The sequence below is a fragment of the Neopelma chrysocephalum genome, unplaced genomic scaffold (assembly GCF_003984885.1).
Source record: "Neopelma chrysocephalum unplaced genomic scaffold, ASM398488v2 Primary Assembly neopelma1_376, whole genome shotgun sequence".
NCBI classification, from domain to species: domain Eukaryota; kingdom Metazoa; phylum Chordata; class Aves; order Passeriformes; family Pipridae; genus Neopelma; species Neopelma chrysocephalum.
The window spans coordinates 138,508-201,120 of record NW_020898040.1 but is presented as its reverse complement, the minus strand read 5'-3'; the positions used below and the strand labels follow the sequence as shown (position 1 = coordinate 201,120).

Sequence of the window (62,613 nt, the reverse complement as noted above, 5' to 3'; positions counted from 1 at the left end):
CCTCAGCACCACCAGCGTAACCCCTAAACCAGATCACCCAGCGCCAGATCCAAACACCCCTCAAACAATTCCACGGGTGCTGACTCCACCACCTCCCGGGAGCCCATTCCAATGTCTGACCACCCGAATGGTGAAAACACTTTTCTGATATGTAATGTCACAGCCCCTCTCGGCCGAGCGCTCCCCGTGCCCCCAGAAGGGGCCGCAGAGATGACTGAGGGACTGGAGCATCTCCCTTATGAAGAGAGACTGCGGGAGCTGGGCCTGGTTGGTCCGGAGAAGACTGAGAGGGGATCTTATCAACGCATATAAATATCTCCAAGGGGTGTCCAGAGGATGGTGCCAGACTCTTTTCCGTGGAGCCGAGTGATGAGATGAGGAGCAATGGCCATAAATTAAAACACAAGAAGTTCCACCTCAACATGGGAAGACCTTCTTTCTGTGGAGGGTGGCAGAGCTGCCCAGGGAGGTAGTGGATTCTCCTTCTCTGCAGACATTCCAAACCCACCCAGACACGTTCCTGTGTCACCTGCTCCAGGTCACCATGCCTCGGCAGGGGGCTGGACTGGGTGGTATCTGGAAGTCCTTTCCAACGCTAACAGTTCTGTGATTGTGTGATTCTGTGATTCTGTGAATCTGTGAAGTTGACTCACCCCTTACTCGTTATCCCCCTGCGGAAGTCTGTAAACATCAGCACTGACTGAGCGTCCCAGAGCCCCTCTGAGGCAGGAGGTGTGAGGCCATGGGGCAGGAGGTGTCTCAGAAGAAGGTTTAGCACCCAACCTGTGAGACAGGTAATAGTGTAGGTGGGTGCTGAGGGGGGCTGAGGAGCTCTGAGATCCAAGGTGTACCCACACCCTGCAGTATCCACTGCCATCCCTCCTCTCTAGCACCCTCTAAAACCCCTGGAGAAACACCCTATCCAACCATAAAAGCCAGTTTGGTGCACAAGGTCTTCAGGCTGACGTTTTCCTGCGTTGCTTTGGTGCCACCCGGCTCAGCTGTAGGACATGTGTGGCTCCACACCACCAGGGCATGCGCTGTCCGAGCCACCCCACACAGCCCACAGCTCCTAAAGCATGAGGTAATGGGGAACAGGGAGCCAACACAAGGCAGGACTGCCAAAAAGCACATGGAAACTGAGACACAAGTGATAAAGCCAAAGGTCTGTGAGCATTAAGCTCCAGAAAACACAAGAAAGCTGGAGAGGAGAGAGGCACCACTGTCGGAGGCGGTAAGAGAGTCACCATTTCCAAAATGAAGCCTTTACTAAGCCTTATGCAATGAAGCTCCTTTCCAGCAGCAAGATTTATATCTGGGTTTTGTTGCAACTGTGATGGATCATTAATGTTTTATTTTTATACATATCTTTAATTTACAATACCGTATGTAGGTCAGGTTGTACTTCTGCGAGAGATTTCCACCTGCTCCTCATGTTCGCCTTGATCTGAAATGAAATGCTTGCAAGCAGCTATAAAATGCACTCCTAAATTATCCACAGGGCTCTCCCTCTGAGTCCAAGGCTAGTCATTGTAACAGATGGACTTCAGTCTGTCATTAGGTCGTGTCTAAGCTGGAAGGAGCATTAATGTTCAGAGAGAACAATGCAAAATACAGGATCCCGTGTCTTCACACTCAGATATGAGCCACGCAGTGAGTTGTGTTCTAGTTCTGCTCCCTTGGTCAGGGACAGCCAACATTTGAAAGGAAGTTAATCAGACCCTCTGAAGAGATTTTTTTTTCCAACAACAAGCCATCATCTGAATGCAAATGTGATCTGAATGTCAATATGTACCTTCAGCGGAACTTTGGAAGAAATACAGGTAACTGAAGGGAAAAACAGGATTCCTGGCCTGTTTACACCCAAAAGCAACGAAAATATGTTGAGCCAGTATAGGTGAATCTGGAAAGGATGTGTGTTGACAGCATTAGCAAGCAAAATATGAATTTTGAGAAGTCCCTGTTAAATGTTGCCTTTCTGACTGTGTCTGGAGGGAGATCAAATGTGACCTACTTCAGGGAGCTGGATCCTGGAGACCCAAGGCTGCTGCACAGCAGAACCTGCTGGGTGCTCCTGCTGGTTTTCAAGGAGGGAGAACTCCTGCAGTGCCATCCCTGTGACAGGAAAAGCTGGGCACTTCCAGCTGCTTATTTATATATTCCATCTTTACCAATATGATCACACACATTGCATGGAGACATTCCATGTCCTGTGTCCTGAACCTCTCCATTACTTCTGTTCCAGTGTATTTTTTGATAAATGGCCCCATGTTAAATGACTTTTGCCCATATTTCCCATGATGATCAGGACAAAGGATGATAGCTAATGAGGATTATTTTATGGAAATGGGAATTACCGGACCCAAAGGGAGAGCAAGGCCTGTAAGAACCTGACAGCTCAGGGAATGAGGTGTTCCCAAACCCACAGTCCTGACGGACCTGGAATGTATCCTCACTCATCCAGTACAGTTTTTAATTTGTCAGCTGGAGGGTGGTAATGAATTACAGAGGAACTCCTGAAGCACTGGCTGGTTTTAAGCAGGAGGAAGTAAAGCAATCCAGTCATTTAGACCCACGTTAATGTGACCTCAAGAACATTAAAAGCTTAAAAAATAAAATATAAAGAAAAAAGCAGTTGGGGCCAGACAAATAAACGTAAAAATGTAAAGTAAAAATGTGACATAGCTTTACTAAAGATTGATTGCATTTAACTAAGATTATACCTTTGATAATTGTTTTTTAGACAACAGATATATTATAGATTTATTATTTTATTCAATAAATTAATGGAAAGCAGGTCCATAAAATGTAGCTAGATGGAAAAGGTAGGGAAGGCACCTCAAATATCCAACAGTTGTGGATCCACAGGGAGCACAAAGGGAAGAGTGAGCAGAAAGTGTCTGGGTTCCCTTGTTCTCCCTGCCCAGCCTCCGGAGCACTGGATCCCAGTGATCACAGCCTGGCCCAGCAAGGCAGGTCTGTATGTGCTCTTGATCTTGCACAATATTTTTCAGACAGGCCTTGGAACAAAAGGTAGGAGTGAGCTGATGGCATTTGCTGATGGCACAAAGCTGGGAGGCACCAGCCGAGCAGCAGGAATAGCTGTATTGCTGGAAGAGTTGGATAACACAGAGAGCTGGCACACTGGATTTGGGATGAAATTTAATAGTGGAAAGTACAAGGTCATGCCCTTGGGAATTGCTAACAAGAATCTCTGCCGCAAGCTGGGAGCTCATCAGTTGGAAATGACAGAAGAAGAGAAAAATCTGGGTATATTTGTTGATCTCCAGATGACTGTGAACTCCCAGTATGAAGCAGATCTGACAAAAAGCATGGATCAACTGAGATATTTCCAGGACAAGGGGAAATGTTAATGCCATTATAGGAAGCTCTGCTGCAACCTTCTCTGGAATTATGCATGCAGCTCTGGTCACTTTTTATTGAGGGAGACAAAATGTGACCGAAAAGTAATTACAGGGTAATCCTGATTTTTTTTCCCCATATAAGGATCTTGAAATAATTTGTTTAGCCAGAAAACCTGAATGCTGAGAAGGGAAACGGGTGTTCTCCACGAAACTTCAGGGAGTAAACACGAGAGTAAACACATCTCCCTTAAGAGCAGGGGTGTTCATACACGAGAAAACAAGTATCCGATGGCCATGAAAAGTCTGGACTGAAACATGAGAACACCGGAGCTTCCAGCAGCTCAAGTCCTGAGGCTCTGGGTTATCCTTCTCAGAACTGCTGTACCCTCATGCAGTTGCCACCAACAGCTGAGAACTGACCCTAAAGGCCCAACAAGTCCTTCCCAAACCTCTCTTACTCTTTGAGGCACAGCCACTGAGTCACTAGTTGGCTCCTTGTGGAAAGAAAAGGGGTACCTGGTGTGGAAAGACGTTCCTTGGGCTGCAGTTGCAACCCAAATGTCCCTTGAGTTCAGTAAGGACACATTCAAAGTCTGCACGTGGTTGTAGAGGGCATCCTGTTCTGGCTCATCCCACCCCAGTCCCTGGGATCACCTTCCCAGAGCCCGGCTCTGGTGCCCATCCCGTACATGAGCTGCAGTCCTGGAGTGTCCCACACCTGGGACAGCAAGAAACAGCAAAGCCAAAGGTGTGCTGGGTCCTCCCCTGCCCATGTTCCCATCCAGTGATCTTTATACACTTCACTGGCCCCAACACCCACCCCAGCCTTTGCAGGCTGTGTCTGTTATGATGAAAAACTGATGGCAAGCTCAGATATGCCTTAAAACAAACAATCAGCACACCAAGTCCTGATCCAGTAAGAACAGTCAGATCATGGAACACGGGGTAGTTTGCTTTCTCAGGACTCCAAACTGCTTCCTTTGGCCAGTTTGCTACCCAAAAGCAGCTCCCTTCATCCCTTCTCTCCTATTTTGTTTTCTCATCTTTTATCCTACTTAGATGTTTTACTCATTTTACTCTCCTGGTTTTTTAATGAGTGCCTGAGCAGAATGTTCATCCCCATCCCTGGTCACTGTATTGACGTGGTATTCCTTGTCTTGTAGGTGCTTCCATCCCTCCTGCTCCCATCAAACAAGCTGCTATTTCATTGCTCATTCCATCCGACTGGGAGGAGGTGACATGGGGGTCAGAACACCCCTGATTCAAATGTGGCAGGTGAGAGCCACCCACTGCCAGTCCTCCCGATGGGGCCCCAAAACAGATGCTCTGACTCATTCCCTTGCAAAGTAGATGAATAATTTGAAAATAACAAGATTTTTATTACATACATATCATTTTGGTCGGAACATTTTGCAACAGTCTCAATTTAGGATTTTTTTGTCTGGTAATAACCCCATTTTAAAACAAGACGTGTTATTAGTGACGCTGCGCTGAGGGGAAGCAGCAGTGAATCCGCCTTGGCTGCACATCAAGACGATTATCACAGGACTACCCAAACACGAAGATTTGGGGGACTCAGAACTTCAAGTTCAGTGGAACAGCGACCACACTTTTGAGCAAATATGAAAATGGCTTTGGGGACAGTGTTTGCAGGTAGGAGCACAGATGGCTGAGCCTGGCTCTGCAAGGATGTGTCAGCCCAGCTCTGTCTGGATCAGCCAAAGCCAGACTATGTCCAGCTGTGAAAGGCAGGAGAGCTCTGCATTCTTGAATTTGGATTGGACATACCAGTGCTGCTCGTGTTCATTGCTCTGTGGGTGATGGATGACACCTTGTTTGTGCAAGGAATTTCTACACCTGGAAGTAAAAGCTGAAGCCCTCAGTATTCAGTTCAGTGTGGGGAGGATGCCTGGAAGTCTTGGTTTGTGGATGGTTATAATATTTTATTTAAAAAGTTAATAACCCATAGGAGATAATTATTAGATGAATATGGATTCATGTTAGACTCATAATTTCCTCCTCTGGAGCCAGGCTGGGAGAGCTGGGGGGGTTCACCTGGAGAAGGGAAGGCTCCAGAGAGACCTGAGAGCCCCTTGCAGGGCCTAAAGGGGCTCCAGGAGAGCTGGAGAGGGACTGGGGACAAGGGATGGAGGGACAGGACAGGAGGAATGGCTTCCCACTGCCAGAGGGCAGGGATAGATGGGATATTGGGAAGGAATTGTTGGCTGTGAGGGTGGGGAGGCCCTGGCACAGGTTGCCCAGAGAAGCTGTGGCTGCCCCTGGATCCCTGGAAGTGTCCAAGGCCAGGTTGGATGGGGCTTGGAGCAACCTGGGCTAGTGGAAGGTGTCCCTGCCCATGGCAGGAGGTGGCACTGGATGAGCTTTAAGGTCCCTTCCCACTCAAACCATCCCATGATATTTTTTATCCTGTGAGCTAAAAATACATAAAGGGTTGAAAGCATTTTGTGCTGAACCTGCCTTTTCTTTGGAAAAGCCAACTGACACAACTTTAACCTGTATCATGTGCTGTGCTGCTGCAACAAAGCTGCCTGAAAAAAATGCTTTTCATAATAAAGCATATCTGTTTTTCTTAATAAGCACTTAAGAACCTTCCTCCTGAGGTTGAATAATTAGAGAAACAGCAGGCAGAGAGGGGCCAGACAGCTGTCGGATTGGAGGATCTGCTCAAGTGTCGTTAGAAGATGATATTATTTTAACTGAATATCTTTCAGTGCTAATTCCTTCCTGTAGACACAGGCTGGTAGCTGGCCCAGGGCTGTGCTTGGAGTTCCCACCCACGGGAACTTGCATCATTAAACTCTCCACAGTTGAGCAACTCCTGGGTTCCACTGCCCAGGCGGATGCGGCACCTGCAGTCTCCTGGCACAGGGGAACGGGTGTTCCTGCCCCTGCACAGCCCCAGTGCCACACAGGGAGCCAACCAAGGAGTACCTTGGGTCATCTCTGGCTTTCATTAGTGACCAAAATAAGAAATATTCTACGATGAGACTTCATGATGAAAATAGACTTAGAAGGGTTTAATTGGAGAACGATGGGAAATGAAAAGAATAGTTAATGAATTATTGTAGGATCCATCAGGTCAATAGTTTAACGCTGACACCTCTGTCTTTATGGCTGTCAAGAACACGTTGTGGAAGGTGCAATTGTTACCCTGTGCTGGCACTGCTGGGGCACCTCCAGTGCTGTGTCCAGTTCTGGGCCCCTCAGACAAGAGACACTGAGGGGCTGGAGCGTGTGCAGGGAAGGGAACGGAGCTGGGAAGGGGCTGGAGCAGCAGGAGCAGCTGAGGGAGCTGGGGGGGCTCAGCCTGGAGCAAAGGAGGCTCAGGGGGGACCTTCTGGCTCTGCAACCCCCTGACAGGAGGGGGGAGCCGGGGGGGGGTCGGGCTCTGCTCCCAAGGGACAGGAAGAGAGAAAATGGCATCAAGCTGTACCAGGGGAGGGTCAGGTTGGATATAAAGGAACATTTCTTCACTGAAAGGGTTGTTCAGCCCTGGCACAGCTGCCAGGGACAGGGGTGGAGTCCCCATCCCTGGAGGTGTCCAAGAAGCAACAGGATGTGCACTTAGTGCCATGGTCTAGTTGACAAGGTGGTGATCAGTCAAACTTGGAGGTCTTTTCCAACCTAAATGATTCTGTCATTCTATGATTCCAAGGTTTGTAGCTTCCATTAGTCCTTGATAAGCTAATGTATATCATTAAGATAAAATGGAAAAAAGGAAAAAGTAGAGTTGGGTTGAAATATTGCAAAGCCCAGGGCTCTCCTGATTCATTGCTATTACTGTAATTGCATTTCAGCTGCTTTGAACACTTAATAGCCAATTTCTACAACTTTGCAATTTACTGCTATGGTTCTTTTTTTTTTTTTTTTTAGATTACACTGATATTTTCCTCGGGCCATTTCATAACTCTTTCATTTTATTCTATTTTACTCTATTCTATTCATTTCATCCTGAAGTGATGGTCCTTCAGGGTTCCCTGCACCCTCAGACCAGTGTGTGAGGAGAGCTAAACCCTCTGTGATGTCCTTTGGAGCAGCAGAGGGGACAGCAGCTGAGCCTCCCCTGGTCTGTGTGTGGCAAGGAAGGTCACTCAGCCTGGAAACCACCAAGGCTCCTGCGTGAGTAAGAAAACAGCTCTTTGTGACTGCACAGAAGCAAAGCAGAGACTCCTTCCAACCCCACGCTCTCATTTGGGACTTTGGATTGGAATTTGAGCAAAGGCAGGAGCTGTGGAAGCCTCGGTGCTGTTCAGGATGTGGGATGCTGGACTGCAGCGCTCGGGGCAGCCTGGCAAGGAAAACACATCAGTGTGACCTCCAGCAGCACATTCCTGGGGTCACTCCAGTGTTTCACTCCTCTTCTTGGTGCTTTTTGTGCTGCTTGAAACGGAAAAGCTGCTTTTGTACCCTATCACTCTGCGGGGGGGAGCAGCCTTCCTGCACAGCCGGAGTCGGGAGGTGATCCCTGTGTAGCTGCCACAGAACCAGGGCACTCGTCCCAGGCCTCGGCTGGTGACATCTGATCTCCCCCACCGTTACATCCAGTGCTGAGCAGCTTCCTCCTGTCCATGAATCACACCGGAGAAGGATCCTTTCAGTAAAAGCTCCTTTCCAAAAGCTTTTTTTTTTCTGGAGAAGATCTCCCCTTCACATCTGATCCGAAGCCTGCTTGCTCTGTAACTTCAGATGGCTCTGGATCAAACCTTGAAAGAGGGATTTTCAGCAGAGCCAGCAGCCATCGTGCTGATTTTAGTGCTTTGCCTTATCTAGGCAGACAGGCTGGCAGTTTCCCTGCACACTGGGATCAGAAAGTCGTGATTTTGTTAAGATTTCAGATTTAACTTTTGCTGTCATGAAGTGTTAAAGGTCTCTGACACGTTGAGCAGATGCACTTTTTGTTTGCCAGATAAATTTGTACGAATAACGTGCCTACATGTAATTATCTAACTTGGTTATACATGAGGAATTAATATCCCCAATATTTTAGGCAGAGGCCCCAGTAGTTCACGGTGCTTCAGGAAATCAAATAGGGAATACGCAGTTGGTAAGGTAACAAAAAACACATAAAAAGAGGAATAGTGACTCAAAACAGCTCGATGACACATTCGAAGCCCACTGAGTCACTTGGCATCGTGCCAGGACTGCTCTGAGGAGGGCTGGCACAGGAGGGGAGATAAACAGATGCCTCTGCAAGGGAATCGTGTTTCAGTTGCCAAGCGTTATCCTCCCCAAAGCAGTCGGAGCGAAGCTTGGATCGACACCATCGCTGGGGGGTCTGGTCCTGGCAGGTTGTTCCGCACAGCCGGGGCTCCATTCCCGAGGCCTGAGTGGTGCAGTGATGTTCGAGAAATAATGAATATTTCATATAAAAATTACTAATTCAACAGAACAGGAGAGATGGCAAGTTCCAGACAGCCCGTCGTGACATTTACAGTGCGAATCGGTAACACCCGGCCGGGTGTGAGGGAACAGAGCCCTGTCCGTGGGACGGGCACACGGGGCCGGGGCAGGGCTGGGGGACCCCTCGGAATGTGCAGCCCCCTCCCCGCTCCCCCCGTGGGGTCACGGGCACCCCGGTGCCAGCACACACAGCGGGGCAGCGGGGAGGCACAACCCCGGCTGTCCGGACTCCGCGCGGATCGGGAGATTGGGAGCCGGGACCTCCTTCCAGCCCGTCCCTGATCAGCCACATGACACAGGGCATGGAGTGGTTTCTATTTTAGGCCACTTTGCCATCTAAAGCTGGACTCTAAGTTTAGGAGGAGTTCCCTGTGGTCACGGGGGAGAGCCAGGACCCTTCGGAGCACAGTTTAGTGACGGCTGGATGTGCCCGTGTCACCCTGCAGGCTGGGAAGCGCCCTATTCCTGGAGTTTCAGTGCCGTGTAAGCGTGACTGATGTAACCTGTGCCCGCATGAACTGACAGGAATTGCCCTTGTCCCGCAGTGTCCGGCTGTACGGCACAGACACCGCCCCGAGGAGCACCGGGCAGTCACCGCCGAGGGAACCGCCGAGGGGCTGCGGGGTCCCCGGCTCGGACGGGTCCCTGTCCCCGCAGAACCCCTTCCCCTGCCCGTGAGCCCGGATGGGGCAGCGCAACTGAGATATCGGGGTTTCCTTCTTTACAAAGGTGATTTATTGGACCAGCTGGTTTGCCTTCAAAGGGAGAACAGCTGGAGGCTCCTTCCCATCCCAACACAAGTCACGGGGTGTCACTGTCCCAGCCCCGCGGGGGCAGCCGGCCCGCTCTGGGGCTGAACCCGCCCGCTTGGTCACGGCAGCATGATCCCGGCTCCCGTCCCTTGGGATCCACACAGGCTCCGATCCCCGCTCCTGTCCCTTGGGATCCACATCGGGCCCGATCCCGGCTCCTGACTCCCGGATCCACACCGGCTCCGATCCCGGCTCCTGTCCCTTGGGATCCACATCGGGCCCGATTCCGGTTCCTGACTCCCGGATCCACACAGGCTCCGATCCCGGCTCCTGTCCCCTGGGATCCACATCGGGCCCGATCCCGGCTCCTGTTCCTTGGGATCCACATCGGGTCCGATCTCGGTTCCCGTCCCTTGGGATCCACACCGGCTCCGATCCCGGCTCCCGTCCCTTGGGATCCACATCGGCTCCGATTCCGGCTCCTGTCCCCTGGGATCCACACCGGGCCCGATCCCGGCTCCCGTCCCTTGGGATCCACACCGGGCCCGATCCCAGCTCCTGTCCCTTGGGATCCACACCGGGCCCGATCCCAGCTCCTGTCCCCGGATCCACACCGGCCCCTATCCCGGCTCCCGCTCCTCGATCCAGACCCGCTCCCGGGCCGGTCCCTCCGCCGGGGCGGAGCCGCTCCTGTGCCCGCCCAGCCCCGGTAGTTCCGCCCGGTGCCGGAAGAGCCGCTCGGCCGCGGAAGCGCCACGGGAACGGAGCGTGCCGGTACCGGGACAGGGACACCACGGGAACGGAGTGTGCCGGTACCGGGACAGGAACACCCCGGGACCCGTGTGCAGGGACAGGGGCTGGGACAGGAACAGGGATAGGGACAGGGACACCGCGGGACCTGTGTGTCGGTACTGAGGCTGGGACAGGGACAGGGACACCGCGGGGTCCGTGTGCTGGTACTGGGACTAGGATAGGGATTAGGACACCGCGGGACCCGTGTGCCGGGGCTGGGACACCCCGTGTGCCGGTGCCGGGGCTCGGGCGGCTGTGGCGGGTAACGGGAGTTGGTGGCAGTGTCTGGGCAGGGCCCGGTGCGACAGGGACCGGGACAGAGGGACATGTCCCGGGGCGGCGGTGGCGGCAGGGCCGGGGTGAACTGGCGGTGCTGGGGAGTGTCTGGGCCATGGGAGAGCTGGGAGGATTCCCCTGGGGAAGAGGATCCAGAGAAACCTGAGAGCCCCTTCCAGGGCCTAAAGGGGCTCCAGGAGAGCTGGAGAGGGACTGGGGACAAGGCATGGAGGGACAGGACACAGGGAATGGCTTCCCACTGCCAGAGGGCAGGGATAGATGGGATACTGGAAAGGAATCCTTCCCTGTGAGGGTGGGGAGGCCCTGGCACAGGTTGGGCAGAGAAGCTGTGGCTGCCCCTGGATCCCTGGAAGTGTCCAAGGCAAGGCCGGAGCAACCTGGGCTAGTGGAACCTGGGCTGTTTCACCCCAGGCAGGGGGTGAAACAAGATGGGCTTTAAGGCCCCTTCACACCCAAACCATTCCATGAATCCGTGACAAGCCCCAGCACTGCCCTCTGCCAGCTGTGCCACAGTGGGTCCCGCAGCCCCAGCGGTGTCACCTCACCCTGAATGTCCCCATGTCTGTGCATCTCGTGGGAAGTGCAGGACAGGGAACACCTCTGGCACTGGGAACATCAGTTTCCCTGGCAAAAGTTGGGTTCACTGTGTTCTTTGTCAGGGCTGTTTGGCTTTTTCACTGTGCCTGAAATCACAGGGCACAACAGAATAATCACGGGCTGGTAGTTCAGACCAAACTTCTGGAGTGGGGAAAAGCTTATAAGGGTGATCAGGAATGGTATGATATTCCATACTCAGGTTTCTTCTATTCTCCAGCTGAATAAGCTTTTGGCCAGGGGTCTGTCTTTTCCAAGATGTTTTTGACTTGGACTGGACATTTGGATGCCTGGCAGGCTGGAAATGAGACACTTGGCATGTTTTGCCTCATTGCAAACACACCCTTCTATGTGCAGTTCTCAGAATGACTCTAGAAATGTTAAGTGGCAAATTAAATATATGACCAGAACTGAAAACCAGCTTGGCTTATTCTGCTGAAAACTTTTGGTGTTGTTTCTGTTTTTCCCAAAAGAAATTTTGTATCTTAAAAAATTGTTACTTTGTCAACATTTTAATTTTTAAACTTCCCTGGAAAGACACGATTATTTTGAGTTTTCTAAGCTGTGCGTGTTGGTGTTGCTCTACTGTATTTTTTTTTTAATTGAGCTCTAAAATGTGAGATGACACAATTTTTTGCCTAAATCCATAGGTGACAAATCCTCTGGAATGAAAAATGTCCCTCTCTCACTTGGTGTCTAAACTGTGACCAGGCTCCTGAATCAGTTGTTCAGCTGTAGAGACCCTTCTCTTGTTCTAATTGATATTCTGCCCAATCAGTGTGACTGCATTAATTGTACATATCAGGAGATGTGTAACTTTAGACCTCAACAAGAACAGAACTTTTTAGAATCATTTTGCAGAACTCAATACTAAAGCCCCCCTAAAGAAATTAAACACAAAATATGAAAGTTGCAGGTTATGTCTGAACTTTTTTAACAACGCCCATAACATACTTTCTCTTGAGTTACTCCGATGTTTGACTTCCAGCTAATTTCTGAAAGTCAATTGAAACGTTTCTGAGCCCCCAGAGGCTGTGGGAGATGAAGCCACGGGTTAGGGAGCACGTGGGAATCGGCAGGGGCAGGGAATGCTGTGTGTGGGCTCAGCCTGGGTGCCTTGTCTGGGTGAGTGCTGAGTGATTCTGCCTCAGAAACACCAAAAATACTCTTTTAACAGCCCATGCAGGCTGTGTTTGGATTCCCTCTGCAGGCTGTGCTGTCAGGAGATGGACTGCAAGTGTTAAAAGAAGCTGCAAAGGCAGAGAGTTCATCCAGCACCCACATTTAAATCTCCAATTTCCATACTGAGCAGTGTCCCCAAATGCTCTTTGTTGTCCTGGGAGATATCTGTGTCCTCCCAGTAAGGAACAGGGATGAAAGTACAGCACCACATTACAGGTTTCTCCTCGGAGAATCCCTCAGGAATCCTGGGTGTTCCCTCAGGATTTGGCCTTTTGGTGGGGTATCAATTGCTGGGTATAAATTGCTTTGCAGAACTGTATTTCCAGCCACTGTGTGTGTGTGTTAGAGCCAGGCTGCAGCTTCTTTTGTTGTGCTTTTGCCTGACTGACCTTGTAAAATGCCTTCTGTGCTGCTTTTGTTTGCTGGGGACAGGAACAAGCCATCAGGATGCCAGCACTGCCTCTGGATGAGCTCCAGCTGACACAAAGGGATCCCAAGACAGGGAAGCTGAGAACTTTGCCAGCACTGGTGAGCTCTGGTTTTCCTGAAAGCCAAACAAGAACTTTAATAAATAATTACCTTATATTGAGACTTGGCCAAAACCACCCCTTGGTCTGGGATAGGATGAAATTTGTTCAGCTTGCCTGTTAAATAAATCTTTTTTTAATGCATTCAGATAACTGAAATTTCATTTACCCACCATAACAAAAAGCCCCAAAATGCAACAACCAAACTTACTCTGTTCAACATCTGTGATAAACTGTGTTTTCCCAGATCCTCTCCTTTAAGGAACAAAATTATTAGTTGATTAGTGATGTGACCTCTGCTGCAGTAGAGCTGCTCGGGGAGGTTTTGCAAGCCCTGCCTCAATTTTAGCTCTGAGCTGCAGCTCTGGGATCAGTCCACTCGTGATCTCCCACCCTGTGCCTTCAGTTGGATGAAATCAAAACATTAAACCCACAGTAATCCTTTTCTCCCAGAAATAAGGCCTGGAGAGAACCTTCTGGGCATGTTGCAGGAGTGGGACCATCACCACCCTGAGCACACTTGTGGGATGAGGCAGAGCTTGGAGCTGCTGCTCATTGTAATTCTCCTTCTCAGGTGGGAGGATTTGGGCAGAGCCTGGTCAGTAACCCTGGGAAGTGAAGTGTTTCTGTGTTTGATGGTTGTGTCAGTTTGAGTTCATGGAATATTGTGCAAGAACCAGTTCAGAGGAAAAAGAGAGAGTTCAAAGGCTTGACATGAAGCTCCTGCTGTTTGTTCTGAAGGTGTGGGAGGATTGCTTTGCAAGGCTTTGGTTAATAGAAAGCAGGGAGCAGCAACATTACCAAATTATCAAGGTCTGGAAATATTGCTGGTAAATCAAGATACAAACCCACTGCCTTGAAGGGTTAAAAAATGGGAAGTTACCAGGGAACTGAATGTTCCTCTCATCAGGAATTGTAGGGCTGGGACAAGGAGTAATGGGCTCAAAGTGAAAGGGGGGAAACTTAGGTTAGATATTGGGAAGGAATCCTTCCCTGTGAGGGTGGGGAGGCCCTGGCCCAGGTTGCCCAGAGAAGCTGTGGCTGCCCCTGGATCCCTGCAAGTGTCCAAGGCCAGGTTGGATGAGGCTTAGAGAAACCTGGGCTAGTGGGAGGTGGAACTGGATGGGTTTTAAGGTCCCTTCCCAGCCACACTATTCCATGATTCCATGAATGTCAAACTGTATTACAATGTAACTTTGTGTTTCCTGGAATTCCCCGGGCAGTGCAGGTGGTAACTGGGCACTCCCATGACTTGGTGTGGGGATTTAGCTCCCTGTCTCTGCTTCCTGCAGCACCCAGACATCAAAGCTGATCGGTCGTTCGTGCTCTACAAACCCCCTCCTGCTGTCAGGGACCCTGCTCTGCTGGAGGAGTTCCTGGAGCGAGCCAAGTTCATTGCAGATGACCTGAACTGGCTCCTGGCTCTGCCTCATGACAAATTCTGGTGCCAGGTAATCGTTGTTCTGTGGACACCGAGGACGAAGCAGGAACTTGTGGGTGCTTGTAAAAGCCGTGAGCTTGAAATCATTTCCATAAAGATTTGTTTGCGCTCGTTGTGTCACTTGAGGGAAACGTTTTAATTTCAATTACTGCACCTTAGAGTGCAAAGAAAGTATTTCCCTATGGATTTTCCATTGTGGATTTTAAGAGTTTGCTTGTATTTGATGGATATGGGAATCCTTTTAGCACTTTTAAGCGTTTTTTGGATCATTTTTAAACTTAACTGAGCTGCTCATGAGCTCAACCTATGAATGTGTGAGATTCCCTCCTTCCCATTTCCTTGTCTTTCCATGGGCCAGGTGATATTTGATGAGACCCTCCAGAAGTGTTTGGACTCCTACCTGTGCCGTGCCCCCCGCAGGTTCGATGGGATGTGGGATTGCCATCCAGAGGTGGAGGATGTGCAGAAATCCCTCCATCGCAGCGTCTTCCTCACCTTCCTCAGGATGTCCACCCACAAGGAGTCCAAGGTAAGCGTTGCTTTGCCTCCCAGGGCCGTATAGCTCGGGGGAAAAAGGGAATTAGAGAAGGGAATCCTGTTTCTTCCCTTGGTGTCCAGTGGTGTTCCTCTCCCCGGTGTTTTTGTCCGTCTGATTTTCCGTGTGGAGATGGCAACACTCAGAGCTGAAGTATCTGAACTATGCAGTGATTCCTTAGTTGATTGCCTGGATCTCCTTCCTTAAGTGATAGCTATCCATGTGTGGTGGTGGGATATGTCATGGTGAGAGGAGAAAGATCAAGTTGGGCTCTGTGTGGCCACATGGAACAGGCTCTTCAGGCCACCCTGAGCATTCCCTCCCTTGGTGTCACAGAATCTGGGCTAATACCCGTCTGTCCTGAACCTTCCCCAAGTTTTGGACACACAGTGAAGTTGCTCTGAGTTACTGTTTTCTTGGCATCATCAGGCATTCAACCTGGAGAAGGGAAGGCTCCAGAGAGACCTGAGAGCCCCTTCCAGTGCCCAAAAGGGCTCCAGGAGAGCTGGAGAGGAAGTGGGGACAAGGGATGGAGGGACAGGACAAGGGGGAATGGCTTCCCACTGCCAGAGGGCAGGGATAGATGGGATATTGGGAAGGAATTGTTGGCTGTGAGGGTGGGGAGGCCCTGGCCCAGGTTGCCCAGAGAAGCTGTGGCTGCCCCTGGATCCCTGGAAGTGTCCAAGGCCAGGTTGGATGGGGCTTGGAGCAGCCTGGGCTAGTGGAAGGTGTCCCTGCCCAAGGCAGGGGGTGGCACTGGATGGGTTTAAGGTCCCCTCCAACCCAACCCATTCCATGATTCTGTAATTAAAGACACACTCAGCACTAATGGTGTGAGTGCAACTCCCACCAGGAGCTGTGGAATTTTCACCAGGCCTTTGGGCAGGATGAATGAGGCACCTTTTGTTTTAGCAACTATTCCCTTGATCTCCTCATTGGTTCTTGATGTGTTATTTGGGGATAAAGTATTTAGGAAAGGGCTCGTGGTGGGAGCTGGAGGACTGGGACAGGAGCAGGTAGCAGGAATGCTGGATCCAGCAGCTGGCACCACTTCAGCAGAGGCACTCAACACCTCTGTGGTGTCTTTCATTGCAGGGTCTGATTAAATCTCACTTCTCCAAGAGGCAGGGGAGCATTTGAAACCATTTTACAGCTGAGTGATTTGAGGGGAATGAATGGTCTGTTGTCATGCAGGAGTCAGCAGGAGTTCTGGAAACTGGACCTGTCCCTCTGCTTCAGCAGGGAGAACGTGCCCTGCCTTTCACCAGAACTGAAAACATTCGCTGTCACTGGCAAATTGGGCTTCTGGAAATCCAAAGTCACGTTTCAGATGTTTGTTTCTCAGTGTCAGACCTTTTTTTCTCATCTAGAATTTTGGAAGAAATTCCCTCAGCGTGGCGCATTTTCGGCCCAGTGTTCAGCAGTCAGGGTGCAGAGCTGCAGCTCCTGGGCCTTTTTCGTGCCTGTCACTGATTTTGTGATCTCTGGTGCCCGGGTTCTGCTCTCCCAAGGCCCAAAATCCTCAGGCTGTGCCCTCGGGTGTGTGGTGTGGCCGATCCTGTGCCTGGTCACTCACTCCTGCTCCTGAGGTGTTCTGTGCCAGATCAGCTCTTTGTCCCCAGGATGGGGACTCGTGAACTGCAGGGACGTTTTTGGTTTAACTTTTAGGTAGATTGATTCACTTCATGGTGAAGAAATCAGTGGCAGTGACAGGCAGCTGGGAATGTGGGAGTGGATGTCTCCACAGAAGCTGTTTCAAGCAGAGCTGCTGCCTTCTCTGAAACCAAACCCTGAACACTCCTCTGAGAGAGGTTTTTATGGGTGTCATTGTAATGCTGGAGTTACCTCAGAGCAAGGTGGGGATTATCCTTTAAATTACTTCTGTTTTTTTATTTTGTAGGAACATTTTATCACTCCCTCTGTCTTTGGAGAAATCATTTACAACAACTTCCTGTTTGACATCCCTAAGATTCTGGATCTCTGTGTGCTTTTTGGGAAAGGAAATGGCCTCCTGCTCCAGAAGATGATTGGTTAGTTAAAGCCAAGGAACAACTTGTTGCACTTAAGCTTTTCCTTACTTGTATGACAAGTGACAAGTGGGGTTTTATACCAGTGTTACCACTCTGAAAATGAATTGTTCAGTAGCAACTAGAGTCTATCATTTCTAGATCAGACTGTGCTTTTCTTTATTCCTGTGTACTTCATGTATGCCAAGGAAACATCATGTCATGCTTTGCTGCCCTGAGCTGGGCTCTTGCTTTCAGGCTTGAACCAAGGCTCAGTCCTTTCCCATGCAATTAAACGTGTGCTCAGCCATTGGGAGAGGAATGTGGGGGCTCTGTAAAGTCCTGGAAGAGATGGGAAGGAGCAAACAACTCCTGGGCAAAGAGGGAGGAGGGCTGGGAGCTGGGGCACAGTCCAACTGCTCATGTGAGTGCTTCTGTTCCCAGAGCTGGGAGCCAAGTGAAACGCTCAGCATGAGGTAACCTCTGCTCTGGGAAGTGGGAGAACTTGAATTTTCAAAGCAGACATTGATGTATTTAGTGCCTCCAAACCACAAACACTTCAGAGTGTTGCTCAAGCTGTGCTTATCCCTGGATTTCTCTGTGTGCACACACAGCCTCAGTGGCAGGGACAGTCGGGAATGTCTCAGCTGTGGCTGCCAGAACCTGAGGGATGAAGATGGAGCACATTGACTTAACTTCTGTGTTTATCCTGTGCTCCCTTCACAGGGGAACTGCCTGTGATCTTTAACATCACCTGAGCACAGCTGGAAGAGTATCTGGGCTTGGATTAAGTGAGCTCTTCTTAGTAAATACTCACCCCCTTTGAATGAAGCTCATGGGATGAAACTTTCCCCTTTCTTTGCTATTTTTGTCTCATTTCTGAGCTCACTAACAAGAGAAGTGTTAGAGATCATGTGATGCAGCCAGATTTCCAGCCAGAAAAGCTGAGATAAACCTTTGCATTTTTAATCCCTTTATCCTTTTTTTCAGTAACTTCTACTCTAAGTTCCTCTCTTGGGCCTCAGAGGTGGGAAGAAAGGCATGGCAAGATAGACAGATCTCTTTGAGATGTGAACCTTAGATTATCTGGGGTTTAAAATATTCCAAAGAAGACCTGAGTGTATGAAACCTCCTTTGAATTATGCTCTGCAGTGCCACACAACAACTCTGCACACAGGTGGCCAAGGATTTGCCCACCTGGTTATTTCATTATGCTGTGACAGTGATGGCATGAGCAGTTCTGGGCTGTAATTCATACCTTCATAAACTTCAGGTTCTTCTCAGGGTTTAAATTTTTCTGAAACTCGTCTCATAACTCTTGCCCAAGCTCTGTGCTTGCTGGAGAACTCTTAATTTTCATTGTCTGAACAGTAATTCCCAGGAAAATAGAAGCCTCAGTGCTTGGTGAGGATTTATGGCACGGCATTACTCAGTGGAGTATTTTGTAAAGATAATGGAGCCCTGGTAATGTAATAGCAGGTGTTACTAAAGGCTCATTACCTTTAAGAAATATTCTGCAGCACATTTTCAGTGTGTGCTGAACTGTTATCAGTAATTAAAAGTCAACTCCAGTTGTCAAATAAAGGAACTGGGGATGTTCAGTGATAGTATTTGCATTATTCATTGATCCAGCCCCTGGAGCATGAATCATCTGACACCTCGTTTGCTCTGCTCTCATGAGCATGTTCCCACTGCTGCACCTCCAGTGGCACTGGGGGGCTGATGGAGCAGCTTTTTGGGAGCAGGGCCTGTGCTTGGACTGAGGATTGAGCTGGGCCCGTGTCCTACGTGGTCATCAGCTGTGTCTGGGGGTTGTCAGTAATGTCACGGGCACAGTGTCACAGGCACAGTGTCAGTAATGTCACAGGTACAATGTCACAGGTACAATGTCACAGGCACAATGTCACAGGCACAATGTCATGGGTACCCTGTCACAGGTACAATATTCTGGTGCCAATTTGCTCGTTGGTGTCAGTGCCTGAACTAATGGCAATGGTCTCCTTCCCCTTTTCAGGAAATATCTTCACTCAGCAGCCAAGTTACTTCGGTGACCTGGATGAGACTCTGCCCACTGTCCTCCAGGTACTGCTTTCCTGCTGGGATTTCCTCTGGAGCTGTGGCAGGGCTTGGGGAGTGGAAGGGAACAGTTGTAGGCAGGCAGGCAGTTCAGAGAATCCTGGAATACCCTGAGTTGGAAGGGACCCACAAGGATCATCCAGTCCAACCCCTGGCCCTGCACAGACACCCCAACAATCCCACCCTGTCCCTCAGAGCGTTGTTCAAACCCTCCTGGAGCTCTGGCAGCCTTGGGGCTGTGCCCACTGCCCTGGGGAGCCTGGGCAGTGCCCAACCAGCCTCTGGGGGAAGAACCTTGGCCTGAGATCCAACCTAAACCTCCCTGGATTTTACTATTGCTTCCTTTCCCTAGTTTATGTTAATGTGTCTCAGGGAGGTTTTGAGCCTTTATCTAAAACTATTACTTGATGTAATAACTCCCATCACCTTCCTTCAGCTTCTCGCCTTCCCTGCAGTGAATGTCAAGGAATTTTCATTGGGCATCTCAGGGGAAGAATTAAACTTAAATCAACAAAATAGAAACCATGAGAGGTAGTTTAACATAGCAGAATGGGTTAGGGATAACACTGCAGGTTCAGGAGCAAGGGAAAATCTGATGCAAGGGGTGCTCTGGGGCCGTGCAAAAGCTATTTAGCACCTCTCCATGTGTCAGCTTTCCTTTATATGAACAGCTTTTATATTCTCCAACCTGAGCAAGCAGGATTCACATTCAGCCTGAGGGGGAAATCTTGAAGTCTTTGTACCCTGAAATGTCATGTTTATGTCCTCAAAAAGCTGCCCTATGCACAAAAATAAACACAAGGTATTTACAAGAGCATGTAGTGACTGGCCAAGGGGGAAAGGGCTTCAAACTGCCAGAGGGCAGGAATAGATGGGATATTGGGAAGGGTGGGGAGGCCCTGGCCCAGGTTGCCCAGAGAAGCTGTGTCTGCCCCTGGATCCCTGGAAGTGTCCAAGGACAGGTTGGACGGGGCTTGGAGCAGCCTGGGCTAGTGGAAGGTGTCCCTGCCCATGGCAGGGAGCAGAACTATGTGATTTTTGAGGTCTCTTCCCACTCAAACTATTCCATGATTCCACAATTCTGCATCCTTTACCCCAAGACCCCTGTCATGTCACTTGATGTTTTGGAAACCCACATTGTTCTTTTTTTTTTTCCAAGTGTTAAGAAACTGTTGGAGGTAAATCTCAGATGGGATACCACATTTTAAAAATATTCTGGGATGCAAGACCAAACCTTCAAATTAATTACTGGGGAGGGCAGCAGAGGTTCCATTTGCTTTTTGTGCTCTGCCATATCAGAGCAGTGTGCAGAAGGGTGGGTTTGGTCACCATTGCAGCTGGCAGCTCCTCCCCAGAACCTTTGCTTGTGAAAAAGAACCACAAAATCTGTCCTGCCAACCTCAGAGAGGAGGGCAGGAGGGCTTTGGGAATAGCTCACTAACAGGAGGTATTACAGAAATAGTCCCAGGTTGCATTTGGGATGGGCAGTGGTTGTTCCCAGGACAAAGCTTGCCTTGCTCCTGTTGTTAACACTGCCCTGCTCTCTTGGTTTAGGTGTTCAACAACATCTTGCACAAGTGTGGTTTGCAGTGTGAAGGAGCCTCTGCTGAGCCCCAGAAGCTGGAAGAGAAAGTCAGTGTGACTGCAGGGAACATGCCCCTCCAGGTAGGGCTGCTCCTGCCTGGGCTGTGCCCCTTGCGCCGTCCTGTTCCCAAAAACTGGTGGCTCACCCAGCACGTGGTTCTGTGTCACTGTTCCACTGTCACAGGAGGTGATGATCAAACCTTCCCACCCTGAGCTGGTTGCTTTGCCTGTGTGTATGTCACCCATACCCCTTGTAAAGGGGGAGGTTTAAACCTGGCAACTTTTTTGCTTAACCAGCTCATAATGTAACAGAATATCTGACAGAAGTGTCCCCCTAACCCCGGCAGAGCTGGGCTTTTTCCTTCAGGAGTGTGTGTTTAACCACAATGTACTTTAACTGTAGTTAATTAAGAGGGGTTTCAGGTGCTGGGGGCTGTACAAAGACAGGCCCCTGTCAGTGAGAATAGTCTACAAAATCTTAGTCACTCAGTTTGGGGGGGGGGGATTGTTTCAGCTGCCCTGGAAAAGCATCTTGCACTGGACCAGGCTGCTGAAATCACCCCTTTGACTCCCATGTTTCTGTTTCCCATGCAGTGCTTCCAGCTACACGGGGAAGAATTCCATGTGTGGAGGGTATTTTGAGAACAAAGCCACTGTCCAGAACAAGATCTGATGAGAATCCCTATAATTTCACAGAACCTTTAATGAAAGCAAGCAGTTAGGATTGCCTTATAGATCTTTGAAGGGTTTAGGAGTTTAAAGGAGTTTAGGAGGCTTTAGGAGAGATGTTGTCTCTGCCCCCAGACCCTGTAACATGTTTATAGTTTAGGCTCTGCAGTCAGGAAAAGGCCTGCCCTGAATATGCTGTGTCCCTGTTGGTGAATGTACTGTGTTCCTGGGAAAACTTGCTCTTCCCTCAGTAACTGCTCTTTCCCCCCCAGGAGCTGAAGGACATTGTGCTATATTTATGTGACACCTGCACAACACTCTGGGCCTTTCTTGATGTTTTCCCCTTGGCTTGCCAGACCTTCCAAAAACACGAGTTTTGTTACAGGTACGTCTTGCTCTGCAGGCAGAGCTTGTCCTGGCCAAGTGAAAATACTGAATGTGCTGCTGTGTCCTGTCCCAGTCCCTCCCTCGTTAAGAGAAGACAGATTTAATGCAGAGGCTGCTGGGTTCACACTGACAGGAACGCAGCAGAATGAATAAATGGATAGGGATGTCTGGATTTGCTGTTATATATTCACCTTCAGCACTGGGAGTGATCCTAGAGCCAGGCATCCATGACAGCTTCAGAACCCAGCTGGACAGTACTTGGTGTGCTCTGCAAAGGGTGGAGAGGGACGAGTTATGGACATAAAGATCTTCCTGCTGTAAGATCCAAGCAAGGGAAGCAGAAGCATTTCACAGTCATGGTCCTTCAAGGGCTGAAAACAAGTGGGTTTGTTTGATATTACGCCCAAGTCTTGTGGTAGAGAGCATTACTGAGGCCTGGCAAAAGCTGAGTGCCTGGGAGAGGGTGACAAGGCAGCCCTGTCACAGCAGGGCTGGCACTGATTCCCTCTGCAGCTCTGGAGCACAGTGGGGATGAGTCAGGATGGGCTCAAGGTCCAGACAGCACAGCTTGTCCCACAGAGGCTGCAGGTCCTTGAGTGGCACCTTACCACACTGCTCCAGGTGGTTTCAGCCCCCACATCACCTTGTGGAGTCTTGCTTTCACCATCCCTTGTTTAGGATTGAGTGAAGTGTTAATTTACTGTCCTTATTTCCCCTGTTTTGTTTGCTTAGTGTGAGCAAACCCAGGTTTGTATTTCACTTTTGCTCCCAGGCAAGTTGCAGAGCTCTGAAGTCTTTAGGGAGCACAGGCAGAGTGACCTGCCCTCTGTCCTCCTTGGGTGTTGTCTCCACGTTGGATTTTGGAAGGAGGGCAGGTTGCTGGGCTGCTGGTGGCTCTTTGGGCTGGCAAACAGCACTGCTTCCATGCCTGGGCACTCACAGGGGGAAAACCTTTGGCTTTTCATTCTCCTGTTCATGTCAGAGATGTGCTGAGAGAGTCCCGATCTCTGTGCAGTGGGACAGCAGCAACATTTGCATCCTCAGTGGGGCCAAATGACCGGGACTTTGGAATGTGGGGAGGAAAGACTCTTTTGTGTCATCTGGAACCTCTGAGCTCAGCCAATCTGCCTGCACTTGCTAATTCCTCTCCCCCGCTAAAAGTATCGACCAGCTTTGCTACTTTTGCCTCAAGGACACTCATTTAGCGTGGTGGGCTCTTAATGAGGGACGTGGACACAATGTTCCTGGTGGAGTCCAGCCAGACTTTCCTGCAAAGTGCTGGGAACCATCACCATCTCCCTGCTGGTGAGGCAGTGCTGGCTGTGTTCTGGGAAGGGCATCTCTCCAGGTCTCTTGGTGCCCTGTCCCCGAAGGAGAGGGTCTGTGTGTGCTGCCTGGAATGGAAACTGGGCCAAACTTTCTGTGATTCCTCCCTGCCCCATCCTATGGGAACATCCTCTTGGGCCTCCAGCATGTGGGATTCCTTCAGCTGAACGCCCACCTGGAGCAGAGCTGAACAGCAAGGCCAGTAAGACTTGATTGGAAATGATGTCCCCCTTCATGTCAGTGCTTGGCACACAGCAGGAGGGCCAGGAGGGTGTTGGAGTGGGATGGGGTGTTTCGGAGAGGACTCAAACTGGGTTAAGTTTTGAGCCCCTCACAACATGGAGGGGCTGGAGCGTGTGCAGGGAAGGGAACGGAGCCGAGAAGGGGCTGGAGCAGCAGGAGCAGCTGAGGGAGCTGGGGGGGCTCAGCCTGGAGCAAAGGAGGCTCAGGGGGGACCTTCTGGCTCTGCAACCCCCTGACAGGAGGGGGGAGCCGGGGGGGGTCGGGCTCTGCTCCCAGGGAACAAGGGACAGGAGGAGAGGGAATGGCCTCCAGCTGTGCCAGGGGAGGGTCAGGTTGGACATCAGGGATAATCCCTTCATGGAAAGGACTGTCCAGCCCTGGCACAGCTGCCCAGGACAGGGGTAGAGTCCCCATCCCTGGAGGGATTTCAAAGCCCTGTGGATGTGGCACTTGGGAACATGGGTAAGTGGTGGCCTTGGCAGTGCTGGGGAAGGGTTGGACTCGATGGTCTCAGAGGGCTTTTCCAACCTGAGCAATTCTGTGATTCTGTGTCTGTTGGCTCTGTGCAGGTCTGTGTTTGGGTTGGGCAGATGGTTCTGATAAGTACCAGGGTGCTTTTCAAATGCATTTCTTTCCTACCTCTTCAAAGACACCTCAGTGGTTTCCTGAGACTGTGATTTCCTTCCAGTGCTGCTCTTTCTTGTGTATGTGCCTGTGTTTTGGGGGGAAAAAATAACAAAATGGGTGATGCTGGTGAGGAGGGTTTAATGAAACCAGCCATTTGGTTTGTCTTTTAGCAAATGATTTTTGGAACCTCAGCTGACAGTTACTGATTTGTTCCCCCTTTCTCCAGGTTAGCTTCATTTTATGAACTGGCAATTCCTGAGCTGGAATCTGCAATCAAGAAGAGGCATTATGAGGATAACAGGTGAGAATGGCTGCAAGGGTTGGCCTTGGCTTTTCAGAGAGGCTTCCCAGGGCTGAGTTAAAAATTCACTTCATGCTGCTTTACCCATCCCTGGGGAGTCTTTCTGTCCCTTTTCTTGTGCTGTTTTGAAGAGCTCTGAGGAGATGACACTTGTAATTCCAAATTTTCCTGGGCAGTGGGGTGACTAATCATTTCTTTCAGTGCTGTGGTAAGAAGGAATTTGATGGGAGGTGCATTCCAATTGTAACCAAGTGTGAGAACATGGATGATATCTCTGTGTACAGCTTGGTCTCCTTGGAAGGCACAGGCTGTGCTGGCACACTGGGGGGATCCTGTGTGGAGCTGTCAGGACAACTGGGGGTTGAGAGGAGCTTTGTGTAGAGCGTGGATTTTCCTTAATAGCTGTGAAGTGGCTCCAATCTCTGGTCTTTGCAGCAAGGAAGTGATTCTGCTGATGAAATCCCTCTTTTAGAAGGTTGACTCTGGCATGAAGGTGTGTTACAGATTCTTGTGCTGCCACCAACAGTGTCTTTTGCTCTCTCTGAAGTGTTTTTGCTGATTTGTGGAGGAGGATTTCGCATTCCAGGAAGAAGATGATAGAAGTTTTTCACATCCTAATAAACCAAGTCTGTCTGCAGCCCATCTTGGAGAGCAGGTATTGGCACTTGGCTCTGTGCTCCCCGCCAGGTATTTGATTGCTGGGGGGGGAAACTGTTTCCTCATTTACAAATTTATTGGAGAAAATGAGCAGATACTGCTTTCTGTCTTGGGGCTGCAGCCAAAGACTTGGCTGAGATCAGAATTCTCTTGTCCTGTATATCAGGAATGTTCCAGATGAAGCTGTTTGGTCCAGAATCTCTGTGATGAGTTGTGGTCCAAGGAGCTTTCTAACCTCAGTTTATGCAAATTCTAATTGTGTGTGTAGACACCTTGGCTGAGACCCCACAGTAGAAGTGGTGCACAGTTAGAAATCACTGAAAACAGTCATTTTAAACCTGGATACTGCTGCCTTTATCTAGTTCTTCCCCACTTCTGTTGGGAAAATTGTTAACTGATAGCGCTGAGTAATCTCAAAAGGAAAGCAAGTGTAAACTAACCTGATTTTAAAGAAAAGAAGTAAAATGACCCAAATTGTACAGTGGGGATGGAGCCAAGAACCTGGATCCCAACTGCCAGGCCAGTGCTCCTTTGGGCTGGTCTCTCCTCCCCTGTGCTGGAGCTGGTGTAGGTTGCTGGGCTCTGGGGCTCTTGCCCTGCTTGGATGTTTCCCCTGCTTTGACAGCAGTGGAACTGTCCAAGATGAGCAGTTTATTTGTGGAATTCATAGAATCACAGAATATCCTGAGCTGGAAGCAACCCACTGAGCCCAACTCCTGGCCCTGCACAGGACACCCCCAAGAATCACCCTTATGAGATTGGATTTGCTTCCTTGACTTCCTCTGTGCCCTGGACTTTATCCCTCAGTCTGTCTGTGCTGTAAATCCAATCCTTCAAGGGGCAACAGCAGCCTTGCCTTTCCCCTGCTTCCCTGGGATTGGCTTTCAGCACCCACTGGAACACTGACAGTATCAACAAACCAGAGTAACGTGTTCAGGTCCCTCAGTTGTGAGGGCTGTAAATACTTCAGAGGAATTAAGGGGAACAGCTCTAAGCTCCAGGAGGGCAGGGATAGATGGGATACTGGGAATCCTTCCCTGTGAGGGTGGGGAGGCCCTGGCACAGGTTGCCCAGAGAAGCTGTGGCTGCCCCTGGATCCCTGGAAGTGTCCAAGGCCAGGTTGGAGCAGCCTGGGCTGGTGGAAGGTGTCCCTGCCCATGGCAGGGGGTGGGCTGGGGAGGTTTGGGCACTGTGGCCAGGGGTGCAATGGGAGTTTGCTGGCACAGGCTCTTGCCCAGGTGAGCACACACCTTCTGGGAGGTTCACTGCTGTAATCCCAAGGTATATAATACAGGCACAGTTACAAAGGCACCACACACCCTTTTCTGCTCACTGCAAGTCTGAGGCATCAAACTATTTGTAAAGCCTGTCTTGTAATTCTGACTGTGATACAGCTTTAGATGTAGGTGCCTGAAATGTTTGCTGAAGCCGTAAGAGGGACTTGTTTCCATTTGACCCTTTGCTCCCGTGAAAGACAAAAAGTGGCCTGGAATCTGTTTTTAAATGGGGTGTAGCCTTGGTGTGTGACTGTGACTGCTTTGGCTGGTGAGGCAGAACATGGAGCTCGTGCAGGGGGGCAGCCTTAGCTCTGAGTGTTCACCCTGCTGTGTTTTCTGCAGCTGTGAGAATATTCAGCCGTTTATTGAGGAATTTCTACAGATCTTCACCTCAGTGCTTCAGGAGAGGAGGTGAGTCTGGCTGGGAAGGAGCCTGAGGGGGGACACCTCCTTCCTCTGCCATTCTTTACACCAGGATTGCCTGAGACAGCGTTATGAGGCTTTGGGGAGTTAGAAATCATTCCAAGTAGTTGGGAGAGCTACAGTGAGAGGATTTCAGCCTGCAGCACAGCCCTCATTGTAAAGGTGAGGAGGATGCTGCATGACACTGAGGAATGTTATTCTTCACTCTCTGTAATCCAGGCTCTCAAAGAGGAGAGTAGCAATTTAGCCATTAGCTCCCTTGACAAGTTAGGCTGTTATTAGTGACCTGTGCTTTCCAGCTGGGGTGACCACACCAGGAAGATGTTAAACACTAATGCTGGACATGCAAAGTGAGTGGCAGAACTGGGAATTCCAACTTGTCCTCCTGGCTGTGCTGGCATTCTGAGCACGTTCACACCATAAAGCACATTTCCCTGTAATGCAGCACTGGGTTACAGCCCCTCACACTGAGGGTGTTCCAGCTGGCTCTGAGGGCCTGGGGGGAGTGCTGCTGCAGTGTAATGGGAGCAAAATCAGGGCTGGCAGGAATCCAGGACTGGGTGAGAGGTTCTGTGTGTTCCTACCCGAGCACTGAGGCAGTCAGGGAGGCACAGCAGGGGTGGGAGTGGTAATTAATCGAGTTCAGCTGATTAAACTTGCATTCTCAGATTTCTCCGTGACTACGACGAGCTGTTCCCCGTTGAGGACGATGTCAGTCTGCTCCAGCAGGCATCCTCCACTCTGTATCCTCTGCTCTCACCTTGGGGGTTGGATTCTTCACACCAGGGACGTTTCCCCTGTTGCTGCCTCTGGTTTAGCTGCAACGAGTGCTGGAAAGCTTTTCTTAAAAAAACAAAAAAAAAGGAGAGGGAGGCAGTTGTTGCCCAGAGAAGCTGTGGCTGCCCCATCCCTGGAAGTGTCCAAGGCCAGGTTGGAGCAACCTGGGCTGGTGGAAGGTGTCCCTGCCCATGACAGGGGGTGGGATGGGATGAGCTTTAAGGTCCCTCCCAGCCCAAACCATTCCCTGGGTGTTGATGTAGGCACAGGCTTGGGAGCCACTGACAGTCACAGTTACTCCAAGGTGATCTCGGAACATGCACATCCAGGAATGTCCTTAACTCTCTGCTCTCAGGGACGAGACCAGGACAGCCTATATCCTCCAGGCAGTGGAAAGTGCCTGGGAAGGGGTGGACAGGAAAAAAGGACAGGTTGTTAAAGATCCAGCAGCAGCAGCAGCATCTACTGGAGCATCAGCAATAGTGGAGAGCTCTGCTGAGCACAGGGAGGATCCAGGGGCTGCCTGTGCACTGGGGGATGAGGTGGGTACAGCCTGTGGGTGGGACAGGGCTCTGCTCTGCCTGCCCTTCATTCTTCGTGAGGACAGCCTTGGTTTGCTCAGTTTTGGTGACAACATGAGATTTAGTGTCATTTCTGACCTTCCCTGGATCTCAGTGCAGCCCCACATGCCTTGGGAAATGAGAATTGAATCCACACCTGAATCCCGCTTTATCTCTCAGCAAATGGCTTGTAACTCCCAGGGCTTGGGTTTTCCCTTGCTGGGGATTATTCAAATACTCTGCCCCATCCCTGCAGTTCACGTGCATATTTTTAAATGCGCAGCTTTGAGGAAGGGATTCTGCAGAGTGTCCTTGCTGGCCTGGGGACTGACAAAAGCACTCGTGTGCCCAACTCTGTGTTCGGATCCAAACAGCTGATTTCTCTTCTTTTGACTCCAGTCTTGGAGTTCTGTGTGTCTAAGCTCTGGTAGCCCAGACTGCTGCTCTCCCTTTGTTTCTGAGCTCTCCTGCCTGCCCTCAGCTGCTGTCCCTGCCCAGTAACCCCAGTTTGGTACCCGCAGTGTGCTGGTGCAGCGGCCGCGCCCGTCGCCCGCGTGTCCGGCGTGGAGCTGGACTCCCTCATCTCCCAGGTGAAGGACCTGCTGCCTGACCTCGGGGAGGGATTCATCCTGGCCTGCCTGGAGGAGTATGGATACAACACAGAGCAGGTGATCAACAACATTCTGGAAGATAAGCTGGTGCCACACTTGGACAAGCTGGACCGAAGGATGCAAAGGTGTGGCACAACTTGTGGTTGGTTGTTCAGCATTTAACCCTGTTCTCACTGAAGGCTCAGCACTTGCAGAGCTCTGAGAAGTTGCACGTGTGTATTTTTGGGGTGTATAACTGCAGTGAGAGCTTCTCCTTGTCCCCTGCCATCAGCTTTCTGCCAAGGGGTAGAACGTTCTCTGCTCAGGGTTTGAGTAGGGCAGGTTCTGGGCTGTGATTTGTGACAGGGACAAAACTGCTTGTACATTAAATGCTCAAGTAAGCACCATTAAAATTCCATCACTGGGACACTGGGCTGGGCAATAGAATGTGTTGCCTTCGAAAGTTATTTTGCTGCAGAGTTTGGGATGGTAGGTGTGGAAATCCCAGGAGTCCTGCAGGGAAGGGGCTAATTCAGCTGCAGCTCACCCTGCAGGGTCAGACGTGGTTATCCAACAGGCTGCTGCTCTGTGAGGGAAGTTAGACCAGAGAGAGGTTGGGACTGGGAATTCAGACCCATTTTTATGTGTCCTCTGACAAACTTGCCAGGCTTGCCCTGCTTGCCTGTGTTGTACAGGGGGTTGATAGCTGGTGGCAGGATTGAGTTGCTGGAGTTTGTCTGCAGCTGTGAGTGTGTTTTTGTGCTGCACCAGCAGTTCCTGACGGAGTGTCAGGATGTGAATGTGCTGTTTGTTCACATTTCATGGAGGAGTGGGCAGGCTGTCTCACTGTTGCGTTAAAGGGAAGCATCTTTATCAGAAAAACTATGGAAAAAAAAATCCTAGTTTTTCAGCAATCTTGGTGCTCCCAAATCAGATCTGCTGACTTGGGCACAACTGCTGCAGGGTGAGCTTAAGGAAGGGTTGGTTTTTCTGCAAAGCCAGCAGTTAAATGAGATAGAACTGGATTTTTCCCCCCCCCCCCGCCTTTTTCATCTTGAAACAAAGCTGTTGGTTCAATAGGAAATGTCCAATTCTGATCCCTGCTGATTTATAGGTGAGCACAGCAGCGTTTGCAGCTGCCCAGCTGAGCTCACTGCACACCAAAATCGATGTCAGAGAACAGCCCTTTGTCTTACAAGTTGAACAATCGTAAACCTGGAGCCATGAGAAGGATTTAAGGAGGAACCACAGGGAGATAAATATCTTGCAATCAGCAGCAGCAAATTATTGGAATTTTTTCCAGCATGTAATTCATCATACTTAGTGCTTGTCTTTACTGAGTCAGTGTGGAGAGCAGGCAGTCTGTTGAATATTCTGTGGTGCTGCAGGGTTTGTCTTGCTCTGAAAGGAGCAGCAGAGTTTCCTTTTGGCTTTCTGGGAGTTGCTTTAGTTTCCCCACAAGGATTAGATTTGGAAGCTGCCTTGTAGCTCAGACTAGAGCTGTGAAGTGAAGGGTTGACCCAGAGCCACGGGGAGGGTCTTGGTGTGCTCTGGATGACTTTGGGACTGACAAAGGATAAACCAGGGGCTTAGGGAGGAGAGGATTTGGTCTTTCTCACTTCACCTTTGTTTTTATCCTCTCTCCCCTTGTTTTTTCCAACAGACAGCTGAAGCCAGACCCTACTCCCCTGGTCACCTCCCGCTATAATGTTTTCCAGAATGATGAGTTTGATGTTTTCAGCAGGGATTCAGTGGATGTGTCTCGGATACAGAAAGGCAAGAGGTGAGTGTTGTGTCCCTGCTCGTTAACTCTGTGTGTCAGGAGGAATAAATCCCTGGGAACCTGCACATTTTATCTCCTGCAAACCTCCTGCAGGGGTGTGTTGGCAGGGGGTGAGGCTCCATCAAAAATGTTTCCCACCCATGTGTCTGGGAAAGGAAAGTGAGGTATGAGGGGAGTTGGTCTCAGGTGGTGTTTTTCCTAATTGGCTTTGCTGTGTCTGCTGCTGGAGGTGGCTCTGCCAAGCTCATTTGTAATGTCAGGCTCTTGCTCCTTGGGCTTAATGTTAAACTTGTACTGAACAACAAAACCTTGAAAAGGACCATCTCTGAGCCTGGGATTGTGACTCAGAGCTGAGAATAAATAATGATCTGGTTTAGAGCCAAGAGAAGCTTCAATATCCATCTACTTCAAAATCTGATAACCCTGAGTGCCTCAGACACCTCGTGTTGTTCCTGCTGCCGTGAGCCTCCTGCACAAGGGCATTTGGAGTCGTGGAGTAGTTTGGGTTGGAAGGGACCTTTAAAGGTCACTTAGTCCAGTCTCCCTACAATGAGCAGGGATTTCTATAAACCCCCATCAGTTTTAACTTTGTTTTGTGCCCGGTTTGGTGTGTTGTGCTGTGCCACACTCCATGCAGATTTAGGTGCTGGCTCCCCTTCATATCAACTCTGCCTCTATAATATGGTTCCCTTGTTTCCTAGATTCTTTTTGTCTTATCACAGAATCCCAGAGTGGTTTGGGTTGGAAAGGACCTTAAAGCCCATCTTGTTCCACCTTCCACTACACTCTAAACACTGTCTGTAACCAGCCAAGTGTGATCTTTATGTTGGGATGTAATTACACAGAAGACAACTAAAAATCTGGGTGGAATTTGAGCCACATGACCATGAGAGCTCCCAGTTAAGGTTTTGGTTGCAAAGCTGCTTCAACCTCTCAGGAGAAACCCACTTTTGTCCCAAGTCCAGCTTCTCAGGGCAGTGCCACTGTGCTGATCCTGGTTTGGCTGGGCAAGAAAGGGATTTCTTTCCTCTCTGGCCAGGACTTTTGACACATCCCATGGCTAAGAATTCACAGACCTCACCTTTCTCCTCGTGGAGTTGCCTCTCTCAGTGCAGGCAGGTGCCCTGTGCAGGCTGTGTTGGTTTATCCCTGACTCCCAAAGCCTTGCCCAGGTGAGCTGGGTTCTCCCTGTCTCCCAAAGCCTCGGCTGGGTTCTCCCTGTCTCCCAAAGCCTTGCACAGCTGGGCAGCTGCTGCAGCAGCTGGACAAGGCCAGAGAGCCCCGGGATGAGCACAGAGCACCCGGTGGCTGGAATAACCTGCTCGGAGCTCCCTCTGCAGATCACTTGGAGAGCTCTGGGAGCTGTGAGTGATCCCTGAGCTGGGCTGGGGGGCCCTGCTCCCACGGCACTGCCCTCCAGCTGTGTGGGAGGCTGAGCCTTCTCTCCTGTGGCACCATCACTCCTGGAGAAGTTCTCATCTCTCCTGCTGTAGTTACATGAATTCTTGGGATTATCCACTCACTGCTGCTCTTGTGGTGTCTTTTGGCCTCCCTCAGGCTGTGTCTTCATCTCAGAACAGTTTTTACACTGAGAACTCTCTGCAGGACTCCAGGCACGTTATTTCTGGTCTGAGTGGTTTGAAATGTGGATGTGACCAGCTGTGATGGGCATTGTACACCCTCCACCCAGAGCTGACCACATCTAACTCAGTCAGAGGATAAGCTGTGGTACCTGGCTCTCCAGGATTTAACACTCAGCTCTCCATAAATACCCAGAGTGTCTTTTCAGCACTGAAAATCCCACTTCCTCAGTGGTTCTTCCACCAGCAAGAAGCCTGATGTTTTACCCAAGCATTGGAGTAACAGGGCTCTCCAGGCTTAGTTTGAGATCTGCTTTGGATTGGGATTGTGTCAATATTTAATTCTTTCTCTTTTTTTCCTTCTTCTTAATGCCTTTTGCTCACCAAATTCTCTCGTGTTCAGTCTGTTGCTAAGCATGATGTCACTTAAAGAGCCAGAGCAGGCTGGGTCCTGCTGCACTGGCCCCTGTGAACAGTTTGGGGCAGGGCCTGTCCTTGGGAAAGAGAAATCCAGGCAGGATGAGGAGGGAAAGGAGCGTGAGGAAATTAATGTACCAGCACAGACTCTGCTGATCCTGAAAAGTGATCCCACTTGTCTGTGCCTGTCCAGCCTTAGTTGTTTCAGCTGAATCTGTCTCCTAAGTCAGAGCATGCCCTCAGCACCGTGGGGCCAGAGGAGCTGTCCCACTGTTTTTCCCGGGATTGGTGCCATTTCACACAGCTCTGCAGTCACCAGACCAGCTGGGCAGGAAGCAATTACCCAGTGCTGAATGCCCACGGGAGCTGTTATCCCAGTGATCCCAGCCTGGGGATGTGTGAACTCACTGCATGCTTGGGAGGGCATTGTGCAGCTGAATGCAGGCCTGGAACGGTGAGTCATGGGAGAGAGGGAACCACACCGAGCTGCAAACTTCCTTTGTTTGGAGGTTCTGAATGGAAATCAGGCTGCTTGGATCACCTCCCCCCTGCCTGGTGCTGTGTCACCTCGGTCTGTCCCCTCCTGAGTCACCGCCCCTGCCCTGCACAGGTTCTTTCTCTGGTGATATCCACTGGTGCCTGTTCCTCCTGGACTCTGAGGGCTGCAAGTTGTCCTGGGAATGCCGGACAGTGGAATCCCTTGTTGTTGTTCTGTAAACATGTACTTGTCTGGTCTGAAAAATGGGACTTCAGAGCTTATGCTTGTGCAGCTCGAGACACTCAGTACCTGCTTTTTAACACCTCTGGTTCCTGCTCTTCCCTTCTCTAAAATTACTATAATTTACTTGCCTTCTAAGCTTAAAAAACAAAGCCCTTGCAGTGCTCTGAGAGGTTGAATCACAGTCATTATCTACTGTTTTGCTCTTTGCCTTGTTAGTTGTGTTGACTCTCATCCTCACTCATGGTTTGTGGCTCTCCTGGTGCTCCTTGGCCACATTTCAGCATTTGGCCTCCTGGAAAAGCTTCCTCTCTGTCTCAAAGGGGGGTGGTGGCCTCCAGTTCCTGCTCTGATCTGCTGTGGGATCCTCCCAGGCTTCTGCCTAAGAGTGACTTTGTTCCAAGCCAGGAGTGGATGGTTTGAGTGGCCAAAGAGTCCTTGGACAAATGACCCCACCGGGACCACTCCATCCAGATTTGGGCCCCCCCAGGACAGGAAGGACATGGAGCTGTTGGAGCAAGTCCAGAGGAGGTTGATGGGAGGAATGGAGCAGCTCTGCTGTGAGGAAAGGCTGAGAGAACTGGGGTTGTTTAGTCTGGAGAAGAGAAGGCTCCAAGGTGACCTAATTGTGGCCTTCCAGGACCTGAAGGAGCTGATAAGAAGGATGGAGAGGGATTATTTTCAGGAGCACGGAGTGCCAGGACAAATGGGAATGGGTTCAAACTGACAGAGTAGGTTTAGATGGGATATTGGGAAGGAATTCCTGGCTGTGAGGGTGGGGAGGCCCTGGCACAGGTTGCCCAGAGAAGCTGTGGCTGCCCCTGGATCCCTGGAAGTGTCCAAGGCCAGGTTGGACGGGGCTTGGAGCAACCTGGGCTAGTGGGAGGTGTCCCTGCCCATGGCAGGGGATGGGATGAGCTTTAAGGTCCCTCCCAACCCAAACCATTCCATGACTCCATAACTCAGCAGGGAAACAGGTGGGTCTAGGGAATGCTTGTGGCCTTGGAGAAGAGACTTGTGTTGCTTCATCTCCCACTAACAGGGGCAAAAACACCCTCAGGGGCAGGTTGTGACACCCTGCCTGTGTCTGCCCCTGTTTTGTGCTGCTGTGCAGGAGGGAGAAGGACACGACCAGGAGCCTGGTGAACGACAAGAGCCTGGTGCTGGAGCAGAGGGAGAGGTACGGCCAGTACAGGGTGGTGGTGGAGGAGCTGCCCCTGGGCCCGGGGCAGGCCCAGCCCTTCGGGGACTACGAGGACGAGTACGACGACACCTACGACGGCAACCAAGTGGGGGCCAACGACGCCGACTCGGACGATGAGCTGATCAGCAGGAGGTGGGTGGGGAAGGGGAGCTCGCTGGGAACCACCACGGGCTCCTGTGGGTCCCACAAACCTGGTCAGGGCTGGCTTTGGGCTCTGCCCCTCCGTGAGCACGTGTGTCCTCACCCCACCCTCAAACCAGCCCTTTGGCTGCTGCTGCTGCTTTCTCTGTGACATTTGGGTCTCCCTCCTCCTGTGGGTTGAGAGTCTTGCCATGGCCTGTGCCAGGGCATTCTCTGGCCTCCACTCAGCCATTGCCTCAAATCCAGCTGCAGATTTGCTCATCAGCAAATCCAGCTGGAGAATTTGCCATTGCGTTGAAACTTCTGCTTGTAGAAACCACCCTGCAACAGGGAAAAACAGGCCAGTTTGGACAGTCAGTGTAGCTGGGCAACCTAAGACAGCTGGTTAGCAAAGGAACACTTCAAAATCTAGGAAACTCTACGACTGGACTTCTCCCTGCCAGTCCCCTCTGACATCTCTGAGTGCTGACAGCTGGAATTCAGACCCTCACGGGCTGCTCAGCACTGTCAGAAGGACTGGCAGCTGCAGGCAATCAGCTTTTAGGAAGCAAAGGGTTAGTTTGGGATGGAGGCTGTAGAATATTTGTTTTAGAAATACGAGCTGGAAATAGAAAACACGTGGTTTAAAAGCTGCTTTAACACTTGTCTGAAAGCAGCCTTTTCAATTCTGTATTATGAAGATGTCACTGTTCTTAACCTCAAACCAAAATGAAGCTTTGAGCTTCCTTTGTCCCTTTTTTCCCCCTCCTAAAGTGTGGTGAGGGTTCAATTTAAATCCTTTTTGTGGTTTCCCTGTTAGTGTGGCACCCAGGTCTTTTCCCCTGTTTCAGGTGCTCACTCTCCCCAGAAACAATTAGTGGATGTTTCTGCTGAAAACTGGATCTGTGGGTGTGAAATAACAAAGGCTTTTCTGGTTTTACATTTATTTCTTTGGCAGTGGAATGGTGGGTCTGAATTCCAATAGAATTTAAGCATACACACAAATATATATATATATTTTAAAGAATAAAAGTCATGTGGTAAATTGTGCCTCCACCCCCAGGCCCTTTGCTCTGCGTGTCCAGGGTGATTCATAAATCCTGATGGATTTCTCCAAGGATTTCCCCCTGTGTGAAACTGGGGCCCAGCAATGAAATTTGGGCTCTGTGGATAACCCCTGACCACTCACAGAGGGTTTGGAGCACAACACTTGCTGAGCATCAATGTTTCTGTTTGTTTGGACTCAAGGTTTGGGGGTTCCTGACTGAGAAGCTAAAGCTTAACAAAGGATATTCCTTATTAAAGCCCCCTTTCCCAAAGGAAGCAGTTGTTTGCTTGGAGAAATTCCTTGTGAGGTTTGAGGTTTTCCCTGACCTGCTCTTTTTTTTTTGAACTATTATTATTTTCAGTGACAACTCCATAGTGAACATTCCCCAGTGAAGAATGTGTTCATTAATTACCCTGAGGAATGTGTCATTAGCTACTGAGTTTCCTTCTTTTTTTTTTTCTTTTCTTTGGGAAAAAGTCCATGAAATTTGTAGAAACTTCATTTTTTAAAGATGTGATGCAAACCAAGAAGGTTCAGTGAAGTGTTTGTGGCTGCAGTGACTTCCTTGCTGACTGTCTGTGTGTTCCTTCTCAGGCCATTCACAATTCCTCAGGTCCTCAGGCCTAAGGGACAGGAGGAGGGACAGGAGGAGGAGGAAGAGGATGAAGAGGAGGAGGAGGAGGAAGCTGAAAAGGAAAGAACAAAGGTGACCCTGATTTACCCTGTTTCTTCCCTGCAGGGTGATGTGGAGCAGATTTTGGAGTGACTCTTTCAGCAGCAGCAGAGGCTGAGCTGCTGGGCTGGGAACCATCCCCTGACAGCTCAGCTGCTTCCCGGGATAACCAGGCTGGAGCAGGGACATTGACTGCGTGGAGAGCTTTGATCTGCTCTGTTCCAGAGCCAGGCAGTGCCAGCAGAGCACCCCGGGGGTCCCTGGGGCTCTGTGTCACGGCTGTGCTGGCACGGGGGGCTGTGGGGAGGGGCCTCAGCCAGCGCCGCTGCCAGGGGGTGTTCAGAGCCCCTGAGACAATTCCTGCAGGGATAACGAACCGGGGATTAACTCTGTTCCTGCTCTAGGGTTTTGCAGGGTGCTGATGGGTTTCCTGACCTCTTCCCTCCCTTTTTTCCAGGACCACTTTGTGCAGGACCCCGCTGTCCTGCGGGAGAGGGCCGAGGCCAGGCGCCAGGCCTTCCTGGCGAGGAAGGGGTAAGCAGGGACCAGCCTCTGGGGGGTGATTCCCTGGCTCTGCAGTTGGCAGGTGTTTTGCAGCTGACTGGAATGGCTCAGGGTGTTCCTGTTCCTGACATTCCCCACCACCCTGGTGTGAACTTCCTCACCACCTTCTGCTTCACTGCTGGTTGTTCTATCCTGTTGAATGGGTTGGCTTGTCGTGGAGTCGTGGAATGGTTTGAGTGGGAAGGGACCTTAAAGCTCATCTCGTTGCTCCAAGCCCTGTCCAACCAGGCCTTGGACACTTCCAGGGATCCAGGGGAAGCCACAGCTTCTCTGGGCAACCTGGGCCAGGGCCTCCCCACCCTCACAACCAACAATTCCTTCCCAATCTCCCATCTATCCCTGCTCTCTGGCAGTGGGAAGCCATTCCCCCTTGTCCTGTCATTCCAGGCCCTTTATCACAAGCAGGAGAACCCTTTGCAAGGCAGGATCTTGGAGAGCACAGCTTCCAGAGCTCCAACAGCTCCTGCAGGGATTTGGGGGCAGTTTAAGAGCTGCTTTCAGCTGATGGGCTCAGTGTGTTGAAGGACACAGTTGTTGTGTGGCTGATGCTGATCCTGGGCTGTTGTGGATCCCTGGGACAAGCCAAGGCCCGAGGGCTGAGCTCCTCATCCCCGGGTGTTTTGGGGGTGTGAGATTCTGTCCCCAGCTGTGCCGTGTGCTCGTTGTGATGTCCTTTCCTGTGTCCTGCAGGTACAAGCACGACAGCTCTGCCGTTGTGGGGAACGCCAAGGGCCACGGGCAGAACCGGGAGACGGTGCAGGAGCGGAGGAAGAAGGAGGCGAACAAGAGCACCAGGGCCAACCACAACCGGCGGGCCATGGCCGACAGGAAGCGCAGCAAGGGCATGATCCCCTCCTGAGGGACTCCTGGCTGGGTGTGGCACCATCCCCAGCCTCCTGCTCGGGGGTCTGGCTCGGTGTCCTTGGCATTCCCTGTGCTCGGGGGGCTGGATGTCCTGGTTCAACCCCTGGCACTGCAGCTCCCGTGGAACGACGTTCCCTGTGGGAGCACTGCCTGTCCCCGGGAAGGAGCAGGCCCTGAGTGCCCTCGGTTCACAGACACACACGTGTGTGCTGGTGGCTGCACCCAATACACCGGACAGGCTGCACCAGCCCCTCCTTCCCTTTTGTACTATTTATAATTCGCAGAGTTTTATTTTCATACTGGTCCCTGCGCCCTCCCTGCCGCTCCCGGGGGCTCCGTGGCCTCCCTGGGACAGCCCCCAGCTCTCTGCTCCACTGAAATGCCTTATCCTGAACTGGAATCATAGAATATCCCAAGGAAGGGACCCACAAGGACCATCCAGTCCAACCCTCAGCCCTGCACAGGCCCATCCCCAAGAGTCACCCCCTGGGCCCCAGAGGATCATCCAAACCCTCCTGGAGCTCTGGCAGCCTTGGGGCTGTGCCCACTGCCCTGGGGAGCCTGGGCAGTGCCCAACCAGCCTCTGGGGGAAGAACCTTTGCCTGAGATCCAACCTGACCCTGCCCTGCCACAGCTCTGTGCTGGCAGGGAACTGCTCAGGCTGTTCCCACTGCTGACAGACCCACAGGAGTTGAGGGGAATAAGACCTTGCCACAGATTTCTGTCCCTGGAGTGAGGCCTGTGAAAACAGACCATGGCAAATAAATGATTGAGATGTTTCAGGTGGTGTTTTAGGCTCTCACAGACAGGATTGATCTGTAACTCTGAGGAACCTCCACAGGCCTCTCAGTGCTGGATCTGCAGGCAGGGAAACTCTCTCCCTGCTCCGTGTTGGTTCTGTGTAATGAGATTTACCCACAGCCACGGAGACCAAAGATGCTGGAAAATGAGGATCTAATGCTAAGCAAGGTGCCAGTGGTGTGGAAATCCAGGCTGAAGGCAGCAGGTTGGAGTCCCCAGGAGCTGCCTCCTCAGTAACTCCCTGTCCCACCCCGTGAGGCAGAACTGCCCCAACCACCCTTTGCTGTGGCAAGGCTGGGAGCTGAGAGTGACTTGCTGAGGGGCTCCTCCCGAGGGCTGGATTTTGTCAGGGAGTTGTTCCCTGGGCACGGAGACACAGAACTTACCAGGTGACCTGTGTGTGAGGTGCTCAGATGCCACAGCAGTAGCTGCAACTCTACCTGGGCATCCCGGATTCAGCTGCCCACAGCTGGTGATGAAGTTGTTCCAGTTGTCACGGAGCGTTGGGATGTTTTGGAGTGCTGTGCTTGTCATGGAGATGAACTTCCTGGCAACCAATTAGCCTTTGCTTTATTAATTGACTTGGTTAATCTGCCCTGATTGGCATTTCCCCACCACCCTGTATTTTCTAGAACTGCAAAGGTGCCTGTGGCTGTCACCCCCCACGCTGAGAACATGAGCAGGGGGGTGATGATCCGGGGTAATCCCAGAGCTGCAGGAGGAGCAGGGTGGTAGTAGAGTGGTAGTAAGGTGGCAGTAAGGTCTGTAGACATACCTTGGTGCCTGGTTTAACTCTGAGGGGGCTGGGCTGTGATTGGGGCTGTTGGCAGAACAGCAGAAATGCAGCAGAACTGCCACTGCCACGACAGGAGGTGAAATCCTGAGTGCTCCGAGGAGATTTTTCTTTCAAACCTCCTGATGACAGGCAGAGGAAAAACGGAATTGCATTCACCACTGTCCCTAAATCCTGTGTCCAGGGCAATCCCCTGCTAGGGTAACTCTGCTCTCCTGCAGCTCCTGCTCTCTGGGCTCGTGGCTCAGCCCCTCCCCGCTGCCCACTGCAGTGCTGTCTCCCCCTCATCCTGTATTCAGCTTTGGTTCCCGCTGCTCAGAAGCTGCACCTCTCTCTGAGCTGCTCAGCGTGGAGCAGCAGCACTGCAGAGCCAGCTGGCACTCACGGCTGGGGCTGTCCCAGGAACGCTGAAACCTTCCCCTTGAACCTCTCCACAGAGCACAGCTGGGACTGGCACAGCTGGGGTTGGGTTTTGCTCTAAAAACACGATGTTTTCTAAGTGTGTTTAGAGTAAATGTTTCCCCCCCGGTGCCCATTTGCAAAGCCAATAAAGCTGCTGCCCCCAGCCGTGGCTAAAATTCCTCCCGATTAGGGAAAATGGAGGGAAGAGGGAGAGATGTGGCTGCTGGGCTGGGGAAGAGCAGGAATCACTGAGCCAGATCTGCCAAGAGAGCTGAGTGATTAACTGGATCGTTACCCCCAACAGTACCCAGATATCCCTTCCTGGCAATAAAGAGGTGTTTGAAAGACTCAGAGTCAGGGCTGGGCTCCTCAGTGAGGCTGCTGAGGAGGGAATGGCTCTGCCCAGGGCAGGGGGATGGAACTGGATCATCTTTAAGGTCCCTTCCCATCCCAACCATTCCATGACTCCCCTGATCGAGCTGCTGGGGGGCACTGACCAATTCCTCTCCCTGTCCAGCAGCTCCCGTTGGATCCCAGCGGTGGGGGCAGGCTGGTGGTACCACACAAGCCTACATGATTTCTGCCCCTCGAGCCATCTGAAGAGCCAGAAGGCACAGAAATAATTAGGGAAGGGATCCACATCCCCTTTGAGGAGGTTTTGGACACAACCCCCCCCCATTTTCAGCCCAGCAGTGCTGGGCACACTCAGCCTGCTCAGAGCTCAAGGGGCCAGTGCTGGGCAGATTTACCACTGTTAGGGCAGGGAGAGGGGCCAGGAACCTCCCCCAACCCTGTACAGGACCTACCAAAGATGATGTAAATGATTTTAAGCCCCTTTTCTGTGAACAGGCCAGAAGAAAGACAAGAGCTGCTCCTCCCTCTCCAGGTTCTCCTTAGGTAGAGGCCAAGGGTTGTCACTAAACCACAGCTCTGTAAGTGCTTCCAAGCCTTTCCAACCATTTTTAGGAGGTTGTGATTCCTTCCAGTGCCTTGGAACTAAGGAGTGGGGCTGCACTGAACCACTCTCCATCTCCTGGAGAAGCCAAAGGATGGGGGAGGTGAACACACACACACAAGACAAGGACCAGAGTTTTATTTGAACACCGTGAGTCAAGAGCAGCAGCAGCAGCACCCCCAGAGTCCATCCTGCCTCACATCAGCTCAGTGGGGGGCTGATACACTCTGGCTCGGAGTTGTTCCATCAGGAATTCATTCCCAGCTTCAGGAGGCCAAATCCTTCCCTGCTCCTTCCTGGCTCCTGCTGCTGAGCTGCTCAGTTCTCATACTTGTGCTTGATGTGTTTCCACAGTTTCTGGGTGCAAAACAAAGGCTTTTCAGAGGTGCTGGGATAACGTTTCACTCTAAAATGCTATTTTATAGTTTATGTTTTATAGTCACCCTGCCTGGGGAGGTGGTGAGGGAGCCCTGGACTGGATGTGAGGGACGCAGGGGGCTCCTGGCTTTTAGTCTGGACAGGGAGGAAGCTGCAGAACATCCACTTCCCCCTGCTCTGGATTGGAGTATCCCAGTCACCCTGCCTTGAATTGCCACCCAGACCAGAGAGAGCAGTTCTGCTCCTGGAGCTATGGGAACAGAACAACCCTAGTCACAGAATCCTGGAATGGTTTGGACAGGACCTTAAAGCCCACCCATTCCACCCCCTGCCATGGGCAGGGACACTTCCCACTAGTCCACGTTGCTTCAAGCCCCGTCCAAGTTGGCCATGGACACTCCCAAGGATCCAGGGGCAGCCACAGCTTCTCTGGGAAACCTGTGCCAGGGCCTCCCCACCCTCACAGCCAACAATTCCTTCCCAGTATCCCATCTATCCCTGCCCTCTGGCAGTGGGAAGCCATTCCTCCTCATCCTGTCCCTCCATCCCTTGTCCCCAGTCCCTCTCCAGCTCTCCTGGAGCCCCTTTAGGCCCTGGAAGGGGCTCTCAGGTCTCCCTGGATCCTTCTCTTCCCCAGAGGAACAGGAAGCTTCTATCTGTCCCCTGCACGTGACCCTTGTGCCCGGCAGTCATTATCCCGTCACAGCCGTGCTTGGGAACACAAGGACGACCTGATCCCTCTCACCCCAGCTCACCCCGGGACTCTGGTGCCCTGTCCCAGCACGACCTGGCAGCGCCCACGCCTTCCCTGTGCCAGGGGCCGCTGGGCCGAGCCAGGGGGGACACAGAGCACAGAAGCAGCTCCTTCTCCCGCGCCTGCTCCCACCGCCTCCCACGGCCCTTCCAGCGGCTCCGCAGCCAGAGGAGCCCAAGGACAGCCCGAAGCCGCGACCGCCACGAGAGCCGTGTAGCCCCCCGGGCTGGGGCCGCACCGCGGGGCCGGGGGCGGCTTAGGGACGGCCCGGGACAGTTTAGGACGGCCCGGGACACCTGAGGAACGGCCCAGGGACAGTTTAGGAACGGCTCAGGGACACGTTAGGAACAGTTTAGGAACGGCCCGGGACAGTTTAGGAACGGCCCGGGGCCTGCTCTGGGCGGGGCGCAGCGGGGCCGGCCTGACCTTCACCGCGGGCCCGCGCGCCGGGGGCCTCTCCCGGCCTCTCCCCCCGCCTTACCCCCTCGTTGAGCTGCTCGAAGAGCGCGTCGGCGCCCTGGTCGAAGGCGCGCTCGAACAGGACGGCGCCCAGCACGATGGACAGCGCGAAGGTGGAGGTGCGGCGGAAGAGCGCCCCGTACACCTGCCGCAGCAGCGCCATCTTGGCCGTGCGCACCGCGCCTGCGCGGCCTCGCGGGGGTTGATGGGGGGTGTAGGCGGTGCTGGGAGAGAGGCGCGCAGTGCTCTGCCTGCGCGCGGGGCATTGTGGGAGTTGTAGGCGGTGCCGTGCGAGCGCTGAGCGCGGGGTGCGAGGCGCGCGGGGCATTGTGGGAGATGTAGGCGGCGCGGCGCTGGCCCGGCTGGAGGTGCGTGAGCGGGGCCTGGGGGAGCGGGGCGGGGGACTCTGTGAGGGCTCCGTGTAAGCGGTCGCTGTGAGGGAACCGTGTGAGGGGTCCCTGTAAGGGCTCCATGTGAGGGGTCGCGGTGACGGGTCCGTGTGAGCGCTCTCTGTGAGGGATCACTTTTAAGGGCTCCGTGACGGGTCCTTGTGAGGGTTCTGTGTGAGGGCCCCGTGAGGGGTCGCTGTGAGGGGGGTCCCGCTCGGCCCCGTCCCGTCCCGCTCCCCTTCCCCTCAGCGGCCCCGCCGGGCAGACCGAGGGTTTAGGTCCGGCTTCGTGCCTTGAAACCAGCCCGGCCACGGCTGTGGGGGGGACCCAGACCGGGCTGGGGCCAGGGGTCTGAGGGGGCAGAGTCACCCCTGCCCTGCCCTGCCCTGCCCTGCCCTGCCAGGGTGCCCTCCAGGGGTGACAGGGACACGAAGGGGTTGTGGTCACTGCCCTCTGCTCACCCCTGGCAGAGGGGGGGCAGTTTGGGTGTTTTCTGGCAGTTTGGGGGTGTGGAGGGTGGTCGGTGACAGTGTGGGGTGAGAGGGAGAGTGGTGTGGACCTCATAAGTCATGGAATTATGGGATGATTTGTGTTGGAAGGGATCCAGTTCCACCCCCTGCCATGGGCAGGGACACCTCCCACCAGCCCAGGTTGCTCCAAGCCCCGTCCAACCTGGCCTTGGACACTTCCAGGGATCCAGGGGCAGCCACAGCTTCTCTGGGCAACCTGTGCCAGAGGACCCTGAGGCTCCAGAGGCCTCTGGAACAGTGAGATGTGGCCCCATGTGGCAGAACAGAAGTGGGAACATTCCCTTTTGAAACCTTCTCCTCGTGTTTTTCTCTGTTTAACCTCAGTAAGGGCAGAGGGGTCCCAGGGTGGCTCCAGCACAGATGGGACAGAAAGGCAAATTTGGGGTTAGGAAAGCAGGACAGACACTGGGGACTCAGGAATCCTAAAATTGAAGCTCTTCCCCCTCAGGGTTGTTGTTAAATGAGCATCTACATGAAATTCCAGAGCAGACCCTCAAGTGACTCTGCTCTGTCGTTTTGTTTGTCTCACCCACTCAGAAATAGCACAAGGTCTGGCTGCAGAGTCACTTCTCCTGATTTATTTATGTTTGGTTCTCTCATACAGCGACTGTGGGGATCTGTGGGATTTTTTCTGGGTGAGGGAAAAGCCTCTGCTTGTGCTGGAAGCCCAGAATGTGCCTGACACATTCCTGTGCTCTGTGTATGGTGTTATACCTTTGGAATTACAGAATATCCTGAGCTGGAAGGGACCCACAAGGATCATCCAGTCCAACCCCTGGCCCTGCACAGACACCCCAACAATCCCACCCTGTCCCTCAGCATCATCCAAACCCTCCTGCAGCTCTGGCAGCCTTGGGGCTGTGCCCACTGCCCTGGGGAGCCTGGTCAGTGCTCAACCAGCTTCTGGGGGAAGAACCTTTCCCTGAGATCCAACCTGAGCCTGCCCTGACACAGCTCCAGCCATTCCCTGGGGCCCTGTCCCTGCTCACACAGAGCAGAGGTTGGAAAAGCTCAGTTGTTATTTTTCCAATTTAACTGCTCAGGATTATCTAAGACAAATCTCCCCAACAGCCCATGAATTGCTGCCACCAGGCAGGTTTGTGCATGGTCAGGCTGCTGTTAATCCCAAATCGAGCCCTGGATTTCCAGAGGAAGGTGTCCCTGCCCATGGGAAGGGGGTGGAATGAGATGGGCTTTGAAGTGCCTTCCAACCCAACCCATTCCCTGATGATTCCACGACAGGACAAGGGGGAGTGGCTTCCCACTGCCAGAGGGCAGGGTTAGGTGGGATATTGGGAAGGAATTCCTCCCTGTGAGGTGGGGAAGGGCTGGAATTGAATTCCCAGAGAATCTGTGGCTGCCCCTGGATCCCTGGAAGTGTCCAAGGCCAGGTTGGACGGGGCTTGGAGCAACCTGGGCTAGTGGAAGGTGTCCCTGCTCATGGCAGAGGGGTGGGACTGGATGGGCTTTAAGGTCCCTTTCTGCCCAAACCATTCCATGATTCCATGATTTGCTCCAGGTAAATGGAAAGCAGGACCTGTCCCTCTGTCACTGGAAGGTGTCAGCAGACTCTGCTGCCAGCCCAAGGCTCCCTGCAGATCTGAGCCCATTTAATTTGGCAGCTGAGTGTCATAAGCTTGACACTTGGATTTAATTAACTTCACATCTGCCTGGATATCCAAAGTGGCTGGAATGGCCCCAGGCCTGGGCTGTGAGAAGGCAGGAAATTGAGGTCAGGGCCCAGCAGCAGCTCTTGGGGTTCCACCCAGGCACAGACAAGTCCATGTGTGCCCATTTCAGGGTCACCTTCCTCCCCCTGCCCGCTGAGACACCCCCCAAGAGTCCTGGATAAAATCTGTAGCTGGCACAGAGCAACGTGGAGTGTTCTGGCAGCAGCTGGAGAAGGGAGAATGTAGGATGGTGCACGGGAGATCTCAGCTGGAGTGGTCCCCAGCCCCTCACTGGCTGTGCCACACCTGGGAGGTGCCTCAGTGCTCCAGGAGGCACAGCAGAGGAGTTGTGTTATACTTTTATACAAGACAAAGCCCCTGTGGGGTTTTTTTTGTGTTTGCATTTCTTCAGGGACTCTTTCCAGCTGGCCCAGAGCCTGTCTGGAAGCGTTTGTGGCTGTGGAGGGTCCGGGGGGGGGGGGTCTCAGCTCCTCAATTCAGTTGCAAATCAGGGTCTGGAGATGTTGAGAGGAAACGGCCCAGCCGGGGCTGTGCTTTACAGGGCAGCTACATTTACATTTCATAATGGCCAAGATGGATTTAATTAAGAACCATCTCTGTTCGCAGCTGAATAATGCTCTTTGTTTATGGCTGGAGCCGTTTGGGGAGATGGAAATGGGCTGGTGCTGCTCAGAAGCAGCTTTGATTCCTCCGGACCCGCCGAGCGCTGGTGCTGCAGAGAGTTGGCAGAATCCAGCCAGATTTCCATGCAGCGGAATCCTTAAAAAGATGGGAATAAGTGTTGGGTGTGATCACTGGAGGGGCAATCTCGGTGAGAATCCCATGCTCCTCTAATTCCTTTGCTCATTCCTGCGTCCCCTGCAATGGGAATTGCTTGGAGAATTTGGGAGCAGGCAGCTGTGGGATCTGCCTGGAATCTGTAGGAGCTTTCTGCCTTGTTTTTTTGGGGGGGAAGGAGGGGGGAAGGAGCTTCTGCAATTATTGCTGTCGGGGTGATGAAAGGGAAAGTTTGAAACTCGATTTCAAAGGCTGGCTGCTGCTGGGCTTCCGCAGGCACAATTCCCTGGGAGAGCTCTGGAAACTTGTGTGGGACCACTGCAGAATCTCATTTGTTTTCCCTGTTTGCAGCATCTCTGCTCCTGCAGAGATGGAGTGTGGGAGCCAGAGCCAAGACAGGGAGCTTTTTATGTCACCAGGAACTTTGGGAGCCTATGGAATGAGATGTGAAAGAGGGATTTTTCGGTACTCAAAAGCAGAGCCTGCCAGTGGGCCAGACATGTTCCCTTTGGATTCCAGCAGCCCCACCACAGTGCAGCAAAGCTGGCTGGAAAACTCTGGGATGATCCAGTGAAGGATGAGGGAATTTATGGATCCCTGTTCATTAAACAGCACCTGGGTTTGGTTTCTTGGGCTGCAGCAGGACAATTTCAGACCTCAAGCCCTATGGAGCTGTTACAAATTCCATGCAGGAGCCAGGTTTGTGGATCAAGTTTGAGCACCTCCAACAAGGTATTTCACCTGGAGAATCATGGAATGGTTTGGGCAGGAAGGGACCTTAAAGCTCATCCAGTGCCACCCCCTGCCATGGGCAGGGACACCTTCCACCAGCCCAGGTTGCTCCAAGCCCCGTCCAACCTGGCCTTGGACACTTCCAGGGATCCAGGGGCAGCCACAGCTTCTCTGGGCAACCTGTGCCAGGGCCTCCCCACCCTCACAGCCAACAATTTCTTCCCAATATCCCATCTCTCCCTGCCCTCTGGCAGTGGGAAGCCATTCCCTGTGTCCTGTCCCTCCATCCCTTGTCCCCAGTCCCTCTCCAGCTCTCCTGGAGCTCCTTTAGGCCCTGCAAGGGGCTCTCAGGTCTCCCTGGATCCTTCTCTTGTCCAGGTGAACCCCCCCAGCTCTCCCAGCCTGGCTCCAGAGCAGAGGGGCTCCAGCCCTGGCAGCATCTCCGTGGCCTCCTCTGGACTCTCTCCAGCAGCTCCACGTCCTCCCTGTGCTGTTCCCAGGGCTGGAGCAGCTCTGCAGGGGGGTCTCAGCTGAGGGGGCAGAGGGGCAGAATCCCCCCCTGCCCTGCTGCCCACGCTGGGGGATCAGCCCAGGGCATGGGGGGGGGTCTGGGTGCTGGGGCAGGTCCAGCCCCTCACCCACCAAGGAAAGACCTTAAACCAACGAGGTTTCCAGTCCCGTTGGAGTCTCTGAGTGTTTCACCTTCAGTGTGGAGGTTTTCAAGCCGATTCAAAACAATCAGAAAATAATTCCATCAAATGCAGCTGGAGGCAGCTTCACTTGTGGTCTGAGGCCTCAGAGATTTCCAGCAATTTGACTTTGAAGCAGCGGTTCCAGGGAGCAGGGAAGGGAAGGGAGTGTGGTGGATGGATGGATGGATGGATGGATGGATGGATGGATGGATGGATGGAGGGATGGATGGATGGATGGCAGGCAGGAGGCTTGGCAGCCCCGCCTAAGCTCGGCATGCTGGGCTCTGAGGGATTGCCTGGAGCTCTGCTCTTCCTGTTGAGCCTGAGGAATCATCTGGGAGGCTGTGATTGATTCTGGCCCTGTTTTATTTAGAAAATCTTTATTTCTTGCGCTGCTCTCCATGCCATTTTTTAAATGCATTCAGCTGTCAAGGTGTCAAAATGTGGAGAGTTGCTTTTGGAGTTTATCTCCCAGTCCATCCATCTTTGGCTTTCACCAGGTACCTTCATATCCCACAGGAAAGAACTTGCAGCTCTTTCAGGGTGTCTGTGGCACCTCCAGCAGGGATATCCCATGGGATGGGTGCCTCAAAGGTAAAACACAGGCTGACCTCACCTGGAGCATGGATGGGAGCTCCCAAATTCTGTCCTGTCTCTCCTCAGTTCTCCTCGTCAGAGTCTCCAGGCTACACCTACATGTGTGATATGCTTCCCTCTTCCCTGGGGGAGAAGGACCGGGAATCTCCAAGTTGTTTTCAGTGGCTGTGGAGTTGGGGTTCTTTTTTCCTGGCTGTAGGGGTGGTGTGACCTTCGTGCTGTGCTCGGGGCAGACACACCTTGGTGCCACAGGCTGGGGAGGGTGAGGGGAGCAGGCCATGATGTGCAGGACAAAAGGGGTGTCTGGGTGGGCAATGTTATGTCCTGTAGTGTTTGCAGTGCAGCTTCCCACCTGCAGGACGGGTGAGATCAGCTTTTGTTGTATCTTTGAGGATAAAACAAGTATCTTTGCTGAGTTCCTTCCTTTCCTTGCCGAGGTGGACACGGGGGAATTTCCTTCCTCCTATATGGCAGCTCATGGAGGTTGTGGTTCAAGGTCCCCAGGACCTCCAGCTCCTCCTGTTTGCACCCTGGATGGTTTCTGGTGCAGCTTCCCTGGAGCCTTTGGCTCTCTGGATCTCTGCTTTGTGTGATCTGGACACGGGGAAGGAGAATTCTTCCAGCAGAGCTGTTGCTGCTTTGTGACAGAGATAAATGCAGATCCAAGCCTTGTCTCCCATGTGCAGGCAGCAGATCCTGCCCCAGCAGCCTGTGATGGACAAGGATATAAACTGTTGGGTCTCACCTCTCTCTCTGTCTGCCAAGCCCGAGTGATTTGAGTTCTCCTCCTTTGGAAGCAGGCGCTGTAAATCCTGGATCCTCCGTTCCCGTGGCTGGGTGCCGAGGAACTGCCTGATGCTTCCCAGGCCGTGCTGAGGCTGCTCTGCCAGGACAGAGATGGGGAAAAGGTACTTCTGTGACTACTGTGACAGGTCCTTCCAGGACAACCTGCACAACAGGAAGAAACACCTCAATGGAGTGCAGCATCTCCGGGCTAAGAGAGTCTGGTACGACTTATTCCGAGGTGGGTGCTCCCAGCTGTCTGCCACTCCCTTCCTGGGGCTGGGGAGGGGATGGATGAGGTGGGGCAGTGGGAATAGAAAATAAATCAGCACTGGTGGTTTATACACACTGATGACTCTGCGTGCCCTGATGCTGTTGCATCAAGCAGTTGCAGAGGCAAAATGGAGACAGGCTCTGACTTGTCTCACTTGTTAGTGCCACCTGAGGAATGCGGTGGGAATGTGCATCCAGGGTCTGAGAAGAGAGCAGGGCAGTGCATTCTGGGTTAGCAAAGACTGAGTTTGGGTTCAGCTGGCTGTGAGATCATTGCCTGTGTGTTCCTGTGCTTCCTTCTGGTTCCTGAGCTGTTTGGGGGGCGGGGTGTTGCCGGGCACAGGGTCTTTACCTGCTCTCACCCCTTGTCTCCCCAGATGCCGCCGCTATCCTGCAGGAGGAGCAAACCAAGAAACCCTGTCGGAAGTTCCTGCAGACAGGTGAGGAGTTCTGAGGTGCAAATAAGTCCCTGAGCTCCAGCAGCTCCTTGGAGAGCCAGCCCAAGGCTGGAGTGAGGGGCTTGGGCCTGTGTGTCCAGCATCCGGCTCGGAGGGGTGATGGAAGTGGAGCTTGGGTTTGCCTGCACAAGGCAGGATCTCCTGTGGGCGGCTCTCACGATGCTCTGTGGCTTTTCCAAGTTTGGAAAAGACCTTTAACATCACCAAGTGCACCCATCAACCCAGCACCACCATGTTCACCCTTAAACCACCTCTTCAAGTGCCACATCCACAAGTGTGTTTTTTAAACACTTCCAGGGGTGGTGACTCTTCCATTCCAATGCTTTACAACCCCTTCCATGAAAATTTTTTTCCTGATATCTGACCTAGTGGATTTTGAAATAGAAATTGAATTTCCAAATCTCCCCTTTTGTTCCAGGACAGTGTGATTTTGGGTCCAACTGCAGATTTTCCCACATGACAGAGCAGGACCTGGAGAAGCTGAGTGCTCAAGTTCAAGGTGAGTCCTCCAAAGAGGAAACGTCCAGGGGTCTCCTTGGAGGGGCAGTTGCTGCAGGGGGGATTGTACAGGCTGTGATCCTGCAGGGAGCCAGCAGAGCACGGATCCCTCGTGCCTCCCAGTGCTGTGTGAGCCTGGAGCCCGGGAATGCTGCTGTTTGTCATGTGCTCCCTGCTCTGGAGCTGCTGGCACGGACACAAACCTGTGCTGTTACCACTTGGCAGCAAGAGTCTGGAGTGGGCTTTGTGAGCCCTCGGGGTTTTACTCAGTCAGGGAATAAAAACTGTCAGCAGCAGAGGGCACTGGTACATCACTTCCCCTTAAATTTATGGATTGGATTTCCCCCCACCTCTCTGCCACTACCAGGGAGCTGCTGCTTCCACCTGTGGGAAGAGCTGACCTGCTGTGGGGCTGTGCTGAGGAGAGGACAGGGGGGCTTGGATCCAGGAATGGCCTCTGCTCGTGTGGCTTTGGTGGAACTGAGGTGTGGGCAGAGGGTGGGTGGCACCTGCTCCCTGCTGGGAGTCTCCAGAGAACTTCTGAGCTTTCTCATTCTGGCACTACCACCTCTTTTCCCTAAAAGGGGTGACAGCTCTGTTTGCTCCATAGTGGTTGGAGAAAATCACAGAATCATGGGATGGTTTGGGTGGGAAGGGACCTTAAAGCCCATGCAGTTCTACCCCTTGCCATGGGCAGGGACAACTTCCACTAGCCCAGGTTGCTCCAAGCCCCGTCCAACCTGGCCTTGGGCACTTCCAGGGAATTTGAGTGAGGTGTTGGTGAGAACTTGTGGGATGGTTGAGATCTCCACTGGAGATCATCTGGTCCCAGCCTGCCCTTGCTCCAAGAAGGGTGAACTCAAGCAGGGTGCTCAGGAGCACTTCCAGTTGTGTTTTGAATATCTCCAAGGCTGGAAACTCTGCAGCCTCTGTGGGCAACCTGAGCCAGTGTTTGACTGCATTCACAATAAAAAATGTGTATTTTTTAAAATACTTAAACGGAAATTCCTTACAGGAATTCCTGTATTTTGGGTTGCGCCCATTTTCTCTTGCCTTTGATGGATTCCCTCCAATATGTCCAGCACAGGGAGCCCAGCACTGGGCACAGCACTCAGACATGGCCTCACAGTCCTCCTTGACCTGCTCCCAATGGAGCCCAGCTTGGAGCAGCCCTCGTGCCCACCCTGCTCCCTGGAGCCAGCTGTTGGCTTGCCAGTGGTCTGGAAAAACCAGGCTGAAGTTGGAAGTGTGTGTGTGAGATGCGAGATGTTGGGGGTATGTGGGTTAGAGCCTCTCCCGGCCCCCTGCGGGATCCGATCTGGGGAGGCAGAGCTCGGGGAAGGCACCGCGGAGCTGTTCCAGCGCTCTCCGTGCTGAGTCAGTGCGTGACTCCCCGGGGTGACTCTGGATCGATCTCTGATCCACGCTGGAGTTGAATAAACCTCCGCGGGGACGGAGTGCTCCAGCCCTCCCCAGAGGGCAGTGCCTCCAGTCCAGCCCAAACCCTCTCCCTGCCGGGCCCCAGGGGCGGCACAGGGTGTCAGGAACCTGCGGCGTTTCCAGTCGGTGCCGGCTGTTCCTGCGGGGGAAGCGGGAGCTCCTTGGAGCGGAGCGGAGCTGCCGGGGAGCGCTGGCAGCTCCTGTGCGCTCGGGCAGCTTCCCCCGCCAATTACCCTGCTTATTGAATATTGACTGCAGTCAAACGGGTCGCTCGGAGTGCTGGATTGGCTGCCGAGAGCCGCGTCCGGGGGGATTCCTTGGAAACCTTGTATTTGTGTTAGGAGTGAAACATTTAATTTACCAATTAGCGCTGAAGCAGCGCTGGCCGGGGGGTGGGGGGTGCCCGGTTGGGCAGTTCATTCCTCACCTCTCGTGTGTGTGGCTCTATGAGAATCCTGTGTGAGAAGAGCATCACACAGACCCTCTCTGGGATCAGAGAGCTTGGAGGGGTTTGGTGGAGGGACAGGCTCAGCAGGACTCGGTGTGGGAGAGGTACAGCCCTTAACAGAGACAGCAGGTGGAGGGATCAGCTGCTGTTTGTGTGACATGGGGACATCTCAGCCGAGGCATCCGTGTCTCAGGTGCTGGGTTGAAGGCAAGCTCGCGTGTGGCAGGTTGTGTTACACACACAGGAGACCTGATCCTCCATCAGGAAGGTCCCATTTGCATTCCCACCTACTCCTGGGGTTTCTGTGCCACGAACCATCCCAGGCTGCAGCCAGCAGGATGCCACGGCGTGGGCTGGAGCAGTGCTCTGGATCAGGCTGTCAGTGTCCACAGAGATTCCCCGGATGGGAGATTTTGACAGGCTTGGAGCCGGGGGTGGTTGGGGATTTGAGATGAGCAGAGAGGCTGGAAGCTCCGGAGCCTCCCCACCTTGTGCAGAGCCTGGTGTGACCGTGCCGGAGGTGACCAGGCTGGTGGGATAAAGGGGATGGTCTCCTGGTGGGTCCACAATGCTGCTTAACCCCCCTTTCCTCAGCTCTGGTGCAGGCAAAGCCTTGTCTGGCTTATTCTAACACTGCTAAACCGTGATGACACTTTTTTTGTCATGTCAATATTGAACCTGCCCCTGAGTCCTCGTGGAGTGTTTGGTGTTGGTAGCTCGCTAACAAGGCACTTTTATCACAGCCAAAGGAAACATTACATTGTCCTTAACATTTGGCCTTTTTAATGCAGGGAGTTCACCCTGTTGTTTGTGTAAGTCTTGTGGGTTAGGTAGGAAAATTTCTGGACGATTCCCTGTTCTAGAACAGCTTGGAGCATGGCCTACTTTGGCTTCAGCATCTCTGCATCCTGTAGAATAGCCTCATCAAGAAGCAACAGTTTACACCTTCGGCAGGGAGGGAGAGATATTCCCAGCTGTTCCTGCATCAAAGCATTAGCCTGCTGCATCATTCATCAGCCAGACACTTCCAGGCTGTCATTTTAAGTACAGTCATGTCAGAAGAAGTCACTGTCAAATTGCCATCCTCTTGCTCAGAGTTATTGGCTGCCTCTAATCCGCGTCCGTGGTGCAGGTGGGATCAACCCAGCCCGGGCTCTGATGAGCTCCAGCCAGGCAGGGCTGCGAGGGGAGAGGGCACAGCTGGGGGAGTGTTTCTGGTGTATCCATGAGATTGGAAGGACATGAGGGACCCTGCTGGCGTGGCTGGAGCCGACTGGTTTAACTGGGCAGTGAGCGGGAGGAGAGCTCACAGTTGGCTCGGAGTGGTAACTTGTTCTGCTGCTCCTGGCACAGGGATTCATCAGCCTCATCTCTCAGCCACAGTCTGGTGCTGTTCATGTGCTCTGGAGGAGTTTGGGGTCCCACATCACCCCCCCAGGGAGGCAGCTGAAGGATTTCATGAGCATCCCTTTGCTGGGTGACCCGCCCGTCCTGGGGGTTCCATCTCTTGGACAGAGATGAAGAGAACCCCTGGGAGAAGTTGCATGGGAAGGGAAGGTAAATGTGGGCTCCCACTCTGGCATCATTAGAGGTGCTTCACCACTACAGACACTCTGTTAATTGGCTGTAATTAGGCTTAGAAACAAACACCAGGGTGAGGAGGAGGGGAAGCACCTTCACACCCGCTGCAGCCTGGCCACGTGTGGGGAGGAAGGGCTGGTAAAGGCCTTTCAGAGCTACTTCTTGGAATACCTGTTGGCATTCAGGGGGTGTTTCCAATCTCAAGGTGGGTTTGGTGGTCCCTGGATGGGATGTGTGTGCTCCAGAGGAAGATGAGATGAAAGAATGACCTTTTTGATGGACATGCATCAAGGCAGGAGGAGAGTTGCCTGTCCCTGCTGCCCTGAGGGTTGGAATGCTCCGGAGCAGTAACTCAGGGAGAACAGGGAGCCAGCTGGATATTTTTCTGAAGGGGACACCTGGGGCCTCATTTAGCCCAGTGTGAGCCTGGAGTGGTCCCACTGCAAGCAGTGAACTCTTCTGGATGGGGCTGTAAGTTGTGGCTGCTCAAGTCCCTGGACTCCCACCAGTTCTGGTGTGGTGCTCAGGCTCCCTGCTCTGAACAGAGAGGCTTCATCTGCTTATGGTGTGTTCTGTGTTGGGGCTCTGGAGCTGGATGAAGAGGAGATCTTAGTGGTAGGAAGAAGTGGGAGATGTTTCTCTCCACGGTTTTCTTTCCTGCCTCGTCACAGCTGCTGCTGGTCCCCTTGCCAAGGTGGGATGTGCCCAGGTGCTCAGGAGATGGAGACAGCTGGAACAAAGGGAAGTAAGGTGGTCAAGGTTGCCAGGGAAGTCTAACCTGGGAGCTGAACCTGGGTGCCCTGAGTCTGAGCAGTGCCCAGCTCTCCAGACTGAGCTTCCTGGCTCCCCATTCCCCACCTGGCCGGGTGGCTGGGCTCACCCCAGGTAGTTCTGCTGGGGCTTTGCTCCTTGGGAGCAGCTGTGGGAGCCTGGAACAGCCCCATCTCCAGCCTTATCAGCGGGTTGCAGAGCAGCACCTGGACATCAGGCCCACAGTGAGCTGTCTGTGGTGGCACCGAGCACATCGTCGCCCTCCCAGCAGCACCAGATGAAAAGGCTGGATGACAAATTATCCATCTCCGGCTGCTCATTGTGTAGCACATTCCTGCCATCCTTATTAATATTCAACAGGCAGATGAATAATTGGTTGCCAGCACGAGGATGAAGTGATCCTTCACTCTGCCCAAGCAGTATTAATTTCACACCCTGTCTGGAAAGGTGTAATATTTTCCTTAAACGTGTGACATATGGTGGGTGGGTGTGGAGGGGGCTCCTGGGGGGCACGGCTGCAGCTGGCCGTGCTGGGCTGGCTGATCCCTAAATGGGATCAGGGATCCCCCGCTGGGCTGGGTGAGCAGGGCAGAGGGCAGTGACACACAGCTGCCTCTGCTTCCCTTTTGTTGTCAGCAGAGTTTGGTTTTCTGAGGGTCACGTTCCCTGTGGTGTTAGGTGGGAAGTTTCCACCAGGCTGGAGATGTGATCGCTGGGAGCGGCTCCTCGTCCCGCCCCGCCTGTGGTGCTGGCAGCAGCGTGGCTGTGGCAGTCACAGTGTCAAGGACTCCTGCTAGACCCTGTTCTCTGCCAGCTCCCTCCCTGCTGCTGGGGACACTGGGCAGTTCTGCTGACTGGGCACCCATGCAGTTGTGCCCAGTGGGAGGGACTGGTGAGCGCTGGGCTGCCCTGCTGGGTCTGTGCCTTCCTGCCCAGGGAATACAGAGTGACTGCAGGACAGGTTTGTCTGCAGGTATCTGCCCCACACAACCCCCGCAGGGTGCTGGAGGGGTTGAAATGTTGGAAGGACCCTCAGTGGACAGCAGAGGTTTCCTACTGTTTTCCTTCCTCATTCCTAACTTGCATGAGAAATATAAGACAAGGGGTAATGGGTTCAAACTGAAAGGGGGGAAATTTAGGTTAGATATCAGGAGGGAAATTTAGGTTAGATATCAGGAGGGAATCCTTCCCTGTGAGGGTGGGGAGACCCTGGCCCAGGTTGCTCAGGGAAGCTGTGGCTGCCCCTGGATCCCTGGAAGTGTCCAAGGCCAGGTTGGACGGGGCTTGGAGCCACCTGGGCTGGTGGAAGGTGTCCCTGCCCATGGCAGGGGGTGGAATTAGATGGGCTTTAAGGTCCCTTCCCACCCAAAGCATTCTGTGCTCCAAGTGCAGGAGCTGGTCCCTTGGCTCCCTGTGCCCTGGCTCTGCCCCCGTGCTGGTGGCAGCTCCTGCCCAGGCTCTGCAGGGCTGGGCACATGTCACAGCGGGCACCGTGACCAGCCCTGACAGCAGCTCTGACATCCCTGTGCCGGCTGTAACTGCTCCCAGAACCTCCCAGACTCTCCTGGCCTGCCAGGGCTGCAGCGACCCGGACACATGTCCCTGTCACTCCCACCTTATGGGGCAGAGGTGGCACAGTCCCTCCTGCCAGGTGGAGGGACACGTCTCTGGGAGCAGCTCCAGGCTCGGGGCCAGCCCAGGCTGTTTGAGGCGAGGATGAGGATGATCTGCCCCGGGGAGGGGGGATGTCACTCAGTGCCACCGTGCTGGCTTAGTCCTTGTCCCCGGCTCTGCCTGGCTGGAGCTGTCACCAGGGATGACTCCAAGCATCAGATGGCAGGAGGGCAGAGGAGGAGGAGGGGCTGCCACTGTTCCACACTCTCTCCACCACAGGAAACCGTGCAGGGTAATGAGCAGCAGGTTTAATGGAGTGAAAGGACTGCAGCACCAGGGTCTGGTGGCCTCCAGGCCCTCCCTCTGATCCAGCTCTCCCTGATGTCTCCGTCTCTCACCCAGGGGAGAAGAGGCTGAAGGAGCTGCGGCAGGAGGGAGCAGATATCCCACCTGGCACCATCGAGGACTGGCTGGAGAAGAGAGCCCAGAGACTGAGTGCGGCTCAGAGCAACAGGTACAGGAGTCTGGGATCACCCAGGTGTGCTCTGGCTGCTGCTGCTGTGCCTCAGGATACAGGGGGGGATCCCACAATGGGTGGGATGAGGGAGGGTGCGAGTTATCAGAGATCCCAACTCCATGGGAGTGATCATTTAACACCCCTCCAGCACACATGAGGGGCACGTGTGTGGATCCAGCCCTGCCTGCCCGTGTCAGAGACGTGTCCACACGTGTCCCTGTGTGCCAGGGGCCGGTGCAGGCCTTGGGAACAAGCCACACCTGAGGGTGCTCCGTGCTGTCTGCAGGGTGCACAGACACTCCTGCAAGGACAATGCCAGCGTGCTGCCAAGTTATTAATGCAGAGTTTGGTGGCAGGGGCCTGGTCTCATCTGTTGACAGCTCCCCCACCCCTTCCTGCTCTCCCTGCCAGGGGGAGGATGGAACTGGCTCCTCCTCACAGTATCCACTCGGATTCCGTGCTGGCTGTTTCCCGGCTCACCTGACTGTGCCGCAGGCTTAATGGGATGACATTTGGGCACGTGCCAAATCTCTCTTTTGTTTTTTCTCTGTTTGCTCCTGTCCTCTCCCTGTTTGGCCTGGGCAGGATCTTCCTTCTGCTGCTTGTCTGGGCTTGTTGCTCTGTGATTGTTCTGTCCCTCAGCTCAGCTGCCCTTGGCCCTGCAGTGGTGCCCACATTCCAACCCCTACATTTCATTTGCCCCATTCTGCTTGTCCTGCCCGTGAATCCCTGGATCTTGGGGTGGGTGAGCTCTTACAGAAGATAGCCATCCCTATTCCCAGAGGGATTTCCTCAGAGGATCATACTCAGAGGAATGTCCAGACCTTCAGAACTTGGTCCCTGCAGCCTCCATAGATGCACAAAATTTCCAGGGTTTTTCCCCAGCCTCCCCATCCCTGCAGGCTCAGAAACCATCTGCTACAGGAGCTAAACACCAACTATTTAAACTTCCCTTCCTCTACCCAGCCTTTCCAGTGCCTGTCCCTGTCACCTCTCTTCTCCCCTCATGCTCTGCAGCCCCGCATTCTCCTTCTGAGCCCCCGTGGGCTTTGCTTTATCTGCCACAGAAGCTGTTCTGCATTGCCAGGGCCTGTTTCCAGCAGGTCCCTGTGCTCCTGGTTCCTGGGGAGTCCGTTGTGTCCCTCCTGAAAGCACTTTTAAGGACAAGGAGCTCCCTCTCCCCCCTGCAGCCCTTGAGGTTCCTGAAATGCGAGGATCCTTTGCACCACACTGGACTAGCAGTCCATGTCCATGGATGGGGAGCTGCCCCACTGCCTTCCACCCTTCCCTGTCCCAGCCCTCCGTTTGGAATCCTCCACCTGGTGCCTGTTTCCCAAGTCAGGCTGTGCCTTTGTTTTCTGGAGAGCTGGGATGGAGCTGCAGGGAGTTCCTGGGGCTTGGAGCACCCTGGGCTAGTGGAAGGTGTTCCTGCCCGTGGCAGGGGTGGAAGGAGATGAGCTTTAAGAGCTTTAGGGTCCCTTCCCACCCAACCAGCCTGTGATTCCATGATTCTCTTGGCAGTGGGGCTCTGCCAAGGTGGGATTGATTTTTACCCTGATTTCCAAGGGAAACAGAGAGTGCTGATTTCCATCAGAAACAAAAGTTGCTGATTTCCATCAGAAGAGGGTCTGAGGCCTCAAAGCCTCCAAGATACCACAGGTTTCATGAGCCTGGGAGAGGGCAAAGTGGAGGGATCCCCTTAACACCTTCTAATGAAAATACTCTTGACCTTGCTGGACACTGGAGGATCCACATGGGACAACAGCTCCAGCTGTAGGCAAACCTTTGATAGCACTTGTAGCTTATGAGGCCCCAGGGAATTGAGAACCCAGGCAGCATCTTCCCTATTGATTAGTGCTGCTGCTCACGGAGCAGCTCGTTAGGTGATGGCTGTGCTGTTCCACCCTGCAGCATTCCCCAGTCCTGAGCCACAGTGCCACCAAACACCCCTTCCCCAAGGGGCTGCTGTGTGTCCTCACAGTCCTGTCTCATCTGGGGGATTCTCTGGAGAATCCCCATCCCGGGGATAAACCTTAAGCCGAGTGCCTTTGCCCTGTGTTAGCTGGCTGGAAAACACTCTGCTCCTGGAGCTGGCTCTGGGCCACGGCAGCGGCCCCGCAGGGAGGGGAGGGTGCTGCTGCTCCCTGGAGTTATGTAAAACAGTTTGATTAGGTTTCTCCTGGCATAACAATTAAAAAGATTCATCAGGATCTGAGGTGGAGGCCTGAGAAGCTGCAAGGCTGCTGTCAGGGCTTGTGGGAGAGAACAAATGAGCTTCCTGCACTCAGGAATTAATGGAAAGGGTACGTTTACCATGAATTTAAACCTGCCCGGGTCAAGCTGGAGACGAAGTGATGCTTCTTGCTCTTGCACTTCAGCCCAGTGTGGTGTTTGCAGGGGCCTCAAGCAGTAAACCTGAGGGAGAGAGGCAGGGACAAAGTGATTCCCAGGCTGAGGGGCGGAGGAGGAGGAGGCCTGTTCCCTCTGCTGAAGGGTCCTTGGGTGAAAACACCCCATTGGTTTGGCAGCTCCTCCATTTCCGAGGGGTCCTCGTCCTTTAGGAAGTGCACAGCTGGGCTGGGATTTGGGCTGCTTGGGAAGAAACATCTGCTGGTTCTGTTTGTTCCTCTCCCAGCTCAGCTGTGGGAGGAGTGGGGAGCGGAGGGGACGGGGCCAGCCCTGCTCCCGGCACCCGGCTGTGCCTGCTCACCCCCCCTCGGTGCTCCCACCTGAGTTTCCGCTGGCAGGCACTGCTTTAGGGAGCACTGGCTGCTCGGGTGGGCTGGGAATGGTTACACAGATGGGCTGGGGCTGGATTTGGGATGGATGGGGGGGGATATCTCCACTTGGTGATAACCAAACCCCTCCTCTACTGGAGGGGGCACAGGGAAGCCCAGCCCAAGCGTGGCCTTGCTGCCCAACTGAGACCCCCCATCTCACCCCATCCCTTTCCATCTCCCCCTCACAGTGCTCTTCCCGAGAAACCGGCGCCGTTCCAGTACCCTCCGGGCTGGCCCCCAGTGCAGGAGCTGCCCCCGTCCCTGCAGGCCCCCCCACCCGGGGGGTGGCCAGTGCCCCCCACCCTGCAGTGGGGCTGAGGAGGGGCTCCCCCGGAGCGTGGCTGGGGCTGGAGTCCTGCCTCTGCCCTGGGAAAGGGACGGAGTTATTTATCTGCACTTTTATACCAATAAAACCCTTCCCCCTCCCTCGCAGCCTGTGCCTGTCGTGTTCCTGCTCTCCCGCAGCCTCCCCTGGGCTCAGCTGCTCCGAGGTTGTCTCCCTGCCTCTGGAATGTGAATCCATGCTCAGCAGAGCTCCGGCCCTGCTCAGGGGCTGTCTGCTGTCACCTGGAGCAGACATTCCCTGTTTCCCAGGGCAGGATCCATCCCCTCGGAGCGCTGCTGTCTGACTGCCTGCTCTCAGTCCAGCTTCACGCTGGGCTCCGTGATCCAGGCTGGAGAAAGGAGCTGCAACCAGGCTTTTGGAGTTGATGTTTAATTTCCTCGGGTGTTTATGACTTATGCTGGTTCCTGATAAATTCTGGGTGTGAACCTGCCCGTGTCCAGGAGCTCCTGGTGAGGAGGCTGGGGAGCCCCCTCAGCCTTGCTCCTGCTCCTGCTCCTGCTGTGCTGGGGGCGAGGGGCAAGGAGGGAAAATATCCCAAGGTTTCTCCACAGGGCGAGTTTCACCGACTTATCTCTCCTCACCAGGAAAGGGATGGATGAGGGAGGCCCTTGGCTTTCTCAGCAAGGGAAGTGGGTGCTCCAGCTTCCCTGGGTGAGGGGGGATCCTGTCCAGCAGCATCCCGGGATGCAGCTCTCCGGCAGCGGGGCTGTCCAGGAGGGCTGTGCCCGCTGCCAGTGCATTCCAGGTTTGGCCGAGTACGGAGCTGGTGGGTCCAGATTCATGAAGAGCAGGGGCAGCAGCCAACGGCCTGTGGCCAAATCCCGCCTGGATCACACTGACACCGGGGCAGGGCAGAGCTCCCACATCGGGATGTGATGGCAAATTGTCATGGGAGCGTCAGCCCCTGGGACCCAGCTCTGACAGGAGCAGGGACTGGATGTGACAGAAGCCTGGAAACAGCCTTGGCCGGAGCCTGGAGGAGCTCTGAGCCAAACTAGAGGTGTTTTTATCCTTCCAGCAGGAGCCCTGGGCTTGCTGGAGAGCAGGAGCACAGGGCCTGGGCTCCGAGGATGCGGGATCAGCCCTGTGTCCCATCCTCACTTCCCTGGGCAGGAGGTAACAAACATCCATTTGGGAGTGAATTTGGGGGTGAATCAGGGTCCCTTGGAGCACCTCCAGTGTAGAGGCTGCAGAGGAACCCCGGGAGCCGCGGGATGCCGGCATGTTCCAGAGTGGGAGCATGAGCTGTGCCTGCTCTCTCCAAGCTTGGAGCATCCCTGCACCCCCAGCCTGGCTTGGGGGAGAACCCCAAGGAGCTGGGGAATGCTGGGGGGCTCAACCTGTCCCCCTCAAACCCTGCTGACTGGAGGGGGACAGTGGCTTCTCTGCTGGTGGCAGCAGGAGCTGGGACACGGACACCCAGTGAGGCCACCGGCACTGATGGATCAAGGAACTCCCACTCCCGTCTCTCCCACAGACTTTTTTGTTTCCCAGTCAACCATCAAAATCCTCCCCTGCTCCTCACCTGGGTTTGGAGCTGTGCTTCCATCAGCCCCCCAGGCCCATCCCTGCTCCATGTGCTCCAGTTCTGGTGGGTTTTCCGGCTGATCCAGGAGATGTTGCTTTACCCAACGCTCCCAAACTTCACGGCTCCAAAACTGCTCCCCAGATCCAGCTTAAATTTGGTAGAGAGAGGCCAGAGCTCCCGGCAGCTCCCTGGGTGAGCTGTGGAGCCTGGCTGTAAATGAAAATTCCGATGTAAAACAACAGCCACAACCTCTCCAAACTCTGCCTGAGCTGCTCCTGGAGCAGAAATTCCCAATAAAACCAGAAAGGCAAGAGCGGGAGTGTTCCCTGCTGAGCTCCAGCCTGTCCTGGGGACTGAGAGGGGCTGGTCAGGGGGGTTAATTAAAATGGGGGTTTTCCCACAAAAGCTTGTGTGATCTGTGGCCCGTGGGCTGCATTCCCTGCAGGATGTCGTGGATCCATGGAGCCAGGCATTCCCTGCAGGATGTCATGGATTCATAGAGCCGTGTAACTCCCAGGGGCTCAGAGGGGGCCATAAATTGCAGGTTTATGGGGGTGTTACAGCGGTGTCAGGAGGTGTAACGATGCCATGGATCAGCACCGGGATGGGACACGGCCCCTGTGGGCTCATCCATGGAAAAAGGCCATGGGAGGAGGACAGGAGCAGGACGGGGATGGCTGATGCTGGATCCCAAGGGATGCTGCAGGGATGGACTCACGTCCCCGGGGTGGGGGTGAGGAGCTGCTGCCCGATCGTGGAGCACGAGCCAAAGTGCCTTTGCTGGAGCAAGAGCCGGACTAATTTATCGGGAAGCTTTTAGGGAAATGAGGCCCTGCTGGGCCCCGGCCAAGCACAGCCCCGCTGGGCTCTGCCCGTGTCCTCTGGCAGCTCTTCCCAGGAGAGGGGAGCACAGGAACGGGAATAGGAGTGGGAATGGGGACAGGGGTGAGGGCAGGACAGGGGCAGGGATGGAAATGGGGGTGGGGATGGGGACAGAATGGAAATAAGGATGGGAATGGGAGTAGGGATGAGAATGGGAATGGGGATAGAGGGGGGGTCAGAGATGGGGATCAGGGGAGGGGAGAGGGGACAGGGATGTAAATAAGCATGGGAATGGGGAGGAGAGCAATCAGGGATGAGGATGGGACAGGGATAGGGATGAGATGGGTGTGGAGATGGAGATGAGGGCAGGGATGAGGATGGGACAGGGATGGGGGTAGGAATAGTGATGGAGATAGGGACGGGGTGAGGATGGGATGGGATGGGATGGGATGGGGAGATGGGAAAGGGACAGAGAAGAGAATGGAAATAAGGATGGGAGTGGGACTGGAGATGGAGATGGGGACAGGGATGAGGAGGTGGGACCAAGACAGGGACAGAGCTGAGCCCTTCACACTCTCCTTGCAGCACCAGAGAGAGAAACAACCACTACCAACTTCTTCCCTTCCTATCCCAAACGCTTCCCAGCGTTGTGGAATCACACCCTGCCACTCCTCCTGGTTTGCTGCCACTTTTGCTCCTTCGATCCCCGTGTCCAAGGACCCTGCACAGGTCCTGCTCCCTCCCACCTCCCCTCGCCCGCGGCAGCCCCCCCTCCCGGCACATTCCCTTTTTTTTCCCTCCCTTTTCCTGGCGCTCCCTGAATTGAATTATCCCGGAGCAGCCGCGTGATCCGTCCCCGCTGCGGCAGAGCGGGAGCACGGCCGGGACCCTCCTGCGTCCCGCCTGCTCCGGAGCCGGATCTGCCATCCCCAAACCTGCCTGAAGAAATCCATTCTCCCAATTCCCGTTAAAATTAATTGGGCTGCTTTGAAACGCTGAGCTGGAGGGGGGGGGAATCGCCTCATTCCTTTTATCTAATTTGTTTCTTTTATGTCATTGTATTTTCTGGCAAATTAAATTGTCCTCGTTTCCTTTTTGCTTCTCTTCTGTTTGTTCACAGTGTCTATAATAGACCTGGTTAAAAAAAAAAGAAAAAATATATATACGTACATATATGTCTCTGAGGCCATGTGGCTCCTTTGGAAATGCCACTTCATAAAAAATCCAAACTTTCTGCAGGGAGATGGATGAAATTTCATTACGGACACGGAGCCTCCCGCACTTTGCGAGGCAGCCGGAATGATTTCATTGCCGTGGAGCACTTCCCATTTCCATTCCTCATTTGGACGTTGGCTTCAATTTGTTTGATAAATTATATAAGATTAAAAAAAAAAAATAACTCCATCCAACCCCCAAATCAATGA

At 53.1% G+C, this 62,613-nt stretch overlaps 3 protein-coding genes across 8 annotated transcripts; 2 read left to right on the top strand and 1 right to left on the bottom strand.

Moving 5' to 3' along the window:
* The first annotated feature begins 9,331 nt into the window (after positions 1-9,331).
* Positions 9,332-37,652, top strand: ASCC2 (activating signal cointegrator 1 complex subunit 2). 6 transcript variants are annotated; one of them, XM_027706445.1, is made up of 20 exons: positions 10,275-10,382; positions 10,455-10,494; positions 12,836-12,931; positions 14,223-14,381; positions 14,730-14,900; positions 16,807-16,936; positions 18,927-18,994; positions 20,543-20,653; positions 21,514-21,626; positions 24,051-24,125; positions 24,673-24,780; positions 26,402-26,470; positions 27,151-27,225; positions 27,615-27,801; positions 28,341-28,555; positions 30,073-30,192; positions 34,022-34,243; positions 35,874-35,985; positions 36,410-36,486; positions 37,207-37,652. In XM_027706445.1, the coding sequence occupies exons 3-20, from the start codon at positions 12,851-12,853 to the stop codon at positions 37,373-37,375; spliced, it is 2,262 nt and encodes a 753-aa protein (XP_027562246.1). In that variant the 5' UTR covers positions 10,275-10,382; positions 10,455-10,494; positions 12,836-12,850; the 3' UTR covers positions 37,376-37,652. The 6 variants fall into 6 exon arrangements, with proteins under 6 accessions (XP_027562242.1, XP_027562245.1, XP_027562241.1 ...); XM_027706441.1 differs by lacking the exons at positions 10,275-10,382; positions 10,455-10,494 and adding an exon at positions 9,332-9,515; XM_027706444.1 differs by lacking the exon at positions 10,455-10,494 and having other exon boundaries at positions 10,202-10,312.
* A 2,795-nt stretch (positions 37,653-40,447) lies between these two features.
* Positions 40,448-42,141, bottom strand: LOC113979022 (cytochrome b-c1 complex subunit 9). The gene is made up of 2 exons (XM_027706453.1): positions 41,945-42,141; positions 40,448-40,688 (listed from the first exon to the last, which is right to left on the bottom strand). Exons 1-2 carry the CDS (start codon positions 42,083-42,085, stop codon positions 40,650-40,652), a joined length of 180 nt encoding a protein of 59 aa, XP_027562254.1. The 5' UTR covers positions 42,086-42,141; the 3' UTR covers positions 40,448-40,649.
* Positions 42,142-42,176: 35 nt separating this feature from the next.
* Positions 42,177-58,925, top strand: ZMAT5 (zinc finger matrin-type 5). Its single transcript, XM_027706452.1, has 6 exons — positions 42,177-42,290; positions 48,131-48,354; positions 48,764-48,826; positions 49,263-49,343; positions 55,599-55,710; positions 58,682-58,925. The coding sequence occupies exons 2-6, from the start codon at positions 48,228-48,230 to the stop codon at positions 58,809-58,811; spliced, it is 513 nt and encodes a 170-aa protein (XP_027562253.1). The 5' UTR covers positions 42,177-42,290; positions 48,131-48,227; the 3' UTR covers positions 58,812-58,925.
* Positions 58,926-62,613: the final 3,688 nt, after the last annotated feature.

What these genes read in the sequence shown, in the direction of transcription:
- ASCC2 (XM_027706439.1), top strand. Translation starts at nt 10,657, where the DNA reads ATGTCCCGGGGCGGCGGTGGCGGCAGGGCCGGG. An exon ending in CCTGCTCCAGAAGATGATTG is followed by an intron (nt 16,937 to 18,926) that starts GTTAGTTAAAGC and finishes TCCCCTTTTCAG; the next exon opens with GAAATATCTTCACTCAGCAG. An exon ending in AGGCATTATGAGGATAACAG is followed by an intron (nt 24,126 to 24,672) that starts GTGAGAATGGCT and finishes CTCTCTCTGAAG; the next exon opens with TGTTTTTGCTGATTTGTGGA.
- LOC113979022 (XM_027706453.1), bottom strand. Translation starts at nt 42,085, where the DNA reads ATGGCGCTGCTGCGGCAGGTGTACGGGGCGCTCTTCCGCCGCACCTCC. An exon ending in TCGAGCAGCTCAACGAGGGG is followed by an intron (nt 40,689 to 41,944) that starts GTAAGGCGGGGG and finishes TTTTGCACCCAG; the next exon opens with AAACTGTGGAAACACATCAA.
- ZMAT5 (XM_027706452.1), top strand. Translation starts at nt 48,228, where the DNA reads ATGGGGAAAAGGTACTTCTGTGACTACTGTGACAGGTCCTTCCAGGAC. An exon ending in GCTGAGTGCTCAAGTTCAAG is followed by an intron (nt 49,344 to 55,598) that starts GTGAGTCCTCCA and finishes TCTCTCACCCAG; the next exon opens with GGGAGAAGAGGCTGAAGGAG. An exon ending in AGTGCGGCTCAGAGCAACAG is followed by an intron (nt 55,711 to 58,681) that starts GTACAGGAGTCT and finishes TCCCCCTCACAG; the next exon opens with TGCTCTTCCCGAGAAACCGG.